The following is a 72,089-nucleotide window of genomic DNA, read 5'->3' as shown; positions in this document are numbered from 1 at the left end:
AATGCATGGGGAAAATGCGTTTTGGGACCCCCCTTTTTTCTCGGCCCCCGTTTGAGAAATCACCGTGAAATTTTCAGGATAGGAGCGGACCAGAGCTGGCCAAAAGTTTGGAAACTTTTGCGAAGATTCATCAATCGACGCCAACGTTATTCCAAATAGAATGTTGCGGATTTCCTATACAAAATAGGTCCTAACTATGACTACCTATAGGTAATATACATATATATATATATATATATATATATATATATATATATATATATATATATATATATATATATATAGAGTCCAGTTTAGTTTATGTTCTGAGGACACACGTAGCAGTGAGTAAGTCGTGTATAGTCTTTATTTCAAAAGTTTTTCTTCATTTCAACATTATTCAAAGTTTTCAATTTAAGTACATAACTTCCACAGCCAAGCCAACACGACATTCTCTTAACATCAACGTCACATAGTAGAAACATTTCTAACCAAATTTGAAATTAAATCAAGTTAGTTGTTTCTCTGCATTGAAATCCACAGAAATAATAAAAAACATAATTGAAAATAACACACTGTTGAATTATGTTTACATATCATCTCTGAGCTATATATACAGTAAATACAACATGAAAGCATTTTTCACTGTGGCAAGGCAAACTCCCCCATAGAAATACACTGAATTACATTATAAAACCTTATAATGAATAACTTCAGTTTGAGGATAGCTAGAACCATGATTGAAGGACTTAAGTTAATAATAATTAAAAATCCAATCTTATGATCAATTCATATTTTAAATGTTTATTTTGGAAATCCCCTTTTAGAATGTAGGCATTTTCCTGCCTAAAACCTCTACTGGTGTTTTTCAGAGTTATACTCCAACTGCCACCTGCCAGCCTACTGGCCTCAGCAAGGAGGTGAGAATGGCTCCCAGGAAAGGAAATAAAAGGTTCTTGGCTGGGAGCAGGTGTGACCTACTCCTGACAGCATGGCCTGGGGTCTGTGCCCATCAACTGCTCAAGTATTAAAGGGGCACCATCTATCACAGTTAGATGCAAATGACAACTCGGCCTAACCATGACCATTCCCTTGTCCAAGTAGCCTAGGTGGCACTAATCCCAGTTGGGGGAAAACCTGTTTCAAAACTATTTTGCTGTGGTACCTTTTGTGAAAAAGAGCAAAGACTACCACTGCCATCACAACACTGTTGAGCCCCAGCTGCCCTCAGTCTCCCCCTGAGGTACAGTGCTTTATCCAGCCATCGCCAATGAGCCCCTCTTCAGATCCAGCAGGCACTCTGACCTACTGATGACCTCATCAATGAGGAATTTTCTTGAGAAAAATGACCCAGTCTAGCATGATAGTCAACATATCTGCGCTTGAAACACCTTAAACTTTGAAAAATGATATCTGCAGTGTCCTATATCAGATTTTTGTTGTGTTGTTGTCTATTTTCTCACTATCTGTTTCTCTATTGTTATAAATTGGAGTGGGATTTTTGTTGTGTTGTGTTTTCTACATGTTACCTGTTTTTGGTACTAAAAATCCTTTACTTATTTTGAGGGTTCCAAAAGGGCCCTTCAGTAAGTTACATTTAAAAATGAAATATTTATATCTGCAGGCACCTTGGTTCCATTCACCAAAACTGTGGTACTGAGTGCCCCCCTGACATGTGCTACAGTGGTATACTTTAAGAAAATATTAAAATGGTCTGGCCCTAGACAAGCCCCAGTGACGAACAACCATTGTGCAGGACATAGTTTGTGGGGAGTGGTGGTTGGCCACAGTGCCGATCCACCACTGTGAAGTGCAAACCCGCCACTGGGCACGGTTTAAGGCTGTCTGCAGCAGGCGGCTGGCCATCCATGAGGGAGTTGGCTGTCCACAAGAAATTGGGTGAAGTGCTTGACTACCAATGGGGGGATGGGTGCATGCTGCCCGAGGAGGTTGAGCATCTGCTCAACTTAGAATATGAGTAAAAAAATACATAAATTAATTAGCAAAATAACAAATGTTAACACAATATGATTGTGATGGTATTAAGATATTAACAGACATAAAAAAACAGATATTTCCTGAAAAATATAAAGGTTAAAGTGATGTTATAGATAAGTGTTAAAATGAGAAAATAATTAACATATGAAAATTGGAAAAAAATTGAAATTCATCAGTTATAGTTCAGTGAAGTGTCTATAACTAGTGGCCCAATTATGGACTACTTATGACTTCACATACTGCATCTCTTACTATATAAATGACACCATTGATAACATCTCCGATGAATTCTCAAAACAAGGAACACACAACTGAGTATCTGCATATAACATTAGAAACATAGCACAATTCTTGGGGCAAAATTTGAAAATATTTCAAGCATACGTGTAACATGTTCCTTTGATTACGGGGGCTATTATGTGCTGATATTTAGCCAGTTCAAGCCCAATTGAAATTCTGATATTAATATACTGTAAGAACATTGTTTAAAATCTCAAACCAGCATGGGTAGATTACAAGTTGTATTTTTATGGCGAGATGTGCAGATCACCATGGTAACACATGATTCTAACAATCTATTATAAACTGAAGCTCAAAAGTACAGCAAACTAGAAACATTTATAAAACAACATCCATTGTGAAGATGTTTAAAGGGGAGACACAATTTGTTGGTGTCCATGTATTTAATGAGCACGTCAACATCTTGTCTCGCAGTTATTTTTTTAGCTCTTTACTACTGTAATGAAGTAATAGCTGAAGAGTTTTTCTGTGGTATGTACAGAGGACTGTTGAGACAAGCAAAATATATTGGAGAAGATTTATCAAGACTTTGTGAAGATGTAATTTCATGTAAAGTGATACAAATTGGCCCAAATAAATATTAAAGTATTTACTTTCCATCGCGAAACATTTTTGTTATGCTCTTAGAGGGAGTCCAATGGGCCGTACATCAACATTCCATGCTACCACCCATGGTCTTTGATGCAAAGTCAACTAAAATCTGTAAGCAGGGTTTTGCACTAAGAAATTACACCTCCTTGAGGCACACAATAACAAAGAGAAATGTTTTTATTCCTTCTAATTTTTCATGAATTACAGGTGTGCTACACTATGCAGCCCACATGACATGTGAGAAAATTGTAATCTTCTATTGGGAAACCTATGGTATACTTCATTTAGAAAACTATTTAATGTAGTGAAAAGGTGTGTTCGCAACACTAGACAGTCTATTTATGCACCAGCACTGGAGACGAGAGCAGCAGCACAATATCTTAGTAGAAATGCCTCTGTGATGCTCTCCCTTTAGTGCAATGTAGCTTATCACCTTTGCTTACTGCTTTGCACTTAAACATAATTTACTCCTTGACATCAAAAGGAAAAGAGTCATTAGTTTTCCTCTGAGGTGAAATCTATAACCGATTTTAGGTCAGTGGATGTTTGACTTTTCCATAGCTGATCATGCTCATGTACTCTCTACAGGCAAAATGCAACTCAGTTAAATTACCATTAGCTCTGGAAAATAACAGCAATTTCTTACTACAGTACATAGGACACAAAGATGGCTATGATCCTTATGACATTTTTCCATAGAAAATCTCTTTTGAGATTGTCAACTCCATTATAGTCAAAGGAAAATTAAAATCAAAATAACTTGCAAACAATACACCACTTTTATTTTTGAACCTTCAGCAACTATTTGAATAGGTCAATATTGGATTAAGCCAAGCTGACACTCCTTGCGCACCCAGTATTTACTTCTCCATCACTTGCCTGTACTGTAGATAGTGCTATTCTTCACTGGGACCAACCCAAACACTCAATCTGTCTACAAGTATTAATTAGCTAGCCTCATTTACTCAACTGATCGATTTAGAGCTTTCCTCACAAGTTTTCTAGCATTTACCAAGGGTGTTCTCCCCATGTATCTCACCTTCATAGATCTCTGTTCAGATGCAGCGTCTAGGTTGGTCCTTTTTAGGTTGTGCCTGCAGAGCAGTGCTTGAGAAATCTGTTGTTTGTAATTTAAAACTTAAAAGGGACTTACATCCCACCTCCTCTCTTTCCTGGCTTCTCAGTGGTGCCTGTGAGTACCACTTACCTTTCCTCCATTTCTATTCACTGTAGCATATTTTTCTGCATTTACCAATGTTTGTTTATCATCTGCTTCTCTTATCTGTTTCCCACCGCCCGAATACTGGCAACATTCACTTTGGTGGAACTATATTTTCATAAAGTTTTGCCTTTTACTAGTGCAGCAGCTTTATATAAGAATTTTTCACCCAGACAGATGTTGCGACGTGTCGTTGAGACTCGGCCCACTATCCCCAGCTCTCAAGTCAGCTGCTCTGGCGCTGCCATGTTATCTGTCAGAGAGCTCTTTCCTTCTCCTAGACAATGATAGATGAAAACAGCTCTTTATTAATTACAGAGGTGAAACAGATGCATTACCAATGCTTGTTAGCTGTTACTTTCTTAAAGCACTTCTGTCAACCATTGTGCACTCTCAGGCTAGCTACTTGAGGTACGTATAACAAGGGGTGGGTGGAACTTGCAGAGTTTCAATCCATGGGATTCAGCGGAGTTACATGAAAATTCCTCTAGATTCTGCGGAGTTCCGCGAGCGGGTAGAAATTGGCTTGTCACACAGCTTGTGCGGATTTATACAGCTGCAAACTTTTTATACCCTACAAAATCAGTGCAAACGGCACCACGTAGCATGCCAGAGGGCATTGCTTCTTTGATACATTTTCTACTTTAGATGCAGTTTTCTAACCCAGAATGGTCGTGACTGCCCGCGCCCACCCAAGACCTCCCACATTGAGAAAATCCACCTGCTGCCCTGCTATCACACAAAACTGGTGCTAGAGGATGGCAATTCTCACTGTTGTGGATCTGCGTGTGAACTCCGCATTACAAGCATAGCATGGAGAGGCCAAAACACTGCAGACTTTGCAGACAGAGCAAAATTTATCGCCCACGCCTATGTATAACCCATTCAGATGTTGGAAGAACATTTCTGCCTATATTCATAATTCCTATTGATTTACAATGCAGCATCTCTTATATTTGCTTAAAATTAGCATTTCTTTCCTTTCTCACATTTTAATTCCTTGTACAATGGTCTTAATTTTTGTTTTATTATTATCATTAAGTTTATTCTCATTTTACTTAAATTTGGAGTAAACCTTTAAGTTATTTATGTTTTAACTGTATTCGTATTTGTTCGGGTTGTTATATCCAACATCTTTCTGAAAACTGCATTGCTGCTCAGACCAAAATCCAAATCAGAGTCAATTTCACTTTGTTGAAAATTGTACCACTCAAAGAAAAAAAATTAGCTCTCCCATAGTCTTCAGGTTGATATTGCAAAAGTATCAATTATTTGCATCATCAGCTATATCACCAGAGGGAGGGCAAAATGTATTAAAGATCTGGGTGCTCTTCAGTACAAAGGTGGGATGGTCACCTGTAATGAGCAGGAGGAGTTGGAGGCAAAGAACTGAATCTGCAAGCACATTAGACAGACCCTAAATGTATTTAATATTGTAATGCTAAATAAGGTAACCATTCAAGCTTTTGACTGGTTACTATTTTTACAGGGGGAATTTTAGGTTCAAGGATGCCTAGGGAAGGTTATTGTGTTATGTTTGTATGCACCATATGACTAGGGCAAACCATTGCAAGGAAGTATTTTTAAATTCTCATGCTATTTTTTAGTATGTCAAGGTAAAGAATGTGTACTTTAAAGAAGTTCAGGTAAGAAGTTTGAGGCAGTTTGGATATGTTATGTATCCAGATGCTGGAGCAGGTGTGTAGGTTGTCTGCTGGGGGTTAGTTAAAGACCCAAGTCTTTAGCCTCTTGTGGAATTCAAGAAGCGAGGAGGAAGCCCTGATGTGCAGAAGTAAGTTGTTCCATGTTTTGGTTGTGATATAGGAGAAGGCTAAGCTACTCGTTCTGCCTTTGTGGATACTCAGGGGTGCGAGAGGGAGTGAGGCTGAGCGGTCTGTATCTGGTGGATTGGTGGAAGTGAAGGTGGCAGGTGAAGTCTGCTAATCGTATTATTTATAAGCATGCTTGAGGAGTTTCAATAGGCAGCATTTGTACATCTCCATCCAGTGGGGTTCCATGAGATGTGCTGTGATGTGCATGCAATGTGGGAGGTCTAGGATGAGTCTGGCTGCAGTGCTTTCTATGATTCATAGTTCGTGGAGGTGGTGCTTGGAGATTTTGTCATGGATTGCGTTGCCATAGTCTAGTCTGCTTTTGACTAGGCCTTGAGTAACAGAATGCCTGAAGCTCTTGGGGATCCATTTGAATATTTTTGAGGATGTGAAGTACGAAGAAGCAGGAGGAGCCGACTCATTTTTGAGGCCATATTGAGTTTGTCGTCTAAGATGATTCCAAAGTTTCTTGCATGAGTAGTGGGTATTGGTGTTGGGCCAAGCTCTGATGATCACCAGGTGGAGTCCAAGGTGGAGTTCTAGTTCCCCAAAATCAGTACTTCCATCTTGTTCAAGTTTGGTTTTCAGGCAGTTGGTTTTCATCCATTGCGCTACACAGATTGTGCTTTTGTGAAGTTGGATCTGGTTGTGGAAGTCTTGTCAGACATTTTGATGATGAGCTGGGTGTCATATGCAGAGGAGATGATGGATATGCTGTGAGCTCTGATGATGCTGGTGAGTGAAGTCATGTAAATTTTGAACAGGGTAGGGCTCAGAGATGATCCTTGATGAACGCCGCAGATCAAGTCCTTAGGCTCTGATGTGTAGGATAGGAGTCTGACTCTCTGGGGTCTCCCTGTGAGGAAAGAACATATTCATTCTAGATCTGGACCCTGGATGCCTTTTGGATGTAGACTTATGAAGAGTCTGGAGTGTGACACAGTGTCTAATGCAATGGATAGGTCCAGTAGCATGAGGGCAGTGGTTTCTCCTCAGTCCAGTAAAGTGCAGATTCTATATGTGGCAGCAATGAGTGCTGTCTCCTTGTTGTGGTCGGTGCAAAAGCCGCATTCAGAGTGGTTGAAAAGGTATCGAGTTCCAGGTGGTTGGTGAGTTGATGGTTGTCAGAGCTGTCATCCTTAGGGTGGTCTCTCTTCCCACCTTTAGCATTTTGGCTCCCATTTGTACAGATTATTTGTGTTGGCCATAGGACTATGACCATGTTACCACTACTAACAAATGCAAAGTTCCATGTGGTTCTTCTCTAAACATGATGACATTAATTTACACCTGATTGGCATATTTATTGTACTTGGTAAGTCCTGTGTAAAGTAATATACCATATGCTCAGGGCCTGTACTTCAAATGCAACCAGTGGGCTGCAGCACTGATTGTGCTAAACACAGACTTAATCTTTCAAACCTGTCTCAGGCCTGCCACTGCAGTGCCTGTGTGTGCAGTTTACTGACACTTCGACTTGGCATTTAAAACTACTTGCCAAGCCTAAAAACACCATTTTTGTTTTGTATACGCCACCGTTAAGGTAGGCCCTAAGTAACCCTAAGAGCAGGGTGCTTTGTAAGTAAAAGGTTGACATGTACGTTTATGTTTTGCATAGCCTGTGGTGACAAACTGCCTATTTCATGTTTCACTACAGTCCTCTCATAGGCCAGCATTGGGAATTCCGTAATATACTTTTAAGTTGTAATTCCAGATCAGAGAGAAGCAGCTTTTTCATGTTTGATATGTTTGGAATAGTAATGATAAATTCTCCTTACTGGAGAAGTTGGATTTAAAATTACTGTTTTAGAAATGCCCATTTTAGAAAGTGAGAATTTCTCTGTACTTACTGCTCTTTGAGCCTGACAGTAGTCTCCAATACACCTCTAGGCTGTTAGACAGCTAAACTTTGTGCTTTCCCTCTAGACAGTCACAAACACAGGAAGGGCTGGCTGTCACAGAGGACTCATCTGCATTAATATGAATTCTGATAACCTTCCCCTGCAGGAATGGGGAGAGATGGCTCATACTTACATCTGAATAGGCTGTGTTCTGTCCTCACACAAAGCACTGATTTACCCCCAAGGGTTAGCCTGGCAGACAGGACTAGGTTGAAAGGGATCCTTCTGCACTTCAGAGAGTTCCTTTGAAGTTACCCTCTACATCAAAGGCACTTTTGGGTATAAGTACCCCTAAAATCACACATTTCTGGATCTTGAACTGAACACTTGCCAGAAGGACTGCTGTTTTGCTTAAAGGACTCAACTGGACTGCTTTTCTGGGAGGACTACATTTCTGATTGTCACCGTGCCTCCTGCTGCTCCTTGACTCTGCTGAAGGAGGATTGGACTCTGCTTTCCCTCCAAGTGATCTCCAAGGGCTTTCTGTGTTGCCTCCTGTTTTGTGAGGTTTCAGGCATACTAAAGACGTCCTGTAATTCTGATGGTGCTGTTAGACTTTCTGGGAGTCCTACTCTTGTCTGAGGTGCCCCCTCCACGTATTGGGACTCAGAAGTGGGTTCGGCAGCTGTTCTTATCACAAACCAATACTTTGCACCGACTGAGTGAGAAATACTGCCACATTGCCCTTTGACACCGAAGCAGCAACGACAGTAGTTCCACAGCCAGTGTGACTTGACGACTACACTCTGCACAGCTCAACAACGAGCATTGCCTTCACTTCAGCTAAGCACGACAATGATGCAGCAACCCAAATGCATGAAGAAGATCAACGCATGGAGCCCTCAGCTTCAATGCTTCGCTTCATCCAACGTATTTTCTCAGTGGTACCTGCATGGGTACTGTAGCCGGTCTGCCCTCCATCGTGGTCAGCCTGAACTTTGGATGTGCAACCTATTGATCGCTAGTGACTTCTAAGCACTATTTTTGATTTAGGGACTGATTTCGATCTTAGGGGATGGGTTACTCCACCACAACGATGGTGAATATCTCTTCCCCTAAAATAAATATCTCTTTATATCCTATGGGATTTATATTTCGGCGGATGGGATATCCATCACCGATGTGATGGAGTAACCTGTCCACTAATATCTAAATCAGGCCCTATATCTGTAAAAATTCATGTCTTGACTTTAACTGATTAGATGTTTATCATATGAGTCTAATTTGGCTCAGATAAATATTCTCTATTCATCTAAACCTGTCTGGAGTCATTTTGTCATGTATTCATTGTCTTACTGTGTGTGTGTGTTTGTGTGTGTCTGTGTGTGTGTGCATGTTGCACAAATGCTTTAAACATTGCCTTTGTAGATAAGTCTGACTGTTCTGTGCCAAGGTACCAGAGGGTGAGCACAGGTTATCTTATTGTGTATCTAGCGTGCCCTGCCTAGAGGGGTGGTTCCTGCCTGGCCTTGGTGCATACCTCAGCAGACAAGAATCCTATTTCTATAACAATGGTTGATAGCCTTAGCTATTACTTTTGCTGGGTAGAGTAGTAGGGAGATGAGGCAGAAGTTGTTCATATCGTTGGGGTCTGCCGAAGGTTTCTTGAGGAAGGCCTTGACTGCAGCATGTTTCCAGTCTTTGGGTAAGGTTGCATAATTGATGGAGGAGTTGATAATGTGGGGAGGAATTTTCTAAACAAAGGTCCTCCTAATTTGTAGAAATGATGTGGACAAGTGTTTGTGTGGGCCACACAGTGAATGTTTTTCATGGTTGAAGTGATGTCTTTCTCAGTGAGTGTTCTGTTGTTGGTTAGGTGTATGTCTGAGTGGGTAGGCTGCTAATAATGTCCTTGGGTCTAGGCCATTTTCCAAAGTTATTATATTTAATCTTGCTGTGGAAGTATTTGGAGGGATTATCATTGAGTTCCTCTGAGGGAATGATGAAGCTTGCTGAGACTTCTGTGATAGTGAACTCCTTGATGATAGCAAAAATCACTTTGCTTTTTTTGGAGCTAGATTTGATCCTACCGGTGAGGGATCTTCTCTTGGTGTCCCTCAGAAGGTGGTGGTAGTGCCTGAGTAAGGCCTTGTAGGTTGAGTTGGAATTGTAGTTGGCACTCAATTTCTTTTCCAGCTGCAGTATCTTTTGGTGTCCTGGAGTTGTCCGTGTACCAAGAGGCCTGTTTATTGGTTCTACGGTGTTTATGAGTTTTGATGTTTGCTAGAGAGTCTGCACAGTTTGAGATTGATAATGTCCTCTTCTAGGTTGTGGGTGGTGTTTTTAGTGCCCTACACATGACCTTGTCAATTATTCTGTTCTAGTAACTGGTGTGTTTTAGTTATCAATTGGTTGAAATATCCTAGTAGTTCAATAGAACAATAGGAAGCAATGTCAATTTTAAGAGGTGAAGGGTTGCAAACGAACTGCTACAACATAGAATAAATTACATTTGACAAAATTGTTATAATGTTTTTTCCATAGGCAAAGGAAAGTCATTTAATTTGCTCAATGAATTACACAAATAGATCTGTTGGGAATATGGTGGTCACAAGTTTGAATTTTTGTTACAAATGTGAATTATCAGCTTGTCAGAAATTCAGCTACCCCTTTCAACTTAATAAATATAATCTGGTTCGATCATAGCAAAGTTCAGAGTGAATTTCTGTATGAACTCTGATATCAATAGTACAAGCAGGAAGCAATTCCACATAGAAATGTGTACTCAGTCCAAGAAGTACCAATCAACATTAATTGTTAAGAAATAATAAAATAACATTTCCAACAAGGCTAGAAAATCAAGATAAATATATTAAACACACACACAGAAAGAAAATCATTAAAGAAAGATTACAGGAAATTGAGATATGCATTTTAAAACTTCATTAGGGGAACAGTGCTCAGAAATAGCACATTATTAGTCAGAGGGATATTTGTGATAGGCTGAGACCAAAACTTAATCTCAGGATCACAACTATAGAGGGGGTCAAATAAGCTTAAAAGATCACAGTGATTAATGTTTTTACCTTAGGATGTTGTTGCTTTTCTGGTTCTCAAAGTTCTTCAGCTGAACAAGGAATACACTGAAGACTATGAGGGTGCCTTGAAGTTGGTTATGTTTAGGCTTCCCTGCTTTAGATTTAAACCTTTAATAACTGATAAAATCCCACTGAAAGTAAATCAGCCCTCATCAGTGTAAACATATAAACACTCATAAGCACTTGCACAACCACAACCCAAAAATGCCATTCAAAGAGAGTAGTTGAGAAAGAATGAGCCGTTTTGATTTCTTCCTGAAAGGGGACAACACAATGTAACTTTTGAATACAAGGTAGAAGAAATTAAGATGCAAGCTTATTCTGCTTGAATTGTGTTGCTTATGGTGTCACTAAAATACAGTTTCTTCTTTCTTTTGTTTCCTCTAGTCTTGTATGCTTGGATTAAGTGTGCAGGGTTTAGAAGCATGTTTTAGATCTGATCTAACAGGTTAGTATTGATAGTAGGTGTTAGAAATGGGCGTCTCTAGTTGGCACACGTATACACTTGTGACAAGCAGGGACTCTCACTTCTAAGTCAGGATAAGGGGATCACCCTTTCAAATAACCCCTGCTCACCCTTTAGGTAGTGTGGCGCAAGCAGTCAAGACTATTCTCAGGGCGCTATAGGTTCAGCATTTGTGAACACTTACAGTAATGCAATGACACACCACAAATGGACACCAGTCAAGGTTGTATCAAAAAAAGGTTTCTTTATATAAGGCTTAGCACAAGACCAGAATAACGTTTAAAATGACCACAGTATTATTTCAAAGTTCAATGTTCTTGCAAAAAGGCTTAAAATGCAAAAATAGGCTTCTTTTACTCAATTCTGCTTCTTTTCAGGCTTTGTACGGTTCGTACCTGGGTGTACGACTCGTCCACATTAAAAACAAAGAAAGTACGAGTCAAACAATCGGTGCGGACTCCGGGGTCCGGGACGGGCACATGGCGGTGCGAACTGAACAAAGTACCTTTAGTTCGTGGGGTCCGCGACGGACAGTGCGGGACAAGTTGATGGGTCCGGGTCGTAGTTCGGCAGCGTACTCGGTCTGGTCCGGTCGCGGCGTCGGGACGCGGCGTTGGTACGGGACCTTCAGGGGTACGTGCGGATGAGCCGTATCAGCTTGCAGAGTCCGTGGCGTCGGCGTTCGGGCCGTACCTTCGGTGCGGATCAGCGGCAACGCTTCTCGGCGCCGTACAGCGTACGGGGAGGATCAGCGTACTGCGGCTTTTCGGCTCTGAGTACGGCACGGTGCAGTACGTTGGCAGCGTACGGACCGTACCTGCGGGACAGCGAAGCTTGAGTCCGGCGTACAGGGTTCGGCAGCCAGGGATGTACGTCTCGAATCGGCGGGGAAGGTTAGGTGCAATGCAGCTGGGAGGGATACGGTGCGTACTAACGCTTTTGGTTCAGTGTAGACACACGGTGCCGGGCGGCAAAGACACGGCTTTGCGGCGGATGTAGTACGAGGCGTCCTGGGGCCAAATCCAGCGGGAAACAAACAAGAATTGTCCAGGCAACTCAGTTTTTGAAGGCAGATGAGTCCAATGGTCCTGGGACTCAGTTCAGGGGGCAAGCTCTTCTTCCAAGCCCTTGGAGATAGTTGAAAAACAAAGTACAAAGTCTCTTTCAGTCTTTTCCTCTCCGTTCTCAGCAAGGCACCAACTGCAGGCCAATCCCCCAGGTCAGGGAAAGTTACTCCTCCTTCAGCTTCTTCCAGGTCCTTCTAGTCAGGCAGAGTTCCTTCGTGGTTCAATCAGGATCTGATTTCTTAGGAGCAGGGCTCCTACATTTATACTCAGTTTCTTTTGTCTTTACAGGCCAGGGGGGCCTTTGCATAATCCCAGTCCTGTTCTTTTCAGTGAGGAGCACTTTGTTGTGGAGACTCTGGTTTCTTCTTTCAGCAGGCAGGGCAGAGACATCAGACGCTCCCCAGGGGGTGGAGCCAGCATTGTGGAGGCAGAGCACTGTCCTATTCAGAGTCAAGGTGCACTCCTCCCACCCATCCTGGTGTAATCTTTCTATTCACCACCTGGCAGCCCCAGCCTGTCTCCTGGAACTTCCCAGCCCTGTCACTCAAGCTACACACAAAGAAGATAGCCCTCCCCTCCAAAGGCGGACTGAAATGGTTAAGCAAGCAAATGCTAACTTTCTAAAAGTAGCATTTGCAAACACAGGATATTAAAATAAACTTTACTAAAAGATGTATTTTATTATTCTGAGTTCAGGCATACTAAACACGAATTTCTACCATGCTTCCTGAGCCTGCTAGGATTATAGAGTGTTATAATCTAGCAGCCCATTCTGGCCTATGGAGAGCAGGTAGCCTTACAATAGTGAAAAACAAAAATGGCTGTAATTCACTATTAGGACATGCCACACACCTCAGGGCATGTCCTACCTTATCCTTACAGTGGACCCTGCCCTAGGGCCTACCATAGGGGTGACTAATATGAAGGTAAGGGAAGGTTTAGGGACTGGCAAGTGGGGACACTTGCCCAGTCAGCATGACAGTACCAGACTGCATGCAGGTTCTGCAATGGCAGACATTAGACACATTTTACCCCGCTGCTTCTGTGGGTGGCACAAGCAGTGCTGCAAGCCCACTAGCAGCATTTGGATATACAAGCCCTTGGCACCCCTGGTGCACTCTACTAGGGACTGATAGTAAGCCAAATAAGCCAAACATGGAAGTCAATTCACATAATACATTTTACCATAGGGAGCACTTGCACTGTGGCACTGGATGGCAGTGGCACAGTGCCCTGAGCAGCTAACACCAGCACAAAAATACATTGAGGCACAAACAAAAATGGAAGGGTGACCCACGCCAACGGTGCCAGGTCTAACAGTAGGTCAACTGCCAAACACCTCAGGTTTTACACATGCAGTGCAAGGTGTAGTGGTAGGTATCTGTGAAAACAGTACTGTCAGCATGCACATGAGATAGTGGTGAAACCATGATACAGGACTTTCCATGTACCAAAAAAAGTCATAGCTTCAAGGTATTCTATTGTTGTGTACGATACCTCCAGTATTTTTTACTTTTTACCGGAATGCACTTTATTGTTGAAGTTTTCAAGCCCATAGTTACAATGTTATTAGAAACAAGTCAAGTCCCTGAAAAGAATGTGATGCCTATTAAAAGATCAGGACTGACTTAAGCTTAGTCATTTACCGTGGGGACACTTTGCAGGTATGAATGTCCACACAAAAGGAGCACCATCTCAAAGTAGTCAGGTAAAGAGTGCAGAAACTCATTGGTGAGCATGTTTGAAGCATCAAGTTTCAGGTGCATTAGAATTAAGAGTTACAAATTAATCTGGTGCAATTCAAAATTTGAATGGTTTCACAAGGTACTGCATTGTTAGCAGTGTTGACTATACATACTATATCATATATTCAATAAGGAGTACGTGAAATACCTCCAACTGTGTCCAGGAATTTGTGTATTAAAACATTTGAATATAGCACTCTTCATTTTTAAATCTATAAATAGTCCTGTAAACCAGACCAAGTCCTGATAAAGTGAGTTGGAGAAATAACGCAATATGAGAGAGACTAATGAGATATGAGTGTTAGTGAGAACACAATTCGCAGACATTTTATGCTTTGAACAGTCTAACAAAAGTCCATTGGACCTACTGTCAATGGGAAGACACTATATACGTTGCATTACTTCTTCTTTGAATTAAATATATGCTTGATAACAATCCCTACAAAAAATTAACATGTTTTTTAAACTCTAGAAAATCGCAGGTGCTTTATTAGAGCCCTGCGTCATTTTGCACAATGTAAAGTGGTACATGTGTGAGAAAGCTGAAAACACCTCTTAGGGTTGGTGTGCTGTAGGAAGATGTTCCTTCCTGCACAAAAACAATCCTGCATGCAATGGAGGCTCCCTTGCACCGTGGTGGAAGGGTGCCTACATTGGCACTAGGCTGCCGAAATTGCAACAGCGCAGGGAGAAAGGGCAAGAATGTACAGTATTGCATAAATATTCCTGCCCTTTGACTTTGGTGTAGCGCAGCACAGTAAGGTGTCTTGCTGTGCTGCCCTATGCCAAAATCAATAAAATGAGAGCCACAGTTTTTGTCTACTTTGGCTGAATACACACCATTAAGCACTGATTTCAAAAGCAAATAAAAATATGATTAAGGAAATAAAGAACATATAGTGTGCAACAAAGCTTATTCAAAAAGCAAATATTTAAAAAGTCAAATATCACTCAAACCAAGAAAAATACTAAATGTATTCTAAAGTTTTTAATCAATGACAAATAAAGCAGTTGAAATAAATAAGAAGTAGGTGTTCAATCTTACTTCTGGAAAAAAAGAAATACTTTTAAAGTCCCCGCTTGAAATTCTTAGATAAACCATTGAAATGTGACACTGGCCACGAGGTTGGCATTGATGCTGTGAAATGTTCTAGTCAAGTTTAAGTTTATTTGAGGAGGTAATAAAACCATTGCAATACAAATAACCCTCAATCCAGTAAAACACATCAAATACAATACGATAAACTTCATGTGGTCTGTCATTTACCTGTATTGTTGGGCTATTTACAGAGACGACCGATGCAGATAAGAGCGAGGAGGAGCGGTGAAGTAGAGAGACGGTGACTCTATTTATTTCATTTTACCTCGTCACAATCTGTTGACTCACTCCGCTCCTACCTGCACCAGCCGTCACTGTCTATTGAGTAATTCATTCGTGAAAACTGTGGCTAGGTCTCCCGATGTGTAATTAAAATGCAATACAAAACAATATGTCGCCCACTTTTCCCTATACAGAATAAAATCTGGTTAGACTATCAGTTATTATAACAGGTCCTCCTAGTCATTCTTCCAGATTCTCAGGTGCAAGAATTAAGGGGGTAAGTGGCAAATTAATACTGAGGTTGTGCAAATTAGGGGGCATATTATCAAGCCAGGCGATAAAATTATCGCCGTTTAACGGCAGAAAACTTCCACTAAAACGGCGATAATGGGCTTGATAATATGCTCTATGCAATTCCAAATTGAAGGCCATGTTAGACGTCCTTCACATCTAACATGGGCTTCAATTGGAAATCCATAGAGCATATTATCAAGCCCATTATCGCCGTTTTAGCGGCAGTTTTCTGACGCTAAAGCGGCGATAATTTTATCGCCTGGCTTGATAATATGCCCCCTAAGGTCTTTAAAATAATATAATACAGAATTTGCCAATGCTCTCTACGACAGGTTTGCCATGAGATTTCCCCCCTAGGGAGATGTACAGTAGCTAAGGTTTGGAGTAAAGACTTGCAGATAGTGGCCCCAGGAGTAAAATGCTAGAAGTGCCATTTGGCTATCAACAAGCAATTCCATTATACTTGGCAAGGGATTGTAACAGAGCCATGTTGTTGAGAAAGGACTAATTTAACCCCTTGCATGCCCTTGACGGAACCACTCCGTCATGAGCCACGGGCGCCGTGTGCTCATGACGGAGTGGTTCCGTCATGCTGCGGCCATTGGCGGCCGCTCCGCCCACGCGGCGCTAATTCCCCGCCTGTGCGGGCGATTAGCGCAGTGGGTGGAGTCATGACGGAACAACGCCGTCATGAGCACAGCTCGCCCGTGACTCATGACGGCGTGGTTCCGTCATGAGCATAGCGGCGCCGCAAACCCCCCAAACCCCCCCAGCGCTGCGGCGGAATTTGCGCCGCAGCGAAGGGGTTAAAGTACATTAGATGTTTAAAATACTCTAGCAGCCTCCTAACTAAAAGCGTGCCATTCGAGAAACACTGAGTATAAAGTGCAAATGTGCCTGCGCATTACAGTACTTTGGTGTTATGTAAAAGGCTCCCAAGTGCATCCCTTGCAAATTACACAAGAAGGCCCTTTTAGAATAGATCATAACCTGCTAGGCTTGGCCTTGTCTGCTTCGTTACGTTCATTGGCCAGTACCCTTTTCTAAACTATCCGGAGAAATTTTACCAACGCACAATTCAGTAGGATGTAAACACACTACAGCTGCCGAACAACGAGATCTTATCCCTCTCATGATAAAGTATTTATGTAAGGGTTTCTGGTGGTCCTCCAAGGTAGCCTTGCAGAGGCACAACCCGTGAATAATCTCCTTTGGTACTTGTCTGCATAGCCTGCAAAGTCTCTTGCCTTCCTTGTTTCTCCAAGGCGGGTAAAGTTGTAAAGGAGGCACTATCCACAATCGCAATTTTAAAAACTATTCCTTCGTATGGTTACTGTACTATATCGCTAAATAACCTTGAGAGGATTCCTTTGTGTAGCTGCTGAGTGTTAGCTACCAATGGCTTCTCATTTCTAGAGATTGCTTGTCTTCCAGAACAGAGAGGGCTTTTGTGTTTTAATTTTATTATTGTTTTTAGCTTGCTGTGGCTCATGTTGAGGGCCCAAGCAGATGACAGATTGAGGGTAGTAAGGGACCGAAGTAAGTGTTCCACCCCCACTCACCTGAATACCAAGTACTGCAGGAACGAAGAATGTTCTGTCCCTCACGTGGGGGCATATTAACAAGCCAGGCGATAACATTATCACCGCTTTAGCGGCCGAAAACTGCCGCTAAAACGGCGATAATGGGCTTGATAATATGCTCTATGGAATTCCAATTGAAGCCCATGTTAGATGTGAAGGAAGTCTAACATGGGCTTCAATTGGAATTCCATAGAGCATATTATCAAGACCATTATCGCCGTTTTAGCGGCAGTTTACTGCCGCTAAAGCGGCGATAATTTTATCACCTGGCTTGTTAATATGCCCCTGGGTGTCTTATCCCTTCATGCCCATAAGCCAAACAGACATGAGCGAAAAATGCACGGGGAAGGAAGGTAAACAAGGGAATAAGGGGAAAGTGTAGGTCACTCCTAGACTTCACTCTCCGGATTATGGTGGGAGCCAGGCAAGTCAAAAGCATCATTAGAAAGAAAAAGAAAGAAAATAAATGATTAGCATGAATAGGAAAAATCAGGGAAACCTTTTACTTCACTAGAATCAATTAAGTAAAAGGCCACTACATGCACACCTCACCCCTTTACATACGAAGTATTGTTTAGATTCTGGAGAAGCAAACAATGTTCTCGTTCCAGGAGTGGAAATCAAAGTATTTCCATAGGCACAAGCCCGCAGGACGGAGATTCAAAGAAAATGCGGAAAAAGCCATGAAGGCAAAAAACTGCACTGAACGCACTATATGCAGGGGAAACAACAATAATCCTTGTCGTTTGAAAACCGCAATGCCAAAATAACCCAAAAAACAAAATGAGGCAATTACGATAGGCAAAACCACCTGCTGCTACAGGGTGTCTCAATCCTTAGAACGGCAAGAAACACACCCGCTGTAACCAAGAGTCCAAGTCCAGGGATGGAAGGAATACCTCCACAAAGCCAGCAGCGCACAACAGGAATGGAAGAAATAGTCCATAGATTTCCCGCAAAGCCATCCAAGGAGGAGCAGGCAAGGATACGACATGGTGACAGCGAATGCTGATGGCAATAGTCCTTCCAGCCCCACACATTCCCCCAAGGGAGACAGAAGAAGGAGGCGCCAGTCGGCAGAAGGACAGAAAGGAAAAGGAAATTCAAAAGGTAAGAAAAAACTTAAAAGGAAAGAATTGTACAAATAAGAACCCCCCAGAGAAGACACAGTGTAACCATGACTCCTAATGTATAAACTATGCTCAGGCCGTGAGAGTACTCCCTCTCAAAAGACCCCCCACAGGGCAGGGCTTAGGCGAATGATGGGCATGAATCAGACACACTAGGCAGGGTGCATGTACAAAACTGGCAGGCTCCCAGGAACGATCATTAGGGGAATAACCCTTTCCTTCCACCATATAATACAGGCTGCACTGGCATCTCCTGGAGTCCAGAATGGCACTAACCTCAAACTCCTCATGGTCGTCAATCACCAAAGGCGAGGCGGGAGCAAGGCTTGAGTGGTGACGTAATAATCATTGAGGGCAAGACTCAAGGTGTCTACTGCAAGTACTCTCCCGGAAGGTTAATGGTAATGGTTCTATGATGAAAACCTATTGAGCAATTGAAAGGGGACATGCCTAAAGCCAAGTGTATACTGTTAATATATGCAAACTTGGTGATAGGAAATGCCTTAACCCAGCTACCAGTTAGTGAGGTCAAAATACAATGAATGTACTGTTCCATGGCTTGATTAGTATGCTCCGTTTGCCCATCTGATTGTGGATGGTAAGCCAAGGACAACAGAAGCCCCATCTGCATTGAGGAACACAGTTCTTTCAAAAAATGTGAAACAAACTTTGTTCCCCGGTCAATCACAATAACTGTTGGAATACCATGTCATCATAACACATGTTATATGAAAACATCTGCCAATTCTCTAGCGGTAAGCAGTTTAGGCAAAGGAACAAAATTAGTGGTTTTGGTAAAAAGATCAACAACCACAAGAATGGCAGTATACCCCACTTCTATAGGAAGATCCGTAACAAAATCCATACTAATAGTATGCCATGGAAAAGGGGGAACTGGTAAAGGACGTAAAAGACATACAGAGAGGGTGTGTGAGGCCTTGTTAATGGCACACACCAGACATGATGACACAAATACCTGTATATCATGACCCAACGTGTCCCACCAGAACCAACAAAGGCATATCTCCCAAGTCTTGGTGATCCCAGGATGTCCTAGCAATGAGGAAGAATGACACCAAGTAAGTACTTTTTCCCTGAACTCTGGAGGTATAAATAGCTGGGTGCCATGGTATAGCAACCCACCCCTCAAGTGAAATATGGTCAGTCAACCAAGGAGTCAAGTCAATGGATGCCTTGACTTCAATGAGGAATTCGTCAGAGGAGCAACAACCAATGATCTTATCCTTAGATATTGTAGGCGTCACCTCAGGAAGGGTGGCAACATACAAGGGGGCTACATGTATACGAGACAGGGTATCAGATTTTGCTTGTTGGACAGCAGGTCTATACATGATTGCAAAATCATATTCATTAAAAAACAACACCCATCTCATTTTCCGTGGGGCCAACGCCCGTGCAGAGCGAAAGAATTCCAAATTTTTATGATCAGTGTAAATCGTGACAGAATGTCTATGTGCCCATAAATGATGCCTCCATTCCTGGAAAGCTAATTTGATTGCCAACAGCTCCCTTTCGACAACAGCATAATTCTGTTTGGCAAGTAACAGTTTTTTACAAACAAAAGCGATGGGATGCATAAGACCCGAATCAATATCTTGTTGAGACAATACCAAGCCCACAGCATACTGAGAAGCATCCACCTCCACATAAAACAGAAGTGCAGGGTCTGTATGTTTAAGGATGGAAGCAGTTGTACATTTCTCTACTAATGTCGCTAGAGCATGTTGGGCAGACGTAGTCCACAGAAAAGGAACCCATTTTTTTTAACAAGGCAGTCATGGGAGTGATGATTTCGGAAAAATGGGTTATAAACCGTCTCTAAAAATTGGCAAACCCTAATAAGACCTGTATATCTCTCACACAAGTCGGAACCAGCCATGAGGTTATAGCCTGGTTCTTTTTCTGATCCATCTGGATTCCTCCAGAGGAAATGATGAACCCCAAAAACTCAACACAAGAAACCTGAAACGTAAATTTTTCCAATTTTACAAACAGATGGTTTTCACACAGTTTCTGCAATACCTGTTTCACATGATAATCATGTTCTGTGTCATCTTTTGAGAAGATAAGTATATTGTCTATTTGCACGATAAAACTTAAGTCAAAAAACTCCCCTAGCACCACATTAATAAAAAACTGAAAAGCCGCAGGGGCATTGCAGAGACCAAAAGGCATGACACAATATTCAAACAAGCTGAACTTAGTTCGAAAAACAGTCTTCCACTCATCCACCTCTCTTACACGAATGAGATGATATGCCCCACGCAGATCCAATTTAGTAAACACTGTGGCATGTCGCAACTGATACAACAACACAGGTATTAAAGGTAGTGGTTATTTGTTTTTAATCATCACCTTATTAGGGGCTCTGTAATCTATACAGGCGCGAAGATTCCCTCCCCTTCTTTGGTGAAAAAAAGAGGGGAGACGACACCGGAGAGAAGGACTGCCTGATCAATCCAGATGCCAGCAGCTCATCCAAATAGACCCGCAAATGCTGCACTTCTGGTTCAGAAAGATCATAGATTCGACTACAGGGCAAGGTAGCACCAGGAACAAGATCAATGCGGCAATCAAAGCTACGATCCACTGGCAAAACACTGGCTTTAACGGTATCAAACACATCAGAATACTCATTATATTTGAAAGGAACACAGGAAACCTCTGAGCAAGTGCCTACAGCTCAAACCAAAGAAGAAACCCAATCAGTAGCTTTCTGATAACAATATTGTAAACAATATTTGGAGTCTAGCATAACAATACGTCTGGCCCAATAAATCTTCGGATTATGTGATTGCAACTATTGTATCCCAAGAATAAAACCAAAAGTAGGAGCATCAATCAGATCAAAACTAACAGTTTCAGAATGACCATTATCACAAATCAATGTGAGTGGTTCAGTTTAATTCGTAAGTAGCCCTGATGAAAGGTCAGTACAATCAATAGCCCTCACGGGTTTGGGTTGCTTTTTGAATACACAAGGGATGTCATGCTTGATGGCCAATTGGATATCCATTAAGTTGCCTGTTGCTCCAGAACAAGCAATATGGGAAAGGTGGTTCTCTTACTATTCGTAATCACTAATGTCAGTGTTATAGTAAAATGACGAGGTACCCTGGATACAGAACAAGTGACATCATAGGGATTGATGTTAGCAACCGATTCCTGCCATAATGATGTGCTTTCCTGCTCAATAAGGCCACTGATTTTCTCACTGGAATAACCAAGGTTTTAACTGGACATTCACTGGCATCATGTCCACTTTTCCTACAGCACAGACAAAGATTGTGTGCCTGTCTCCTATCCTTTTCCTCCTTGGACAAAGGATCCCGCACACTACCTATTTGCACAGTTTCTGGTAGAGATTTAGTCCCTACTTCTTCCTTCTGATCCGCACGTAACACATACAACTACGGGGCTTGCAGTCAACTTTTTTCTCCCTTGCATTCAGCTAATCTGTGATTTAGCTTGACTACTAGATCTATAAACTTCGTAAACACCTCGGGGGGATTCACAACCTATGACAGGATGTCTTTTACTTCCTCACAGAGGCCTTAATAAAAACAACAAAGTTAGTTTCTCTGTTGGCCAATGGGTTTCCGAAACTAGTCAATTGAAGGTAGAAATATATACCAACAAATCCTATTTCCCTTGTCTAAGTTTGAGTAATTACACATTACTGACTTGCATAAAAGTATGGTTAGCAAACATGCAACGCATTTGCTCCTTAAATGCTGGAAAAGTATGTAGAATAGAGTCATCATTGTCCACTAAAGGTACTGACCACATTGGTGCCGCACCAGCTAGATATGAGATCACAAATGCTACCTTTGCCGAGTCATCTGGAAAAACAATAGGTCTACACATAAAATGCAGAAGGCATTGATTAATAAAAATGCCAAATTTGTTACTGTCCTCCGAGAACGGCTCTGGAACGGCTAAATGCACTGGAACTGGTGTTGTAACAGTAACAGTAACGGGTGAAATGCCACTGGTAATGGATGTCCTATCAAAATAAAATGTCGCAGGTTGTACTATAGGACCATGTGCTTTTGGTGTGGCCCCAGGACCCCACCCCCAGGGATTATCTCTAGCCTTATAGGTACTAAGTTCTTGATGCAATGCTTGATTCCCTTGCCTCAAATCCCGTACCTCAGTCTGAATAGTGGAAAGAGCTATAAATAAATCCTGCAATGTAGGTCCCACCCCTACACCACTCTCTGCTGAGGATAATGGGGAAGATTCCTCTTGATCCATCTTTGCTCAGGAAGCATAAATATTGTGGGCTTGGTTTTCTGTTCCGCCCCCAGTCACCTGAAAACCAGGCACTGCAGGAACGAAGAATGTCCTTTTCCCTCACCCTGTACCTTATCCTTTCATGTCAAGAAGCCAAACAGACATGAGCGAAAAATGAACCGGGGAAGGCAGGTAAACAAGGGAATAAGGGAAAAGTATAGGTCACTCCTAGAATTCACTTTCCAGGTTATGGTGGGAGCCAGGCAAGTCACTAGCATGAACAGGAAAAATAAGGGAAACATTTTACTTCACTAGAATCAATTAAGTAAAAGGCCAGTATATGCACAGCTCACCCATTTACAGTATTGTCCATAGATTCCTGAGAAGCAAACAATGTTCTCATCACAGGAGTGGAAATCGAAGTCTTTTCATAGGGCATGAGCATGCAGGAATTAGATTCAAAGAAAATGCGGAAAAAGCCACGAAGGCAAAAATCCATACTGTACGCACTATATGCAGGGGAAACAACTATGATCCTTATCGTTTGAAAACCGCAATTCCAAAATAACCCACAAAACAAAATGACGCAAATTGGTTTTGGCCCATGATGAGTACCTCCGTTTTGTTGGTGTTTAGTAGCAGTCAGCTGTTTTTCATCCATTTGGCAACGGCTTCCATGCCTTCTCGAAAGTTGTGTCTGGCGGTGTTGGGTTCGTTGGATAGGGAGAGGATGAGTTGGGTGTTGTCTGCGTATGACACAATGTTGAGTCCGTAGGTTCTGACGATGGGGGCAAGTGGAGCCAGGTAGATGTTGAAGAGCGTAGGGCTGAGGGAGGACCCCTGGGGGACTCTGCAAGTGGTAGGTGTAGGGTCCGAGAGGTAAGGGGGAAATCTGACCCGCTGCATTTTGCTGGAGAGAAAGAAGCAGATCCAGTCGAGGGCCTTGTCTTGGATCCCTGCGTCGTGGAGTCTGCGTATTAGGGTGCAGTGAGAGACTGTGTCGAATGCCGGTGAGAGGTCGATGAGGATGAGGACTGCTGTTTCTCCTTTGTCCAGTAAGGTGCGGATGTCATCTGTTGCGGCGTGGAGAGCGGATTTCATACTGTGGTTTCTTCTGAAGCCGGATTGGGAGGAGTCGAGGATGTTGTGCTCTTCGATGAATGTGGCGAGTTGTCTGTTGATGGCTTTCTTGGTGACTTTCGCTGGAAACAGGAGCAGGAAGATGGGTCTGTTGTTTTTGAAGTCGCTGGGGTCAGCTGAGGGTTTCTTCAGGAGGGGGTTGATCTAAGCGTGTTTCCAGTCGTCGGGGAACGAGGCGGTTGCCAGGGAGCGGTTGATGGTGTGGAAGAGCATGGGTGCGATGGTGTTGGCGGCTCTGTTGACAATGTGGTGGGGGCAGGGGTCTATGGGGGCCCTGGCGTGGATGGACTTCATCGTCTTCAGTGTGTCTTCGGTGGTGAGGGCTGTCCAGTTATCGATCGCTGGCTTCAGTGTGTCGGGGGTGGTTGGCGAGGGTTCAGTGTGTTGGTTGTCTTCATCGAAGTTGTCATAGATGCTCTTGATTTTGTGGTGGAAAAAGGTGCTGAGTTTGTCGCAGAGGTCTTGTGAGGGAGGGATACTCGCTGGTGGGTTGGGCAAATTCCTTGATAATGTTGAAGAGTTCTTTGCTGTTGTGTGCATGAGTGGAGATTCTTTCTCTCTTGTGCTCTCAGGATTTTGTTTGGAGCTGCATCACTCCCATACCCCCAGGCAAATGCTAAAGTCACTGAGACTATGAGATTGATGTCGCCTCATTCACTTTTTAAGCTCATAAGCTGTTCCATAAGAAGTGATGAGAGCTCCAGTCTCTCTTTTTCGACTGGGGTGGATATGAACGTTCACCATGATGATGTGGACATAAAGACCATCAGATGTACTTAGAGACAGCTCCAAAAATTGCAGACTCTCCTCATTGTCCTTGAGTTATTTTCCTTCTATCATTTGTTGTTGATAGATAGATAGCGAGCCTCTCTTTCTGGTGCCTGTGTTTTATAGCTTTGATTGCCTGGGTAAAAAAGGAGTAGGGGTAATCTCTCTCGTCGAGTTTGTAGTGTTACCCAGTGATTTACTCAGGGCATTCCTTAGGACCAAGTGGACTCTTCTTGTCGAGTCCAGCATGGTTTCTTCATTATTGAGTGGTTCAAATGGGTGCAGATACCCTGTGGTCATGGGGACAAATACCAAGATGCCCCAGCTCTTGGAGGTTTCCACCTCCTTTAACACTCTCTGTGTCAGTTCTACTGAGCCCCAAGTGTCTCAACTGTGTTCACTGTGTGTCCCAGGCCTAGAGTTAAGGAACTCAATTGCGAGAATGTTGTTTGATGAGACATACCCCAATTATGAAATCAAGCTTCAAAAATTTGCCTCCGTTTAAGATGTTAAATGGGCTTTTTGAGATAAAATCCAGGTAAAGTAGTATGCTTGCCCCCTCACTGATATTCATAGTTTGTTCCTCGTAAATGGTGGGCTGGAGTATTTTTCTAGGTGGACTTCCAGGTTGAAGGTTTTGCCAGCTATCTGTCTGGACTGAAATTTGATTGGCACCAATAGTCCATGTAAGTCCCCTATCAGGTTCCTTTGCTAGTTTGCAAGTCTGTTTTTGCCCCTAAACCTACTTTTGTCACTGGTAGGTCTTTAGTGTGTTCATTTGGTGTTTTTTCTCAAGGGGGGTAGCATTTCGTTTGTTAAACAATTCTGCATGGAGAGTCCTGGAAGAATTTGAGGTCTGTCAGGCTGTTTTTGGAAGGCCACATAATCCCTTTATGCTCCTCTTTTGTTGTTTGTTCTTCTGCAGGTATTAGGGCTGGAGATGTTAGAAGTTCCAGAGGTAGCTTTGTAGGTGACTCCCTTATGCGCTTATTGAAGATTGGATAGGCTAGCAGCCGGTTTACTGCTTATATATTTTTTTATTTCGTCCCTTAGCTCTGTAAGTTTTTTCCTTTGCTTCTGTCATGTTGGGTGTACGTTCCGTGCTGGCATTGAACACTGCTACTTTTTCTATTTTGTGGTCCAGTCCCCTCGAAGCAGCTTCCTCCTGTGGTGGTTGTGGGCATGGAACAATGATCTGGGCCTCTACTGTGATGACTGTGGCCGTTCCTAAAACCGCTATAGCTGTCATTTCTGCACCAGTCTCCTAGGAGAGAGTAGAATGGTTAGTTCATAGGTCACTCTGGACTCCCAGGGGGTTTGGTTCCCTTTGTGCTAAGTTAGCCATTGACTCACTAAGAAGCTGAGACATAGCTTTGGTAAAAGTTGGCAGTTTGTCTAGGATTCGGTGAGCAATTGCATCTTTGCTGTGGCCTATGGGGGTCTGCTTGCACTCTTCTCGTCAAGTTGTTAAGATAAGCTATTTTCTCATCTATCCCTGAGGTGAACATGGCCAAAGTGTTTAGGAGGTTAATCTGAATGTCCATTTTAATTGCGTGATAGTTCAGTGCCTCAACTAAACTTTGAAATATTCTGAGGAGTGAAGCCCAGTGACTGTGTCTTCTGTTGGGCTAGAGCTGCTATTAGATGGTGATTCTTTAGCATAGGTGGTAAAAAATGATCCCTCTCTTCGGTGTTAAGATGTGTAAAGTCTTTAGCCAAGCCCAGATCACAATCAATTATTTACACTCTCTCTGTGCATGAGGAGGCCAAGGACAGGGATAGTTTATTTATGTCCTGTATACCCTTTCTATCCTCACTGTCTCCACAGGTGTTGTGCCAAGTTTAGTTTCCCTCCTGTGTGGGCTCATTGTCCAACCTGCAACTGTCCATCAGTCTAAACACCTGTCGCCTTGTCTCCTCCTCTTCCAGGCAGTTTATTAAAGGTGACAGTTCATCTCCTCCCAGTGATGAGCTGAGCATGACTGGAGAGATGCTGTGGTCTAGGCCCTCTTTTGCCATTGATTCAGGGTTGTTTGGAACCTAGCAATTAGTTCTAAGTGCTCCATGAGTGAGGGTAAAGAAAGTCTTTTGGAGTTAATTTGATGGGGTGGCACATTACCCTTACACCAGAGTTCTCCAATCTCAGTTCTGGAGGGCCAGATCTATGCAAGATGTTTAGGATATCCCCATTTAGAAAAATGTATGTATCTTAAAATCTGACATGGAGCTTGCTCTCTAGGACAGACTTTGGAGCACCCTGCCTTAGACAAACACCCAAACATAGAAATCCAGATTAATCCAACAGATAAGCGATGACATCACATTAGTCTTTAGAGATTAGCCCCGATAAAACACATTTGGCCAGAGGGACGTGCATTCCCAAAATACCATAAGGTCAGATGCTACTCTAAGTTAGGAACACTCTGCCAGTCAGAACACAGCATGCACACTACATGCAGTGTTCACGCACTCCCAATGTCGAACATCTGACTAGCCTGATGAGCAGATTTATGGCCCTGTGATTAGGCCCAGATTTTTGTCTCCACAGGAATGTACAAAATGCTTTGTGACACTTCATGTGATGTATAAAATGACAGCCAAAACCAATGTGCTTTGAGACAGCCTTCAGACCCAGACTCTGTTGCCTGTTCTCCTGGCTGCTGCGTTTAATAAACCAACTATTTATGTTTTGCCAAATGCCTCTCAGCTTTGATTTTTTTCAAGGTAAATTCATATTGGAGCAACATTTTGGCAGCCAGCCAGGAGAGATTACGTTTTTTAGCCCGACTGCAGCAAAATGAACAGGACCCACCCTTATGGATTTACATCTGCGCAGCAAGAATGGTGAGCACAGAGGGTACACTTCTCTCTGGGTGTGATACAGGGACCGCTTGGTTCGCTGGGTGAGACACAGAGGGTACGCTTGATCCCTGGGTGTTATATAGGGGTGGAGCATCCCCTGCTTGAACCACTGGGTGTGACACATAGGGTACGCACAGGCTCTGGGTGTGATATAGGGCCAACTTCTCAATCTTTTTTTTTTTTTTTTTTTTTTTTAAAGAATTTTATTGAACAATAAATCAATTACAAGCATGGGCCTACAACCACCAGGGCCGGCCGCTAGATTCAGAAAGGATCATACAGTTGTTGAGGCAATAGTCGGCTCCCGGGGCCCAGCCCCGTACATGGCTCCGGATAGTCCTAGGGAAGCAGGATACATAAGATTAACATAAATAACAAATAAAAACAAAAGGCGAGGCATAAGGGCAAAAAGTGTGGGTCAGGCTACCTCCGGGGGACTCTACTTCAGACCTTCAAGTAGCTATCAAGAGGAAGGAGTACTGATAGGTCGGGGGGGGGTCACGGGAGAGGAACGTCTATATTCGGTTGTTCCAAAAATCGCAAGGAACCATCAAGGGTCAGGGGGACAAAGCAATATCGGTGTCCACTAGGGGGGGAGTACAGATACCCCCACGATACGCGTTCCATTGCCCCCAGATCCTACCCCATGCCCTCGGTTTACCACGAGCCACATACACAGTCTTCTCCCTGAACATGCACCAGTCCATGTTCTCCTTCCATACGGACACGGTGGGAGGCCGCTGGGAACCCCAAAGCTGCGCTATATCTCTCTTGGCAATCATGTTCCCCAGGGCCGCCCACCGAGTCTGAGCCGCGTTATAATCATTGGGCTCCCACACATTCAGGACACAGCGACGCACCTCCGGCAGAAGCGCCACCCCGGTGACCCGGCCCATGACGACATGTACCCGGCGCCAGTATTCCGCCACCTCGCGGCACTCCCAAAGGATATGGAGAAAGGTGGCACTGAGCCCACATCCCCGCTTACAGAGCCCGTCTTCAGAAAATCCCATCGAGACCAAACGGGGACCCGTCACATACACCCGGTGGAGAATCTTTAGCTGGACCAGGCGGAGACGGGCTGGAATGGCCACTTTCTTGGGGGACGACAGTGCGGACTGCCAGTCCTCGTCGTCCAGTTCCACCCCATCCCCTGTCCACGCCTCCCGAAGGCGCACCAAGAGGTCAGCCCGATTATTGATAAGTTTTTTATAAATTAAAGAGATAGTACTGTCGGGGACATGACCATCGAGTATGCGGTCCTCGAGAGGCGAAGAAGCCGGGATCTTGGTCCCCGCCCCAAATACCGAGAGCAGGGCATGCCGAACCTGGGCGTAGCGAAAGAGCTCCGTTCCCGTAAGTTCGTATTCGCTCTGGAGCGCCGCGAATGTTTTAACCGCACCCTTAATCCATAAGTCTCCCACTCTACTAATACCGATCGTGTCCCAACGGTCAAACCCCTTCGTTGTCCAGAGGCTTCCCAGTCGGTCGGAGGCAAACAGAGGAGTAGCACACGTTAATCGCTCTCTCCAGCCCATGGCTACATTGGCCGCCTTCCAGATCCGCACCGCAATCTTAGTAGGGCCCGTAAGGGTCCGTCCAGCCGATCTGGAGTAAAGTGCCCTGTTATAGTTTCCGCCGGGAAGCAGGAATTTATCCATCCCATACGCCGGATTCAAGCCAGGCGCATACGTGGCATGGTTAATGGCCGATAGCTGTGAGGCCCAATAATACCTGCGAATGTCGGGAAGCGCGATGGCCCCGTCGTACCAGGGGAGAGTAAGCTTTGCCAGAGCGATACGCGCCCGTCCGTCCCACACCAGTCTCCTCTGCAGGCTCTCCACCTCCCGAAAGTAGGACACAGGAATGACATCGAAGGAGTTCTGAAGTGCATAGAGGAATCTGGGAAGGGACAGCATTTTAAACAGTGCTGCCCGACCCAGAGGGGACAAGGGCAGCTTACACCACCGAGCCGTGTCCTCCCTCAAACGCCGAAGTGGAAGCAGGAGATTCTGCTCATAGCGAGCCACCGGGTCCAACGAGACGTATATCCCCAGGTATTTGAAGCCGGACAGAGATAATTGGATCGGGAGCCGCGGCGGCAAGAGAGGAGGGTCACCGGAGATAGGATAGACACAGGATTTAGACCAGTTGATCGTTAGACCCGAATTTCTCCCAAAGGAAGTCAGAACATCAAAGAGAACATTAAGCGACCGCCGCGGCGAGGTGAGATACAGGAGAATATCGTCCGCATACAACGAGACCCGATCCTCGAAGCCCGGGGCCCACCGGATCCCTCTGATCGAGGGCTCCCAGCAGAGCCAAGCAGCGAGCGGCTCCAGGGCAAGAGCAAAGAGCAGAGGGGACAACGGGCACCCCTGCCTCGTACCCCTACCGAAAGCGAAGGGCCGAGAGACCCGCCCATTAACCACCACCTGAGCCATGGGTCCCGTGTAAAGAAGCTTCACCCAGCCAAGAAATCCTTCCCCAAAGCCGAATTTGGTCAAGACAGCCCAAAGGAATGGCCACTCGATGGTGTCAAAGGCCATCGTGGCGTCTAAAGAAACCAGCACGGCTGGTTCGGAGAGGTACTCCGCCCTGGCGAGGGCGCCGTGAAGACGCCGCAAGTTAAGAGCGGTGTTACGATGAGGGATGAAGCCGCATTGATCAGGATGAATCAGATCGCAGATGACGCTCAACAAACGATTGGCAAGGACTTTAGCCAGGATTTTAGGCTCTGCGTTTAGCAGTGAAATAGGCCTGTAGGAAGCACAGCGGTCTCGTGGCTTACCGTCCTTGGGGATCACGACTATCGTAGCCAGACGCTGGTCGTCAGGAAGGGAACCTGCCTCAAGGGACTCTTGAAACATACGACGGAGGAAGGGCGCGAGTTTATCCGGGCGCAACTTATATAATTCAATAGGCAGACCGTTGGGACCCATCGCCTTGCCCGAACGAAGGGACCGAATCGCAGTTGCTATTTCATCTACAGACAAGGGAGCGTCCAGCTGCTCACGGTCGTCGACGGACAGGCAAGGCAAAGCAATATCCCTAAGCAGAAGGCGAGAGTCTTCTTCATCCCTATCAGTCACCGGGGAGTACACGGCCCGGAGGTGGTCAGCGAAACATTCCACAATCTCACCAGGCTCAGTCACACACACTCCATCCGAGACACGCAGCTCCGGGACCACACGATTAACTCTCTCCTTCTTATCCAGCCACGCAATCAACTTTCCCGCCTTGTCCCCGGCATCATACAATCGACCCTGCTGCTCCCTATACATCGTTTTGGCCGCGTCAGTGACAAGAGACCTGTACTCCAACTGTTTCAGGCTGAGGGCATGTAGCCCGTTCGGAGTGACACCAGTCTCCAAGGCCGACTCCAGCCCCGAGATGTCAGTCTCCAGCTTCACCACTGCCTCACTCTTGAGCTTCTTAGCCACCACTATCTGGGAGAGGGCGTGTCCGCGGATTACGGTTTTAAAGGCTTCCCACAGGGACATTGCGGACGACACCGACCCCTCGTTTTCAAGGAAGTATTGGTCCATAGCCTTGACCAGGCTGTCGCGAGTCGTAGGGTCTCGCAGGTACCACGGGTTAATGGGAGCGATCCGCCCTGCAGACCGCGACTCAGTGTCAAAGAGCAGCCACAGCGGGGAATGGTCGGAGATACCCCGTGCCAGGTGCCTAACCTCTCGAATCCGACCAGTCTGCGCCGCGGGCATAAGGAAATAGTCTAACCTAGAAAGACTCCCATGCGCCCCAGAGTGAAAGGTGTACTGACATTGGGTCGGATGCATTAATCTCCAACTATCTACCAGGCCGAAGGTCTCCAACAGTCCACCAAGCCATGCCTGGGCAGCGGGGAGGGCCCTGGGTGGGTGACGATCCAGGTCACCCGAAACCACCGAATTAAAGTCCCCGCCCATAAGCAAAAGACTATCCGGAAGTTCAAGCAGCATTCGACCCAGGTCCGTGAAGGTGGAGTTCTGGAGGCCCGGGGGGACGTAAACTGAGACCAGGGAAAGGGGCTGCCCCTCCCACCTCCCAGTCAGACACACATAGCGCCCTCTGTCATCCGAGACTACCCCAGTGATATCCAACGGAAGTGAGGATCGCAGGAGAATGCCCACCCCCCTGGAACCAGTTGTGAAACCAGAATGGGGCACGAGGCGGTATCCCCCCCTGTTCATTGCATGACAAACATTACCAACCAGATGCGTCTCCTGGAGAAACACCACATCAGGAGTCAGACGACGCAAATACTGCAGTACTACACCCCGTTTGATACGGTCCCCCAACCCATTGACGTTCCATGACATCAGTCTCAACCCGTCCCCCCCCATCCCCTCCGATAGATCAAAGGCCCCCCAGTCAGTAGCACAGTTCCCAAGTCTGGACACAAATCAATACCTCGCCCTGCAAACAGAAAACACACAGCAAAACAACCCCTCCTTCCCCCCAACCCCTCCCCAAATCCAACTCCCCCCACCCTGCACCCCTGCGGGCCAAAAAAAACCCCCAACTTGCAGTGTGCCTGTCGCCCTACTAACCCCATTCTACGAAAAGACCCCGGAGGAGGAAAGGGACCCGTCCCCGCCCGCCCCCCACACAGGTCCTAGTGAGACAAAATAAACAAAAGAAGTAAGACCCAGCTGAACAGTGCAAAATGGCAAAATCAAGGACCAAAAGTCACTCCATAGGGGACCCGTCACCTTCGGCGCCTGCAGAGGGCCGGGACGGCCACCTCTGTCCGGCAGCGAGTCCAGCCAGTCACTCACGGCCACAGGAGAGTCAAAAAAGGCAGTCCGATCCTCATGTTCCACTCGGAGTTTTGCAGGGTAGAGCATAGAGTACTTGAGGCCCAGTTCACGGAGACGACGCTTCACCCCCTGGAATCCCATCCGCTGTTTCTGGACAAGTTGGGTAAAGTCCGGATAAAAGTTAATGGATGAGTTCTCATGACGAACCGGGCCGTGGACCCGTGAGGCCTGCAGAATCGCATCTCGGTCTCTATAGTGGAACAGTTTGGCCACGATAGGCCTCGGGGGGGCCCCCGGCCGTGGCCGACCGCCCGGAACTCGATGGGCCCGCTCCACGGCAAAGAACTTACTTAGGCCTGCCGGGGTCAACTGTTGGAGGATGAGTTCCTCGACCAGGAGGTCAACCGGGCGGTTGTCGGAGGACTCCGGTACGCCTATGACACGGATATTGTTGCGTCGGGCCCGTCCCTCGAAGTCCTCCAGCCGCCGGGCCATCTGATCGTTGACCGCCTTGATGTCACCCAGCGCGGCCTGCAGGTCCGACACATCCGCACCAAGGGTGGAGGTCCGCGCATCAAGAGCCTGGACCCTCTCGTTAGTTTTGGAGAGATCTGCCCGAATTAAGGTGACATCGATGGCCACCGTGTCGATTTTACGGGCCAGGGCCTCGTATTGCGTGGCGATGGTTTCCCTGATGCCATCAATGGCGCCCATGATGTCCTGCAGGGAAAGCTCCGGAGAGACGGTCGTGCCACCACCGGCGGCGTCCGGGGGGGGGGCGGTCGCTCCAGGGGACCCTCTGCCCTGAGTGTAGCGGTCCATGTTGTTGGCCTGGACCGGTCCCCCGCGGAGGGAGGCCTTAGTCTTACGCCCCTCGGGGCCCCCCTTGCCCCCATGTGGTCACGGACCCCGAAGGGGACCGCCGATCAAGAGTCGTAGGGGCAACGGCACCGCAGACCAGCGCCTCACCAGAGACCACAATATAGCGGTGCGGGGGGACCCAGGGCGATGGGCACACTAGTGGCAGGTGGAGACAAAGCCTCGCGCAGAGGCCAAGGAAACACCCCGCCACATCAAGAGCGTTCGCCGGCCAGCCCCCTGAAGTCCGAAAGTGAAACCGAAAGTAGTAGAGCGGCCACTGGCACCGCACTGCAGCCGCTGTTGTTCAATTACGACACAGCTCCACGGATCACCTTCGTCCCGGGCACCTCCGTCGGGTGGGTCCCAAAAGTTCGAACAACGACAACTCAGGATTCCCAGGTCCGATTCGAGTTCTGAAAAGAGATACGTGCTCAGCCGGTCTTCATCTGCCAGATTCCATAAACCACATCAGGATATTCTCAGGATAAATTCCGAGGAGCAGCAAGGGTCCGGGGAGCCCTGTGCTCACGCGACCATCTTGGATGCGCGCTAGGCTCCTCCCCCCAACTTCTCAATCTTAACATTTTAGTCTTAATGAGTTTTCTTAGTGCCGTCAGGGGCATATTCTCAAGGAGCTATCTCCGAGTTAACGGAACTTTATCGCAACCAAACTCGCAATAAAGTTACCTCAACATTCACAAGCCTTTGCTAACAGCCCATATCACCAGTTTTCCGGCGATAGCAGCCTCAAAAAACATTGCCACAGATGACCCAAGCAACTATCGCTAATGAGATGCAGAGTAGGCGTTCCCGTGCAGAAAGCCGTGACAAAACCACTCCACATCATTCTCAATGCCCAGCCAGATCGGCGATAAGATCACAAAACATGCAATAAGGCGTGTTAGCAGCAGGAAATTAACACCTGCTCTGACCTGGTGCAAAGTAGGACAACAACCTGCAACAGACAAGGGAGCACAGCCCATAGCCAAGCATGAATAACAACAGATGCCCCTGAACATGCAGCCTGAAGCCCCAATAGGGCAACAACACCGACCGCCAGCACCCCCAGGACCCACTCCCTTGGACCTCCTCGCCCCCGCCCGGACCTACACTGAGACAGCGCAGACAAAGACAGCGACCTGCTGAAAATACACCAACCTCACAGACCCAACACCAGGGAAAGTCATTGCCCACCACAGGCTCAAAAGAACAACCATCCTACGCATCCTGACCACCATTGCCCACAGGCCGACGGTCCCAACACAGAGGACAACCAACATCCCTCCGCAGACAAAGCTGCTGGCTGTGCTGCACCTATTGGCCTCCGGTACCTTCCAACCAACAACTGTCAGAGTCGGAGGAGTCTCACAGCCAGCCACATCCAAACCCCCTACAACTGTCACGGATGCAATTATCAACTTGGTACCACACTACCTATCCTTCCCCCACACTGGGCAGGAACAGCTGGAGACCAAGCAAGGCATCAGAGCCATAGCTGGCTTCCCTCACATGTCAGGGGGCAATTGAATGCACACATGTCCTACTTTTGCTCCCTGGTGACACTGCACACAATAACCGCTACCGAAAGCACGCGCATACCATCACTGTGCAGGCAACAGTGGACCATCTGGGAATCTCCACCAACGTTGAGACCAACAACTCATTCCGAGTGCATGAGTCCTACATCTTCCGACAACCCATCATCACCCGGCGCTTCCTGGCTGGCACCTACGGAAATGCGGTGCTCGTTGGCAAGTACCAAATGAACACACCACACACCTCAACTCCACAACCATGCAACTCACAACACTGGGAATGCACACGTCACAAATTCACATACAACATGCCAAACAACATGCCCACCCACCAGACACGACAGCACAACATACTCTGGCAACCTGGGCCAGCCATGCACATAAGCCATCAACTGCATGGCACCTCCGCCACACGATAGCAGATTGTGGGAAGAGGTGGGGACCAGTCATGTGCGAAGGAGGCAACTCACCCATGAATGAGAATCTATACAATGCCAACTGTGGCGTGAAAGCGATGGCCAGACTGCAGTATGCGGACCACACACTTATCCATGTCGACATACACCGCTGGTATATGGAGTGCAGTGGACAGAGGACGTATCCATGTCACCCCAACCAGTGTGGAAGATCCCGAAATGTAGCTTGTCACGTCCCCCCTTGTAAGCATGAGCGGAGTTGGCTGGCCCGGCTTACCCCAGGCCAGCGTAGGGGTGTGAATAAAAAGCATGTAGCTCTGGGCGTGGTCCTCTTCCAGAATGCCCAACATCTCTGCCAGGGCGGTGCCCCTCACCCCGCTATTAGAACGACGCCATTGCAGTGAGCGGTGTTGTCTGCGATCCTGTGTGCCTGCTGTGCCCTGGGCCACAGGTCCCTGTACCAGTACTGCCAGGCCCTGTGCACCCAGGCCTCAAAGCACACCTGCCAACACCGGCGTGTGTCGAAGAGGGCCCACCATGTGCCGGTGCAAGCTCCAAGCCCGAGTGCTGCGACCCCGGCAGCCTCCTCCGACCATCATGGCCTCCGCGACACCAACCCGCAGTACCCCCTTCACGTTGACATACTTCACCTGCATTCACAGCGTAAAAGTAGGTTACACATTTGGAACTGAGTCTTGATTACACTATGGCAGAGAACATCAATTATGGCTGATTTATCTCACTATACTCCCTTTGATGGGGTGCCACCAAGTCTGTGCATAGCATTCCATCCACACATGTCCATGGGCCCACGCGGACTACTGCCCTCGGGCCACGCTGTGTTCAAATCGGTCGCACATGTGGGACTGAGTCTTGATTTGTCAATGGCAGAGTACATATCATTGCACACAAGGAGAGGTGTGAGACGAGGACGCGTGTCAGTCAGGAGGAAAAAAGGATCATCGTTACAGAGGTGATTGAACACTACAGACAACTGCCCTGGTGTCACTAACTCTGTACATCGCAAGACAACAACACGTGGCTGTGGGCCCTTGCTGACCACTGCCTCTGGCCTACGCTGCGGGCCAGTCGGTCACACATTTGGGACTGAGTCTTGATCATACGTTGTCCGAGTACACCCATTGATGCACCGTTTACATCACTGTACTCCCTTCGATGTGGTGACTCCAAGCCTGGCATCCCAACCACAAGTGTCTGTGGGCCCTTGATGACTACGCCATCAGCCTACACTGCGGTCCAGCAGGCCTCACGCCAATCCAATCCAGTCCATTCCAGGCAGGACACGTCATCATTTCTGACTGAACACCAGCTCGGCTCTGGTGCTTTTACCTCCGTCAACCACAAGTCACCCCAAATGCCATGTCAACGTTGTGTGTTAAAGTTCTAGGAGAAGCTCGCTGAACCGCGTCTGGCCCATGCTGACCGCTGCCTCAGGCCTACACTGCAGTCGAGTAGGTCACACATTTCGTATTCAGTCTTGATTTAATTAAGGCTGACTTGATGTCATTGTACAGGCCTCATAGAAGACTGCATCCCCTCTCATCCCCGGTGCCACTAAGTCTGTTCCCTGACATCCATGGACACTTTCTGGTTGAACTTTGGTGGCGACTGAGTCCATGGACTTGGGGTTGTTATCACCATCATGTTGGTTACACTGACTTTGTGACAAAAACAATGCTGTGGCATTCCACTCCTCCATTTGCTGCTTCCGGACAGCTTCCTCCCTCTGCATCATGCCCTGGAGGACACCTTCCACTGTCCATAGCAACCCTCCACCACATTCACCTCGGACATTGATGAGGACCCGCTCAGCTCGCGTGGCCCATCTGACTACACCGCAAGTCACCGTCACGTGGCGGGTGCCTGTGCCGCTCACGTCAGGGACCCTGTCTTCTGATATATTGGATGGCCTCTGAGACGATGGCCTTGGGATCATCGACGCCATGTGTCTGTGGCCCTGCGCTGTCCCCTGCCTCCAGCCTCAACTGCGTTACACTAGGGCTCACACATCAAATCAAGTCCTGAGCGGGCCGGACGACACATCACCGCAGGAGGCATACACCACCACCGCAAGGTCCACCTCCAACCGCCAACTGCAAGAGTCGAAACAGTTGTACTGGCAGACTAACCAAGTTGCTTACACCTGTGTACCCTGCTTGGCACTCCAGGTGCCCTAACCTCAGTGCACTGCAACTCATGGACACTTCTATTTGCATATTGGGTGGCCTCTGAATTTGCTTGGGCTACCTCCATGATGCTCCGCTGTTGTCTCTGTCATGCTGGTGTTTTCTGTTTCTGTTTTACTGCTGTTCACTGTTCACGTTTTTGCCAGCACCAACAACACCTTGCAGGCTGGCTTACACTCACCCTACACACATCCAGCACAGGTGTCACTGTACATGTGGCCCTGCCACTAAAGGGGTCGGGCGCAAGTGCCCGTGGCCAGTTCCACAAACTATCTGCCTGTGTCCTTATGTTCATAATGTATGCATGAGGGCCCCAGGCCCGACAACATTACATTGTGTTGTGTACAGCAGACGCCAACATGTCACCGCAGGTAGTTTGTTAGACCTTGGACATGTAGCTTTATCGCCAACCACTCAATACGTTAGAAGAGTGTACTGGGCCATCATATGAAGGTCCAGCGTGGGTGTGTGAATGATAATTGCATGCCTCTGGACGTGGTTCAGTACGGTAAATGTGCACATGCATGTGTCTCTGTCGCAGTGTTGGTCTCCTTGGTGTGGTGTAGGTTGTCCCTGAGGGGAATAAGACATCTATGCATGTGGTCTAGTTTGTATTCTATGGGTTTAGGCCCCACCCGCACCTGTTCGACAACCTCCTTTTGTCATTCTGACGCCTGGTATTGGAATGTGATGTGTGCCTAGGTGACGTATTGGAAGCCGGACGTGGTGGCGGGTGCTTCCTGCTGTGTGGTCTGTGCAGGGGCTGGGGTCTCCTCTGTGTGGCTTGGATGCCCTGCTCCTGGGGGTGCCTAATATGTCCATGGGCTGTTGTAGGGCATTGGTGCCGATGGTGTGGTGGTCCGCTCCAGCATCACTGATGGGTAGTCTGGTCTGCTCTGCTGGAGGTGTTGTTTGTCCCTCTGCAATGTGAAGGGGAGATGCATGTTGACATTGTGTTGACATGTATGTTGGCGCATTGTCCTTGTTTACATGCAGACTGTATGACTATGTACATTGTGCTTGTCTGGGAGGTGCTGGATTTTGATGTGGGAGAGTGGACATTTGGACTACATGACGGATGTGGGTTTGTACGAGTACATTTCCTTCTCACAGTTTCCTGCTCTGTTAGATGTGGTTGGCCTTTTTCAGCGCATGACCGCAGCCAGTTGTGTCCTCTGTTCTGCAGTGTTGGTGTTGCACTTTGTGCCACATTGTCGTCAATGTGGATGTGCTGTTATTGCTATGTGTGTGTGCTGCTGTGTGCCACAGGGAGGAGGGACATGTTCCAGGGTCATTGTGGGAATGCAGTGTGCTACATATCATTGTGCACATCTGCCATTGTGCCCATCTCCCCTGTCCCCCCAGGTCCCTGGTCATTACTCACCCTGTTGATGTTGTGTCAGGTCCTCCTGGGCTGTGTCCTGACTCCCGCCTCCTCGCAGCGTCTCCACACTGATGACTGTTGCCTCAGTTTCCTCCAGCTCCTCCAGTGGCGCAGTACTCCCACCTCCTGTTGCCATTGCTGCCTTTCTGTTGGCAGGGGGCTTGTGCTTGGTTTGGCTTTTGGCATCATGCCAGCACCTCTTATCCTCCTCCATTGACCTCCTTGACACTCCGACTGCATTCACGGTTGTATAATTGTGTGTCAGTTGATGGTAGTGTTCTGTCACCTCCATGACGCTGATCTGCTTTTCCTGCAGACGGCTCCCCATCTTCCTCTCACTCTTCTCTTTGGCTTTCCCCGACCCCGTTGTTCCTTGCTGGGGGCTTGTGGGGTTCGCGTTGGCCTCTGCACTGGGTCCAAGTGTATCCATGGTGCTACGCAGTTGCTTTTTATCTCCCTTTTATTTCCGTGGCTTTTATGGTGCATTTTCCCACATGACCTGTGGGAATTGCAGGCCTGTGGCTGGTTTTCGCTGGTTTTAGTGTCGCGATTGGCATCATCGTGACTGTTTTGACGTTGGTGTTTCACGTTTTTGCGGCATCACGTTCACTTCATTGCGGATATTTGACGTGTTATTGTGGTGCCACCGGCTTGGGAATGCCGCATTATGAAGGTGTTATTTTCTTGTAATGGACTGCGATGTGGTGAGTTGCAATAAGCTACTCTTGCGGTAGTTATCACACGTTCTTGAGAATACACCCCTTATTTTCTTGACATTGGAACTATCTGAAAGAAGTGAGAGGTGTTATTCGCTTGGACCACTGGGTGTGACACAGCTTGTACGCATGACCACTGAGTGTGACATAGGGTGTAATTCGGACGTTAGGAAATATTTGGACATTGGAGGATAAGGTGCAGCTTGTGCTTGGCCAAGAAGGGCCTGCAGTTGTCAAGTTGCTCATTCTTTTCCACGTATATTGTTGTTATCCTTGTCCCCAAGCTGACATAGACAGACTATCGGGCTCACATATTCCATGTACCATGCAGAGCCTCCCCTCGTGCCCGATTCCCAGAATTAACTTAAGACAAAATCCTAAACATACTACTTTTGGTATTCATAGAATGCACTTACTACTTTTGCTATTCACAGAATGCACTTACTACTTTTGGTATTCACAGAATGGATTTACGACTACTAACTTTACGTCCGCACTCGGCCGGAAATTCTGGCCCGGAGGCGGAGCTTCTGGCCCAGAGGTGGGGCTTCCGGCCCGGAGGCGGGGCTTCAGGCCCAGAGGCGGAGCTTCCGGCCCGAAGGTGGGAATTGCGGCCAGTGGCAGAGATTTAGCCATGGCCGAAATCTCCGAATTTCCGGCCCGAGTGCAGACGTAAAGTTAGTAGTCGTAAATCCATTCTGTGAATACCAAAAGTAGTAAGTGCATTCTGTGAATACCAAAAGTAGTAAGTGCATTCTGTGAATACCAAAAGTAGTAAGTGCATTCTGTGAATACCAAAAGTAGTACGTTTAGGATTTTGTCTTAAGTTAATTCTGTGAATTGGGCCCCTCGTCATTAACCGCCATTAGCTAGGAGCAGGCTAAAGTTTTTGGACAAAGTCATCAGTTTTTTCCTATATCACCTTTTTCTCTCATATTTTCATTGTGGTTTTCAATTGATGTTGTCCTGCTAATAAATTATTGCAAGTGTGTTTCATGTTGAATGTTATTTCTCATTAATGTGTCAATGTGCACATCAACAAATTGCCACTTTTCATATTTGCTATTCTGCTGCTATAAGTAACATTCTAAATGTTTTGAATTAAACACTGCTCTTTCACTCAGATTGTTACCCTTCATATGCATTGTTTTATGTATTGAGAAAGTTTATTTGAGGAATCTGTGTCCTAAAGCTGAGCTCGTAGAAAAATAGTTATTGTCAGCTTAATCCCTTGTACATATCTTACCCATGATCAGAGTTGAATATAAGATTTCCTAAAAAGCCTTAAGAAGTTAAAAGTGCATCAAATCCCTTAAAAAGTTCCCAACACATCATGGACCACATGCAAACTAGATACCCCATGCAGGCTAAAAAGCGTTATAAATTTTGCTATATATGGCACCCACACACGAAGATACATGTGTTCCGCTAGCCAGAGGGGGGATAGTTCAACACCAACATAATAGAACACCCGAGGACACACATTCCGACCAAGTATTTATGATAAAAGAAGGGTAGATGAGAGGAACTGTTAGAACTCTGGGCCATCTTCTAAGTGGCCCGACCGACAATTCTGCCCAGAACTCACAAACAAGGCATCTTCTCGTCCTCCACCACACATGCAGAGATGCTCTCTTCAATCCTGCCATTCCTGCCGTTCCTTCACAGAGTCAACATGTGGGTTGCACAAATACCCACAGCAATGTAGAGTGAATAGGGGGGTGGCAAATACCTACAGCAATGTAGAATCAACATGGGGGTTGGCAAATACCCACAGGAATGTAGAGTCAATGGGGGGTGGCAAATACCCACAGCAATGTAGAGTCAAAAGGGGGTGGCAAATACCCACAGAAATGTTGAGTCAACATGTGGGATGTGCAAATATCCACAGCAATGTAGTCAATGTGGGGGTGGCAAATACCCACAGCAATGTAGAGTCAACATGGGGGTGAAAAATACCCACAGCAATGTACCGTCAACATGGGGGTGGCAAATACTCACAGCAATGTAAAGTCAATAGGGGTGTGGCAAATACCTATAGCAATGTAGAATCAATATGTGGGTTGGGGAAATAGACACAGCAATGTAGAAGTGAATCTGTGGTTGGGAGAAATACACAATACATGTAGATGCATATCTGGGGTTGGGAAAAATATCCCCATACGTGTAAATGCATATCTGGGGTTGGGAGAAATAACCCATGTGTGTAGAAGCATATCTGGGGTTGGGGGAAATACCTCCATACGTGTAGATGCATATTTGGAGTTGGGGTTAATTAACCCCAGAAATGTGTGCATGAACAATGTAACTTATGATCAAACCCAGTCCCAGAATCCCTACATGTGGCATACATGCTACAGGAATGTCTACATAAACAATCACAAAGGTCTTTTTCAATGAAAGCCATTCACAAACTGTTTCAGAAAAAGTAACTGGCAACGTTGATGAATGGGTAGAGTGGGGATGCAGGTGCTCCAGGGACCCTTAACAAACATACAAAGACTCATCATCTATTAAATGGTCTCTTACAAACCTGTGAAATACTGAGGACTGTTATGCTGACAAGACAGACCAATCAGCTACTGCTGATCAAGGACTGTATGTGTGTGTGGGGAAGCTGTCTTAGCCTGGGATGACACATGTTGGGGGCTGAAGCCCATAGACCCCCATGGGTGTTGACATCCAATCAGAAAGTGTTCAGCATACCCTTGGAATAGCCATGATGGAATTTGTGCATTGATCGATGGGCAGGTGCACCAAGGTCACATGTGGGCCATGGTTTAGTGGGCCTTCCTATACCACACCAATAGACTTACCCAGTCCCCACTGCAACATTAGGCCATGTTTTCTATGGATCACCAGCTGTTCTCTAAATAGAGGCTGGGGAACAGCCTTTGGGGAATGACCACCTTGGTGCGCTGCCTTACATGCCTTGACAGAGCTAGTGTCATCTCGACAACACAAACCTCTCTTTCAGGTCCTGGTAGGTACAGGGTGTTTGCATTGAATGTAGGGTCCTTGCAGGGAGGCAAGTTACAACTGGACAGACTGACCTACATACCACACCCTTGATCAGCAGCAGTGTTCATTTTACTACAAAATCTTTCACCGGTAAAAGCACAGACGCCAGGTTCAAGAGATAATCACAGATTGTGTGCCAATTACTACCTGAGGCCCTGTGCATCATTGTGATCACTATCCAAATATGGGGCAATAGCATGTTGTGTATGTATAATTAGGGAATGTCATCATCAGGTGGGTAGAGTTAGCACACCAAATACTAGGGGAATCCCACATTTGACGCTGGACCAAGAATTGCAATAAACCCGCATATATGTGTGTATCACAAAGTGAATGCATAAGTCTACACAACACACACAGAAACATCACAGGACAATACAAGTCCAATGTACTAACAAAAGTATGACATTGTTATGCATCTGTGTACAGTAAAACACAGAGGATATCAGCACAGACAACACACATGTCCACAGACACAGCCGCTCAGTACTGCGTCCAGGGTCTCAAACTACAACAACACAGAAGTGGTTGTGTCACAGTTGAAAGGAGAATATTGCTAGTTAAAAACAATATTGGTTTTGAAAGAAGCATGGACCAACAACAATGTAGGATACAGTCCCCATGTGTGGACTGGCGCCACTGTACACAAATACCAATTTGCATGTGTATACAGACATCTTTTGAGAATGTCATTCGCAGCCAATCTCCAGCTAGCACCTCAATCTGTAGTGTATGCCGGAAAAAAATAATCACATTTTGATTGTGCAGATTGTGTCCTGCATAGTAGTAGGAATACGCATGAGTGACAGCACGTAGGATCCACAAGCAGTGTTGGTTTGTCTACTGCACAGCTCATTGTATAAAATAAGCTGCCAGGATGGATGAGGATGCTGGGAGGGTGGCTCAAAAACACAAGTGACATAGTCATCCTGAAACAAGAAAATATGGGTACATCTTGTGAGGATGAAAAACAAGTGCAGAATTAAGTCCTCTGTGTCCACAATTGGCACTTAAACAATAGCAAATATCTATTGAAACATCAAGGAGACTTTCAACAAACACAAATTTCCATCAGGCCATAAGTCAGTATTTAATGTGCACAATGGGAGCCCTCATGGACACACACTAGGGCGACCTTTGCTAAACTAGATCAGAGGTAACAAAAGTTGTGAGAATGCAAAAATTAATGGAAGTGAGTGTACTGTTCCAGGGTCAAATGAGTGTTTGTTCACAGTACAATGTGTTTTCCTCAGCACAACCAGAGACATCATCACAATGACACCATCTCCCTTTGTGTTACCATACCTCAGACATTCAAAATCAGAATGCCAGAAATAACCATGCGCGTGTAGTGTACTGGCAAATGCGGGCATGCATACCCGGGGTAGTCGTACTCCAGGTAGAACAACAACACACATTCATTACTTGGACATTGATGGGCTGTACCCCTCAAAGGAATGTACTGCCATCCATTGTTCAACATTCATGACATTGCAAATATAGCAATTACCACTTCCATCCCTGTGCACTTTCCAAAGGCAATAATGACCAAATAATGAAAACAAATACCTAGAAAGGGTGACATACCACATATGCCAACACACAACTCAGACAAGGCAAGGCTAGGTTGAGGCAATGTTTCCAGTGATGCCAATAGGTCTTGCATATGACAGTGTACTCAATGTGGACATTCACACAGTCATGAAAATCCATTGGCAGACAGCAAGCTGCAGACTACACATTCCACATCTTTATATCTACTCTGGCAACTGTATTTGACTACTCACAGAAGCAAAATTGACACATATGTACAAATAAACATTACCTCTTGGCCTGCATTAACTATACTTGTGCAGGTATGACCCCTCTCACATCCACCATAAGGTACATGATCAAATTCCAAAACTAGCAAGCACACAAGCATGTTATAACCTACCTCTGCTGCAGCTACTTGGAAAAACATGTTGCCCTGCAAGCTACAGCCTTTTACTCAAAATGTTCAAACACAATTGTCACAAGCTCACTCATGCAATGCCCTTCTCACATTTACACCTACATGCACAGCACCACTCTTCATCACTATGTAGAATAGTAGCACATACATGACATGCACTCTATGTACTGTACTCATCACCTCTTCAGCAGACAACACATTTTTCATGTAAAAATGACCACGCTCATCACCATTAGCATCCTCAGCAATGTATTTTGAAAGCACTCATATCACAATGTGCAGCATTACTGCATACTCTGACATGCAAACTTAAAAAATCATCCCCTCTGACAACATGACACTTACATTGCTCAATTGATATGTCCTCAGTCAGTCACATATCACATACCCACCCTACTCTGCTTAATTTACACAGATTTTCATTTCTGAAACACATGCATACACAGATGCAAAAACAATATACATCAACTATATGACACTACACATTTCACCTTTCTGCACACTAAAGTACACAACTGACATATACACTTCACATACACTTATACACTTTGTTACAAAGGACAAGTTGAACCTTGTCTCACTGTGGCACTGTCACATCCACATATGGCTTACATGCTCAATAACACCTTTGACTATTGCACATCAACAACTGTTCTCACTCATTTGCAAATGCCTGGTTACAGTCATCCCTCACTGTAGACACACAATCAATCAATCAATCAAGGAATTGTAAGTGCGCAACTCACCTGTGAGGGTCTCAAGGCGCTGGGGGGGGTGGGGGGGGGTCAGCAGATCTGTTTACCCAAAGAGCCAGGTCTTGAGGGTCTTCCTGAAGGTGTTCAGGGAGGGACGCACAGACTACAGACTACAGATCACCACCAGAATATAACCTTGTCTAAGCGCTTCAGCACCAATTTAATCTACCCATTCATCCCATACCTTGCACAAGACTCAAACAGTCGCATACTCTGAATCACATAATTCTGTCTGTAAACATTCACATAGGGGGGATCTGGATACCTCATGTCTCCTACACAAGATCTGCCTATGCACTCAACTCATACCTCACATTCTCTAACAATCACTAAATTTGTCCCGCCACCATGGCATATGTATCTCCACTCAAACCAATACTTTAAATACTAGTCACTCTCACCTTCACCCTTGTTCAAGCAAGCTCAGCACATGCAACATGAACCACTGACTATACATCTGCAGGTAGGATGCATATTTACATCAACATGTGTGGCAACTAAGAGCATGGTGGAGCTCAAGATCTTGGAGCATCTGCACAATAGACAGACACACATCCTTTTTTTGCACTCACTGTCCACTTGCTTCACCTCATAATTCATCTCAGTGTGACATGGAACATCATCAATCTAAGCTCAAATCAACACCCTTGTCAGTCATTCACAAAATACACAGGACACGCACTTCATATGCTTAACTATAACTTGTGTGTGTGTGCAAAATGCAAACCAAGCTGGGTCAATCCATAAACAAGATACTTGCAATGTCATCAACCAAAAGCAGGATGGCATGAACAACTGACAAATGAGTGAGCAATATATTATTAAGAAAACACAAACCTTGCCCAACAAAAATACATGCTGTAATGGAGTCCAGTAGAAGCAGAGGGTTGGGAGATTGTGAGAACACTGTTCAGCTTACATTCACCATGGGCTCAGGAAATGCATCAGATATGTACACAGCCACAAAGGGCTTTTGCCCACAGTGGCATGCCACCTGTTGCAAGTTTGACATGTCTACTATTCCATAAGATCTGAAGAACACACAGACATGGGTCCACCACTACCAAGTCACATACAAGTTTTGTAACATCACTCTGTGCACATGGGTGTGTACAAAATTACTGCCATGTAGTCAACATTCACATGTATCCAGGTGAATTAATGAGAAAGGTGCTTTTCTGCACATCCCAAACATATGCATAATGCTGCGCCTAAACTGTTTAACTTTGAAACACTTGCAATGTGTTGACAAATGAAAGCATGGTGAATGTGTGTGTTTGTGAAGAGATGTAAAAACCTTGTGAATTCATGTCACACCCTTAGTCAAACCTGATGTTGACAATGCCACCCACAATATATAGACACAACATTCTTGTATACATACTCTCAAAGTGCTTAGACTCCATGGAACATATGCAATACATGACGTAAAAACATAATTGGATATGTAAACTACAGATTGTACATGTCATATAGTTAACCATAAACAAGTTCTTGGACACTTAAAACTGTAAACAAACAATATACAATTATTTATTCAGCCTCAACATAAAAATCCAAGGATTTGAATAAGGCCATTGGCCAGTCCATCATTGTCCAGTCTCATGATGAGTAAGAAACATATATTGCCCATGTATTCTTGCCTGCACTAGTTCTGCTAGGAGACACTTTCCCTGGGAGGGGCATCTTTGGGGCATGCCAGGCACCAAAGGTGGACTGGGTTGTGTTTTGGGAAGGATGGGATCAGGATGGGTGTCAGGGTCCACTGCAGTAATAGGGTCTGATGGCAGGGATGGGACTCCACTGCAGTGGTTGGCTCTAATTGTGAAGGGGGGGCAGCTGTAGTGAGAGGGTCATTTGGAGCTGGGGATGATGAGACCAGAACTCATTTGAAATTATTTGAGCAGTGTGTCAGAAATGGGGATGGGAGAAGTCTTTTTTGTGTGGGGGTAGTGGATTTAGAGGTACTGAGATTGTCTGGGGAGCTATGGGTTGTAGGAGTGGATTTTTTAGCTTTGGACCAGGGGGATTTTCAGCGGGGAGTTGTTGTCTTCAGTTCCTTCTCAGGGGGGTAGGGTTGCAGATGCTAATGGTGGGTCAGGTGGGAGGTACTTTCTCTTCTTAAGAGGGGGTGTATGTTTGGGGAGGGAAGAATTCAATGGAAACAAGATGGGGTGCCTGGGCTGAAGGGGCAACAGGAGAGGAAAGTGTAGGGGTTGTGGAGCAGAGGGTTGTGAGGTATGTGGAGTGTCACTGGATGCATGTGTGTTGTGTGATGTCACTTCCCTGGGGGAGAGTGTGCTGTCTGTATACCGAGTATGCCTGTGTGTGGTTTGCAACTTTCGTCTATGTGTTTGTGTGCTGCCTGTGGATGTTGCAGTGTCTGAATGTGAGTGTTTGCATGTGCTTGGGTGACGGAGGGTATTCGCGACAGTGAATGAGGAAGAGGTATGAGGGGGGAGGTTCTGCTGGAGGAGAGACAGGGCTGCCATCAGTTTTGACACCATAGCCTGATTTGATCTCTGTAGGGCAGACATGATAGAGTGAATAACCTCCATGAATGACAACATATCTGTCAAAAGAGGTGTGTTTGCATGGAGGACACTCAGCATGGATGCATGCCCCACAGAGATCTGCCTGAGAGGGTCGTTGGTCTCCACACTGAGGATTGCAGGGGAGACAGTGGTATAGGGTGAGGTACCTGGCCCAAAGGAGAGTTTGCCCCTGCCACTGGAGTGGCCACAAGACACTGGTACTGAGAGCAGCTGGGAGGGTGGAAATGCTAGTGGTGGTGGACTCTGATGTTGTTGATGCAGTCATTGTGCCCCCCACACCCACATGGGAGTCGTCACAGGAGCTATAATCAGATTCAGACACTGATAATGGCGTTGCAGATCTGCTCCCAACGAGACTCCTCTTGCCCTCTCCATCACTGGGCCCCCGCTTCCGAAGACTCTTCACTGGACACAATATGACGTTCTGTTCCCACCACATCCGTGGCACTTTCTCCTCCTGTGGCAACTGTGACCAAGAAAGACAAAGATTTTCATGAGTCATCCATATCTACTTGACACATAGTTAACATCACAGATGTTCACAGATATCAGACATTAATTTGAGTTGTGCTATTAGCACATGCTACATTGACATAAATGGCACTTGTTAGTCTGCCAATTTACCATGGCTCAATCACACATGATGTGATCAGCAACATTGCATGTATCAACATCAAAATACATAACCACAAGGTTGACTAATGGAGTTTGTGGCAGGGAATGTTTTGTCTCCTGCAAGTGAGTATAGCCATCAAAATGGGAATAGGAATCTCAGATTTCCTTGAGACATGGTACACATTCTTCACTCATTAGTCATCAAATGTGGAACCATTCACTCATATGTCACAGCTCACATATCTACGTTGTCAAATATGCACAATGCATATTCATTGCATGAGTTATGTTACACAGTTTACAGTGAGAGATAACGTGTTCAGTAGCTTTGCTTCTCTAATGGCAGTTCACACATATGAGTGTCATCATGGAGACACCAAGGAAGTAGGCATAACTGGGCTGACAGGCATGTGGCACACTGTCCTGTGTCATCTATGCACAGTGTCATGTAACAGAATCCCAAAGATCTGAATAAAAAAAAACAAAAGTTTCATAGATTTAATAAATGGTCTACAAACTTACAAGTCTGATAACTGCAGCTTCACAATGCCTCAGGCAGAACACCATTCCACTGCCACATCTGGGTGCAATGACTGTAGAGACTCTAGTAACTGAACCCATTTCTATCATGACTACATTCAACACTGTGGTACAATCTTACATTTGTATGGACAAAGCCTAAATGTCCCTCACTTTGATCACACAGTATATACACTTTGTACTGCTGATATTGCTCATGACTAACATCTCACTTGGGGAAAAAACTTAAATTTTCTGCATATTTGACATCTCAGAATCTGACCATGATGCAAAAAAAAACATTCTTTAGCAAGCCATCAAGTTGGAGTATTCAAGACCATTAACCCACAACTCTACAGTTGTGACTTTATACTTTACATCATTCCTTTCAAATGCTGCCATGTTGCGATCAGTGACAACCTTGTTTGACACTGAATGACTTGTGTTTTCACCCTCACAAACTCCTACACATGGACTCACTCTTCAGAATGTTGGTTATGGAATTATCAAAAACTTCATGGGTAAGGTCATTGTGACCTATGTATGACGTTACAATGCACACATTTACAATGCATGCTTTTACAACGCAGTTTTTACATCGCAACATCCTTTACACCGCATTCTTTTACATCACATGGCATTACATTGCATTTTCAGAAACTACCTTTACAACATATTCCATTACATCGCATTATACCTTTATAACGCATACCATTACAATGCATACCATTACATCACATTTAAGGTAAGTGTTGGATAGTATAGGGGTAATAATTACTATTCTAACTCCAGTGAGTGCAACAGTAGGGTATGTGTTGGATAGTGTAGGGGTAAAAATTACTATTCTAACTCCAGTGAGTGCAACATTAGGGTAAGTGTTGGATAGTGTAAGGGGACTATGCGTTGTAATGGTATGCCTTGTAATGACTTGTGATGTAATGCCTGCGTTGTAGTGACATGCATTGTAATGATATGCGTTGAAGTGACATGCGATGTAATGGCTGCGTTGTAATGCTATGCGATGTAAAGGATGTTGCGATGTAATGACTGCTATGTAAAGGTAGTGCGATGTTATGACTGCGTTGTAAAGGTTGTCACCCCATTGTGACATGTGACCAGAGTTGCCCTAGCTGGGCCTGTCCCATGGGATACATGTGATCACAATTAACAGCACGTCTGGGAATAAACATTTGCACACGGACCAAGCCAAACCAATATAGGCCTGAACTTAGACAAATCATTCAGTAAAAATGTTTAGCATGTGAATTCCACAATTAAGTTCTCCAATCACATCATACTTCAATGATTTATTCAAACCACTCTGAGAACAGGATCGCACATCAGTGAATGTGCAGACACATGTCAAGCTTTGGGATTCATGCTTAAACTCATACACACGTCTTGGGTAATCTTGGATGCACACATGTGCATGTCACTACCGTTCCTACCCTGAACATGACTCACTCACAACTTCCTTATGAATGGGGCATCACCTGTCAGCTACTGATTCTTCTGCATTTTCATCTTGTGAAACTAATGGCACGTTTTGCAGACTTTCGACCTGTAAAAGTGCCATCAGGCTCAGATCTCAAAACATGTGGGAATGAAGATAGAAGTGCAACAAGTAACTGACTCACCCCCTCCTTGCTGCTATTTCGCCGTCAACTACCCATCCATGTCAGGGAAGACTACCGCCTAGATGCTGAGCATGTGGGGGGTCAAGGTTCGCCGGCCGCCTCGCTCACCCGGTTGTGACAGGCCCAGCTGGACCTCAGCAATACTCTTGGCCCAGCCACAAAGGTCCTGCCACTTCTTGTGGCAATGACGCACATGATGATATGCCACACACCTTCTTGGCGATGGTCAGCCACATCCTTGACTTCTCATGGGAGTTGACCTGTAAGGATGACATGGTGAAAGTCCCTTAGTTTACATGCGTCATGTTTCTGAGCCATATACTACTATACATAGGTCATGGTCAGTTTTGCAAAATAACTAAGGGGAATGAATGTGGCATCATGTGCATCAGTCCTGTGTTCAATGAGATCAGTGATGGACATGTTTGCCACAGTACACACACTTCTACAGCAGTGTACCTGCCCAAATAAGTTCCCTACACCCAGTAAAACTTGCAAAAAGCCTAAAGGAATATCTATGATTGAGATTCCTACTGCCAGTGATACACAGTTATTGCACATGTACAAGGACAATGCACTGTTCTCCTCACTCACCAGCTACTCTGGTTTGCCATACATTTGGCTGTGTAGTGGCAGGAGTTTGTCCAGCAGGGCCTGGGCTGTGTCCTTGCCATTGTGGCTACCAGAGAATATTGTCACAGCAGCAGAGAGATATGGAGATGCAGGAATGAAGAAGGTAGTGCAGGCAAGTGCAGTCTCTAGGGATCAGACAGACTTATATCTCTACACCAGAGGCGGTATCAAATCCATGCATCAAAAGTGATAGATTTGCGTTGGTCGCATTGTACAAATCAGTCCAATGCATGACATTGCTTGCAAACGACACTCCTACCGCTATGTTCAAACACTGTTCATCTGACCGTGATTGACTTTGATACATTGGTGATGGTAGGTAACCAGGTCAGTTTCTAGGCACTGAAGACATGAGCCCAAAAATGCACACTAGCCGTAAGAACCAACAGCCAGTGGCTGTGACCGAATAGTTTCGGATGCGGCTAGCTCATCCTTTGAATACTCACCCACGTCTTTCACCATGACAACCAATGGCTGTGACTGAATCGTTTTGGATGCAGCTAATGCGTTGTTAGAAATGGGATTTCTGGTTGGCTAGGGCAAGCAAAACCAAAGGGGATGATGGACAGAGTGTTGAACAATGCAAGCACTCACCCCCAGTCAACTGATCTGGGTTTAAAATCCATCATCATTCTTTAGCTTACTCCGCCACCCCAGTTGAGACATGGCCATATGCAAATCAGTCTGACCCTATGCCTCATGGGAACAGTCCAGCCCGAACTGCCAAGCCATGTCTTCCCTGGACCGGAAACAAGCATCCTGGGACCGGCAAGCGCCTAAGCAGGAAGAAACCAGCACTCCAGTCAGGGCAAGAGAGTTACACACCAAAGATGACCCCTGCTCACCCCTTGGTAGCTTGGCATGAACAGTCAGGCCTATCCCAGAGGCAATGTGTAAAGCGTTTGAGCAACACACACACACAGCAGCGACACACTAGGCACACCACACAAGAAACTCCACACAAGGTTATATAAAAATAGCCTTTGTATTATCCATAAAACACATCAAAGCATAATCACATATGTACACTGTGCCACCTGGCACTAGGTATTACTTTACAGGGAATTATATGCATCACAGGGCCAATCAGGCCACTGTCGTCATCATTAGAATACACCATTGGTAAAAATCACTACCAGTAACTACTGGTAACATTGCATGTAGCATAAACACATTATGCATAGATCACCTTAGGCATATATCCTAAATTACTAGGGCACCGCAGAACACTCATGAAGTGCACACATCACCTTAGGGCCTTACGCCCCACCAAAACACACAGTGACCTCCAGGCCAAATGGCCTTCCTCGGGGGCCCGTCTTGGGCTGTCCCGTAATGCCCTCTGTCCAAAAGTCAGGGCTCTCTGAGCCATCTTGCTAGAGCTTTTCCACTGACTGTGAGGCTTGCATAGTCCCAGTGTGTCTGTGTGAGCTATGTGTGTGGAGGAGTGTTTGCAATGACTACAAGTGCCATGTGGGTTGTGGCCACACACACCTTCCCATCCATCCCAAACAGCCTATCTTTGTTGTTGACTTTATTATTATTGAATTTTTTGGGGCATATACAATTGTAGTTATATTGTTAACATCCATAGGTGTATGTTCATATATCGTCCCACTTATATAACAGTATCGGCGATTAGGGGCATTTGCCCTGGAGCACACACATGTATGCATCCGCCCCAGCTTTGCCTTCCAACTTATGCAACAGTATGGGAGACAAGGGACACTTTCCCGTGTATCAACCAGGGCCGGACTGGCCGTAGCGGGCACCAGGCAATCCCCCGGTGCGCCGCACGGGTGGGGGCTGGTTTTGGGCCCTTGGGGCCGAGTTTGTTACAAGGACGTTTTTTGCAGCATAGCTGCAAAATCGGCTCTGTAACAAAATCAGCTGAAAAACGACCCTGGCAAAGAGCTTGGCAGCACCCCCAAGACCCCGGGGGTGGGGGCGGCCAAGCACTTTGCCAGGGCCGGTTTTGGTTCCCAGTCCAGCCCTGGTATCGGCCAATAACTCACCAATATAATAGGCAATATTGCTCAATAAATAAGTATGTAATATTTTCATTTTCACATTATTTCTTCATTTTGAGCACTTAATGCACTTTAGTGAGTGTCACACACACTGAATAATGGAAATATATATAGTGAAAAAGTAACGTTGTAATTATGTAAATGACAGGTCCATGGAATATGAAAATTAATTAGGTTCTAAGTACTTATTGTGACCAGTATGATCCTTTGAATGTGGTATCTTTATTGATCAGGAATGACAATGAACACATTTTGAATGTGTGTGGTATTTTTATTACGATTATTATGTTTTGTTTAATATGAGCAAAATAAGTAATATTGATTGATATTTAATAATGTTGTTGAAGTGGAGATATCTTACTGCATATCAAAATCCAGATTTTTGATTTATAGTGACCAGAATCTGGTTGAGAATGTATTCAAAGTATTTTGTCGATGTCTATGGACACACGTATGCAATATCTATGGGAAGTGGGACATGCGCTCACTTTCTTGACAAAGGCTTTCGCCCTAACGCGCTGCTTGCACAATAAATGAATGTTCTTTCCTCCGATGTGCTGCATCCTTTATTTCCTATTGGATTGGGATTTACTTTATATATATTGCAACCAAGATCAAGACCAATCTGGTTGAAATGCGTTGGTTTTGGAACTGGTGATGGCTGTAAACTGTTGGATTGAATAAGCCTTGTAAGAAATCTCCTAGAGTGTAAGTCAAATTTTCTTTTCTTTGTGGTTATGTATATATATATATATATTCACTGAAAAAAACATAGGTTTCAGAGACGTTGTAGTTAGAAATTAGCATTTAAAAAACCTTAGAAATTCACAGAAAAAAACATAGGTTTCAGGGGTGTTATAGTTAGCTGGCCATTTCACTCATACAAAACCATAGAAATCCCTCCGTTATAGTTAGTTCTGCTAAATATAACTCACGCGCCCGCATTGCACTGCTGATGATGTCACATATTGCATCATTCATGACATGGCCAGTGACATCACTGATGACATCACTGATGACATCATCCAGTGAATGTGGTTTAGTTTGAAATTTAAATATGTATTGTATATATACCAATCTGTATTGAAGATTGAGTGGATATATAACTGTCTGGATGGAGGATTTAGTAGCTGTCTGACTGTCTGTTTAAGTGAGTAATTAAAAGTGTCTCACTTAATACATGGATTAGTAACTAAACTATGTGAATGTGTGCAGCACTGTCTCTGTTGTTGTATAACATGCTGCATCATTTGGTCACTAACTACATGAGTATGTATATTAATTATTGATTAGTTGGGTGAGTATTTGTATGGGTTGGATGGGGTGTGTGTAACTCTATGCATAGATGTGTGAATGGTTGATTCACTAGGTGTGTAGGTTTAAGAGTGCATGTGGAAACAGTTGTTTGGGTGACTGAGAGTATTTATTTGTGTCTTGGTGAGCGAATATATGTTTTAGTTGTACATCTTCAACAAAGTAAAAAATATAAAAAGGCATTGTATGTGAGAGTTGGTGTATATAAATAAATAGGTGTAAGAGTCAGTGATTGCGAGAGTAACTATATGAATGAGTGTATAATTGTGATGGTGATTTCTTAACATATTGACTATGAGTAAGAATGTGTTTGAAGAAATGAGGTGTTGTTGGATAATTGTGTAAGTGAGTAAATGTAAGTGTGATTAATTCTTTTCATGAGTGAGTAGGATGACAGCATAACCGACTAAGATGACTGCTGATGTGTCAATGTCTATATATGTGTATAAGTGCATTTGATAGTGTTCTATTAATTAGTGACTGCGTGTATAAATGATTCTGTTGTTGAATGGGTAGTTGTGTGTGTAGACTTAGGAATCAGTAAGTGGGTATGTAGTAACTGGTATTTGTGTGTCAATGGTTTAAAATATGGTACTCTGTATTTTACAGTGAGTGATGAAAAGTTATACTAGTGTATGATGAGGTGTATCAGATTTTCACGTGGATGATGTCATCAGTGATATCATTTGAGATGTCATCAGTGATGTCATCAGTGATGTCACTGACCATGTCATAAATGATGGAATATGTGACATCATCAGCAGTGCATAGCGGGCGCGTGAGTTATAGTTAGCAGAACTAACAATAACGAAGGAGTTTCTATAGTTTTGTATGAGTGAAATGGCCAGCTAACTATAACACCCTTGAAACCTATGGTTTTTTCAGTGAATTTCAAAGGTTTTTTAAATGCTAATTTTTAAGTGTGATAGTAGGTATACCTATTTTTTTGTAATGATTTTCTACAGTTTTTAACTGTTTATTTATAAATATTTTACTAATTAAATAACATTATATATTTTTCTGAAAATTGCAAAAAAGAAATTAAAAAAATTCAAATTGAAATATTGATTCATTTTCTTGTTTACATTTTTTATTTTAATATATTTAGATTATTTTCATTAAAAAAAAAGCATTTTTTTTTTCAGAGTCGCGCGCTCAAATCGTACACATCACGGTGAGTGCGCGCATTCTAGCCGCCATTTTAGAAAAGTCGTGAAGGATCCGCGTATGGTGTGTGATGGCTGCGTGTTTTTCAGTTACATCATATACATTTAATATTACATGATGTGCGCGATTGGTATGCGACCAGTCCGTGACTCCTGCTCCTGCGCATTCGCGACACATGAGCATTACGGTACGAGATGCTTGCGCAGTTGTGGGTCCCTTGTGACGTCATATACGTGCTGGGGCGCGCTAGGAGCGCAACTCCCGCAAAAAAAATGATGTTCCAAAATGATATGTATGTGTCTTTAATATACATATTAGGGCAAGAGATTATCTAAGATATTCATAAAAATAATATATTTGTACTTGTAATAAACTTAGATTATTTTTAAATATATTTTTGCAAAGTCGGGTGCGTGCATCCTGAGTGGAGAGAACCAGGTCAGCAGAGCTGCTGTAGAGCCAGAGAAACCAGGTCAGCAGAGCCGTTGTTGACCCAGAGAACCAGGTCAGCAGAGCTGCTCTAGAGCCTAAGAAGCAGGTCAGCAGAGCTGCTCTAGAACCAGAGACCCAGGTCAGCAGAGCAGCTCTAGAGCCAGAGACCCAGGTCAGCAGAGCTGCTCTAGAGGCCGAGAACCAGGTCAGCAGAACTGCTCTAGAGCCAGAGAACCAGGTCAGCAGAGCTGCTCTAGAGGCAGAGAACCAGGTCAGCAGAGCTGCTCTAGAGCCATAGAAACAGGTCAGCAGATCTGCTCTAGAGGCAGGGAACCAGGTCAGCAGAGCTGCTTTAGAGCCAGAGAACCAGGTCAGCAGAGTTGATTTAGAGCCATAGAACCAGGTCAGTGGAGCTGCTTTAGAGCCAGAGAACCAGGTCAGCAGACCTGCTCTAGAGGCAGAGAACCAGGTCAGCAGAGCTGCTTTAGAGGGAGAGAATCAGGTCAGCAGAGCTGCTCTAGAGCTAGAGAATCAGGTCAGCAGAGCTGCTCTACTGCCAGAGAAACCAGGTCAGCAGAGCTGCTTTAGAGGGAGAGAACCAGGTCAGCAGAGCTGCTTTAGAGGGAGAGAACCAGGTCAGCAGAGCTGCTCTAGAGCCAGAGAACCAGGTCAGCAGAGCTGCTTTAGAGCCATAGAACCAGGTCAGCAGAGCTGCTCTAGAGGCAGAGAACCAGGTCAGTAGAGCTGATTTAGAGGGTGAGAAACAGGTCAGCAGAGCTGCTCTAGAGCCCAAGAACCAGGTCAGCAGAGCTGCTCTAGAGCCAGAGAACCAGGTCAGCAGAGCTGCTATAGAGCCAGATAAACCTGGTCAGTAGAGCTGCTTTAGAGCCAGAGAACCAGGTCAGCAGAGCTGCTGTAGAGCCAGAGGACCAGGTCAGCAGAGCTGCTTTAGAACCATAGAACGAGGTCAGCAGAGTTGCTCTAGAGGCAGAGAACCAGGTCAGTAGAGCTGATTTAGAGGGTGAGAAACACGTCAGCAGAGCTGCTTTAGAGACAGAGAACCAGGTCAGCAGAGCTGCTTTAGAGCCAGAGAACCAGGTCAGCAGAGCTGCTCTAGAGCCTAAGAACCAGGTCAGCAGAGCTGCTCTAGAGCCAGAGAACCAGGTCAGCAGAGCTGCTGTAGAGCCAGATAAACCTGGTCAGTAGAGCTGCTTTAGAGGGAGAGAACCAGGTCAGCAGAGCTGCCCTAGAGGGAGAGAACCAGGTCAGCAGAGCTGCTCTAGAGCCAGAGAACCATGTCAGCAGAACTGCTTTAGAGCCAAAGAACCGGGTCAGCAGAGCTGCTTTGTAGACAGAGAACCAGGTCAGCAGAGCTATTGTAGAGACAGAAAACCAGATCAGTAGAGCTGCTCTGTAGCCTAAGAACTAGATCAGCAGAGCTGCTCTAGAGCCAGAGAACCAGATCAGCAGAGCTGCTCTAGAGGCAGAGAACCAGGTCAGCAGAGCTGCTCTAGAGCCATAGAAACAGGTCAACAGAGCTGCTCTAGAGGCAGAGAACCAGGCCAGCAGAGCTGCTTTAGAGCCAGAGAACCAGGTCAGCAGAACTGCTTTAGAGCCAGAGAACAAGGTCAGCAGAGTTGATTTAGAGCCATAGAACCAGGTCAATGGAGCTGCTTTAGAGCCAGAGAACCAGGTCAGCAGAGCTGCTCTAGAGGCAGAGAACCAGGTAAGGTTCCGTGCGAGACGGAACGACACTTTTTAGGTATGGTCGAATATGGACGAGTTCGGTATCTACGAACCGCAAATGACGAGTTTAGTGGGTGTACGCGGTTTTCGCTACGCAACCACGTATGGTTCGTCTCATTTTTGGGTTTGTCCATCCGAACCTCCGGGTTCCATTTTAGATGCGGCATCCATTTTGTCTCTTGCCCTCAAGTAGCCAGCGAACGGACCTTGTCCGCTCTGTGACCCTGGGATTCCCAAGCTTACACTAAGGACACGTGTTTCTTTGAGGGTGACTTTTATGATAGGGGAAATGACACGACAAAGGCAGATGGCCCCGCTCAAGGCTCATCTTACCGCGCTGGTCTATTGTTTCAGTCGTGCATGCATTGGGCACGAGGTCTTTGATCCTGTAATCAAGTTTCCGTTATTACTCCCAACACTCTTTTCCAATCTGTCGTGCATCCTTGTTCTTTCTTTACATCTGTTTCTGTCCCTTCTCCTAATGTGTTTACAGTCAGAATGGAATGTGTTTAACTGTGGGGATAATATGTTTTTACAGTTGGGAACCGGCAATGCTGTTGTAATTATGTTCCGGCCTCCTGAAACATGAACGCGACTCTTTTGAAGTTTATTGTGGGAACTGAGTTGTAACCTTTGTTTGCCATGTTGTGCAATGGCAAAAATGTGTATAAAAGAAGCAATCCACTTTTGCAATTCGAAGCAGTCTCCTAGAACCTACACGTTGTGTACTTCTTGCGATTTCTCTATCCCTGCAGTGAATAAACGCCGATCTTTGACGTCGCTGGAAGTGTCCCGTGTCTCTGTGTTTTGTACGCCAGAACAGGTAACCCACGAAGGTTTCAGGTGTTGTCCCCTGGCACCGCTGGGTCTTAGAATAACCCAGTCCTTCAGTTGGCGCCCAATGTGGGGCGACATCAGCGGTACCGGTCCAAAGCCCGACGATCGTGAGGAACTTCGTGTGAAATCTCCGAGGGAAGGTGCACCCCGCTGCATCGATCCAGTTGTCGAAATAAGTGGCCCGAAGTTTTTTCCCGCGAAGATTCCCGCTTCCAGACGGCTGCGACGGACTGATGCCCTGACTGTCGACCTGTTTTGGCGCCTGGCATAGTCCTTTGTACGGCGAGACGATAGACGGGCCTTCCTGGTGACGCCATTGCTCTTTCAGTTAAGTATTTGTGGGTCGCTCCCAGAGTTACCTTGTTGTTTGCATGGTTCCATTGCATTTGTGGTTCTTAGTTGTTGGTTCTTAGTTGTTGGGTTTTATTTGACGATTGCAATTGCCAAAAACCGAGGGTCTTGCATTTTTTGTGCGAGGACATCATAATTCGATAGCCCTCGAAGTTTGTAAACTCGGTTAGTGTGCACGATGCCTGGCCGTAGTACTTTGTTTGGTTTCCATAAATGTTGCAGCATGGATTCCCGGCTGGAGGATTCATGTCCGATACCTCCGGTTGGAACTCCAATTTATGAGCTCTATAGTCGCCATGGCGTAGGTCCAATCGTATATAATGAATATTGGGTTCGTTACACTAAAAATGATGGTGTTCTTAGTTGGCCATCACATGGTAGTTTCGAAACTGCCGTCTTAGATAATCTTGAAGCTAAACTGTTTAAAAAGAAGGTTAGGCCGCCATGTTTGATTCCTTCCGGTTATGGCGCAAAGAGGCCAAGCAGAAAGAAATCAAACAGATTAAGAAAAATAAGAGAGAAGGTGTTATTACGGTGATGCAAAATGCAGAACAGTATCAGCGAGACAAAGATGAGAAGGAGCAGGAAGTCAGTGCTCGACTTCATCATATGGCGGTGGATAAATGTTATCCGGTGTTACCGTCTAATTCTGATAAAACGGGAGAGGAAGTGATAGAAGATTCGCTATTGTCTTATTTATTGAAATCGCCACCTCCCTATGCTCCAGGTACTGTGGGTCCTGTGATTCTTCCTATTCCTCAACCTGCTGTTCTGGCGGCTGCTGGTCAGCCCGTCGTTCCTCCTGCTCTCCCGAATCCTCTTGTGCCGCAGATTGTTCATCCTCCTTTACCAGCTCTTCTTCCTACTGCTCCTTTGCCAGTCCCTCCTCAGTCTATTGTTATCACTACTCCTGTTACCCCGTCCACTACTACTGTTTCTACTCCTACTGTTGTTGCTCCTGTACCTCCTTCTTCTTCTCCTTCTGTTCGTAGCCGTCTCTTTAATGCTGTTGCTACTCTCTATTCTCCGCTTTTTGGGCCAATACTCGGGTCGACTCTTTCCGATGTTGCTCAGAGGCGCAGTCAGATTCCTGATGGTAGGGAACGTGAGTCGTTGGTAAAAATGGCGCGTAAATGGATTCGCCATCCTGTGAAGTACACTTCGCGTATAGTGTTTGAGACATTTTCTTAGTTTAATGCGCCCACACAAAGATTCGTGTTCGAGGAAATGTGTAAATCTTTGAGAGAAGAGTGGGATAATGATGCGGTGGATAATGTACCGCCCAAGGTCTCTGAGCTCCAGAATCAATTTACGACTGGTGTGATTGTAGGTGATAATGTTCGATGTGCTCTAGAGCGTCTGTTATCTTTTCGATGTACAGTGCAACCTCGAGCATTGTTTAAGGACGAGACTGAAGAATGGATGGCAAAACCTGGTCAGTATCCTATGCGGGAAGTTCCCCCAGTATGGATGCCAGGTGATCCTAATGCTAATCCTGCTATTCCAGCACGTTTTCAGAGAGTTTGGATACACCTCCCTTGGAAGCAATCGGAAGTTTTGCAGGTAAAGCAAACCTTGCCTGACCCCCATAAAAATCCTGCAGGTTATTATAAGGAGTTGTCCCAACTAGTGGATGCTACCGTTATGAACCTTGCCGATATTGACATGTTGTTTGGCAATGTAGTGCCTCAGCCGATTTGGGCGAAAATCCGTCACCAGAATCACGCGGCTGAGTTAGGCGGTGACTGGGCTGCTCTTGCGGCGGCAGACGCCCAGCAAGTTGGTGGGGCTAAACCTGAACAGCTTATTGCGGATTTGCCCCAGAGGATAATTACCCTTCTGAAGACACTTATGCCAGCAATACGCGTTAATTGGGACAAGTTGTCTGCGTGCAAACAAAAGAGGGATGAGAGTGTCTCTGATTTCTTTACGAGATTTGAGGAGGCATTTATTGATCATAGTGGTCAGGACATGAGCGCTGAGGGAGGTCAGCGGTTGTTCGTTGATAAATTCGTATCGAATTTGTTGCCTGAACTCAGCAACAAGCTGAAGAATTCTGAAAGTTCGTGGGCTGTTTCTACCACTGCTCAGATATTAGCCACGGCCCAGTACTACGAAAACAGAGAGAAGGAAGAAAGCGAACGCGCAGATAAGAAAACGAAGGATCTTAAAACTAAGGTCTTATTGCAGCAAGCGTATCCTCCGCGCTCGAATTATAATGACTCGCAACAGCCAAATCGATCACAATCGCAGTTTTCTAGATCATAGTTGCGTAATGACTCTTCTGCACCTCGCTTTGTGTTGGGGTATAATCAATGCGCATATTGTCGGGGTGAGGGCCATTTGAAGTTTAATTGTCCAGTTTTACGTGACCGGAACAATGGTGTTTCGGCTCGAGGAGGTCGTAGTGGTCCTCAACAAGCTTCACGTGGTAGAGGTCGCGGTGTTACTCAGAATCAGACCGAGCGTCTTGCCACTTCCTCGGACTCGCAAAATTGTTTCGATCGACGCGATCTCTCGTCTGGTAGATCTGCACAGTATCGTGTCGATGACTATTATGTCGAGCATGATGTTGATGCGGACGGTATCTACTAGGACAGCCGTAGACAGAGGAAGGGAGAAGTATCAGTTCCGGTTGATCAGAGAGGGCCTTATGTCGCAGTTGCCACATTGGGCGTAGTCGAGTCTTTTCTGTTGGACACTTGTGGTAAATAATTTAATTACCGGGACTTAATTTGATGCGGAAAATCTATAATAATAGCTCAGTAAAATAAGAGGCAGAATCCGTGGTATTAGAGGTTCAGAACGGGCTTTATTCCTATACAAAGGAACATAATTCGAATTATGGGCCTTCTATTCCATCACCGCGAGAGTTCAGGAAGGAAGGAACATAGATTATTGACAAGTAAGCAGTTTTATAGAAAATACATTACAGTGGAACAGATGCAGGAGGCGTAACAGTTGAAAACAGAGATAAAGGCATACATGCGTAACTAAAATGGGTGTAACTAGGCGTAACTAAAGAACGTCATTAGATGTGATGTCATAAATGGGTGGTTCCATGAAAGAATTTCGCAATGTCAGCAAAAATACTTGGCAGAGATGCGCGTGCAGCAGCATGACGTGTGATTGACGTGTAACTAGAGGGAGAATGGGACTTGACATTTAGCTCTACATGTGGAGACAAAAGTCTGGGGTTATGTCAACCTAGTCCCAAATCATATCTAATATCCTATGTTTAAAGAACAGTGTTATCCAAAAAGAGAGGTCTCTTAGGATAGAATCTTATTCTATACTGACTATACTGACTGTTAGTGCGTGTACAAGCGTCTAGGTGTCTACACTAGATGCGGGGGTAGGAATATTCCATGGTAACAGGGCTATGAATTACTTGTATGAGGGCAGCGAGGCCTGGCCCTTTGCACGGTAGCTGGAGCAATGTTTACCCAAACTGCTAGACAGGAATGCATCGGATGAGGAGCGGAGCAGAGCAGATAATCTTGAAGGTGAAATACAGTTTTTGGCAGGCAGATAGGCCGACAGGCCGAGTCAGGCACCGTTAGCCGCGCAGGGAGTAGGACAAAGTTCATGGATACAGATGCGAGCTCAGACTGGAGCTTTCAGAGGCAGAAGGCAGGAAAAGGCTTAATGGCAAAATCAGGGCCTACTCGCCTGGACTGTAAAATGGGATAAGTGAACCATATAAAGCCGGTGGCCTTTCATACTTAGGAATAGAATATCCGGCCCATTCATGGCGGATCTGAAAGAGGATATGTTGACGGTGGACGCACATGTGTTTGCGTCTTCATAACTGGAACTGGAGGGAACATACATGTACTTGTGATTTATACATGAAACCGTTGGGGTCCAAGATAGGGGACATAACCGACCATAAAAATCCATATTTCCACATTCCCTCCTTGTCCCCTACTTGCCCTTAGGAGATATCAATCTTCATCAATCCATCAATCTGTTCATATAACATCATTTGTTCTTCTTTCTTCTTCCGGGATCTTGAACGAAAACTTGGATGTGGGATACACGAGGTGGCACATAGACCACAAATCGCTGGCCCACATTGTAGACATAAGCAGCAACTGAATAGTATGAGAAAGCCAATACCTAGGAAGGATAGTATTCTCCATCCCCAGGCTGACAACACGCCCCAGAACCAACCGGACCAAGTCCAGGTGCCTGGATTCTGGTGTATCTGGCTTACAATCTTATGAAGCCGGGTTATGGCTTTATATACTGACGGCGAATTTTCTGGTATGAAAATGCAACAACTTGATCCGATGACCCTACAGGCTCCGCCCCTATCGGCCAGGATGACGTCAAGGACAAGACGATTTTGAAGCACAACAATCCGCATAGCAGACTGCTCTTCTGTTAAATTGCCTAAGGCGGAAATAGTTTCGTTCACTACTGCTTCAAGGGTTCTGGTTAATCTACGTATCAACTTACTATTAGTGACTGTACCTATATAAGGAAAGAAGCCTTTATTGAAATCTGTGTATTTCTCCCATGCTGTTTCAGTGTAATCGACTATTGGGAGATCTCTCTGCTGTCTATTGTGTACTAAATGAGTATTTCTATGATAATCAGGAGGAGCTAGGAAAACAGGTGGTAGAAGGAATGCTATGTAACAGGTACCATCCCAATCTAAAGGTAGGCGTATATATGCGGTCTGGCCACATATGAAGTAGGAATGACGAGAAGCTCTAAATGTAGACTTGCCTTGATCACTGAATTTTATCACAGTGGTGCATTTACTATGGCCCATGTGTATGGAGCCATTCTTTCTTATGCATAGTTCCCCTTTAACTGGGAATACGGACATGGCGGGCAAGATTGGTGTAGCTTCAGATTCAACGTTCAGGATCATGAGGTTAAGTGTAAAATTACCTAGTCCATATACTTCATTTTCTAGATCAGTTCCTGTTCTTTTGGGAAGTCCCTCCTTGTTAGGGTAGCAGACCTTAAGCAAAACTAAGTTCAGGTTTCCCCATACCCAGTTGTTTTGATAAACTGCTGAGTTTGAATCTAAGGAATTAATTAAACTAAACCATGCTCCACAGGAGCCATTGTGTGTGAACGGATATGGAAAGAGGGGCAAAACTCCCTTATAGTTCTGATAGGGAGGGAGTCGGCCACATATCCAACAATTTGTAGCATTGCTAGTCTGATGGGAATGATGTAACATACTAATAAAAGTGTTGTTGCGCAGCGCAAATCTATAGGACAACTCATGTGGTGGTAATTCACTAAAAGAATGTTCAGCAGTAACATTGTAAACATGTTTAGAAATAGGATAATATATGTGCAACAATATACTTGCAGCGATTATTAAAAGACATAAGAAAAATAAAATTAATAACGTCACTGTGCAATGACTACGCAGTGATTTACAGTACGCATGTTTTTTCAACTTCATTTGATTATTTCTTTCTCTATTCCGGTCCAGAGGATACATGTCAGAGACAAATTCAACCGATTCACCTTGGAGAGGACTTAAACAATCAAATTGTCTGACTAACTGGACCTCAATTTTAGTCTGTATAGTTCTGAGTTTGTTTGCTCAACCAAAGGGAGCTTTGAGTCTGTCTTTGAAGAAACACAGGGTTTAGTCTCTATATCGGATGGTAGTCCATGAAATTTCTTGATATGACTCGAATGTATCCAGCCTTTGCGACCTTCGATCTTCACGGCTGTCCTCGTGGTGAGCAGAACAAGTTGAGGCGATTTCCACCTCGGATCCAGCTGAGTCTTCCGGTCAAAATTACGCACTAACACCAAGTCCCCGGGAACTACGTCATGGGGTTTCACCTCGGTGTTGTCGGGAAAGGCTGCAGCTACCTGTGAACGACAAGATTGTAGTGCAGACATCAAGGAAGCCAGGTAATCTGTCAGCATATTACAGTCAACGTCAGTTATTTTACGAGGTATAGGCGTCCCCCACATATTTGGTGGTCTACAGAAGATCACCTCATACGGGGATAGCCCTGTTCGAGAGTGTGCTACCATTCTCATGTAAAAGAGTGCAACTGGTAAGGCTACTACCCAGTCGACACCTTTCTCTCTACATATTTTGGACAATCTAATTTTCAGAGTTTGATTATGTCGTTCCACGAGACCTGCTGCCTCGGGGTGTCGGACACAGTGAAATCTCCATTGATAACCTAACAAAAGTGAAACGTGTTTCATTAGTTCGGATGAGAACGGCTGGCCGTTATCTGAGTAGACAGCACGTGGTAAACCGTACCGTGGGAAGAATTCTCGAACTAACTGTTTGGCAGTAGTCGGGGCAGTGTAATCTGAAACCGGGTATGCCTCTGTCCAACGGGAAAGAGCACAAACAACTACAAGAACATATTTGAATCCTCGACATCGTTCCATCTGGATATAATCCATCTGGAGGACTTCAAAAGGGTGATCAGGAGGCTGAAATCCACCCTGTTCTACGGGAATGCTTTTACCTGGGTTAAACTGACAACAGATCATACAGGTACGAACTTTTTGTTTAGCTGCTGCTCGTAAATGTTTGTTAAACCAAATGTGTTGAATGCTGTCTAGCATAGCTTTTTCTCCTAGGTGCGCTGGACTATGTATTGTATTAATGATAACTTGGACCATTGAGTCGGGAAGAAACCATATAGATTTTTCCTTCGTCATCCATCCCTGATCAGTTTGGATCCCTCCTAATTCAGTCCATTTCTTTATTTCTTCTGGTGTAGCATGTGTCTGTATGTCAATTACGTCAAGAGCGGGATCCTTAACCGTCATGCAATGTGTTGGGGTCAGAACTATTGTCTTTGTCATGTCAGATGTGTGAGTTTGAGCAGTCTGTTTAGCTGTTCTGTCAGCTAGGTCATTGCCTTGGGAAATGATATCAGTAACTTTCGTATGAGCTTTACATTTCATAATTGATATTGCAATGGGTAGATGTATTGCATCTAATAAGGCATGAATGAGGGGTCCGTGCTGGATGTGGGCACCGTGAGAAGTTAAATAACCTCTCTCTCGCCACAGCACGCCGAAGTCATGGACGACTCCGAATGCATAACGTGAATCTGTGTATATGTTGACTTTCTTATTTGTGGCTTGAATACAGGCTTGTGTCAGAGCGATGAGCTCTGCTGCTTGAGCTGACAAGGTATTAATACGATTTGTTTCAATGACTTCAGTGTCTGTTGTGACTGCATACGCGGCCACTAGCTCTCCTGTACTTGTTCTCATACATGAACCATCTACATACAACGTCAGGTCTGGATCTGTCAATGGGACGTCTGTCAAGTCTTGTCTGGGTTTCGTCGTGATAGTAATAACTTCAATACAATCATGTGCTAGTGGGTCTGTTCCGTTTACTGGCAAAAGTGTGGCAGGATTCAATGTACTACAACGTCTGATTTCTATGTGTGGCTGAAACAATGTTAGTTCGTAACCGGTGAGTCTTGCTATAGTCAAGTGTTGTGTTTGCGTGCGGTTCAAGAGAACCTCTACTGCGTGTGGTACTTGTACTGTCAATGGATGTCCTAACACTATGGCATCGCTTTGTCTGATTGCTAAAGCTGTCGCTGCCACTGATTTCAGGCACGCAGGCAGAGCCTGAGCTACGGGATCTAATGTACTAGAAAAATAAGCACATGGTTTGTGTGATCCTGCTTGTTCCTGTGTGAGTACTGACAAAGCAGTACCTTCGCGTTCTGTAACAAAGAGTGTAAACTGTTTACTGTAACATGGTGTTGCTAGGACAGGTGCTTGACATAAAGCTTTCTTTAAACTTTCAAAGGCGTGTGTATGTTCTTGAGTCCAAGGGAGGACAGTCGATGTGGCTGCCTCCTGTGTTGTCAACTGAATGAGTGGTTTTGCTAGAAATGCATACTGAGGGATCCACTGCCTACAATATGAAGTGAGGCCTATAAAAGCCCGCACCTCCTTTTGTGTCTTGGGTACTGACATGTTATCAATTAACTGTATGCGGTCGGGTGTAAGCTGCCTACCCTCCTTGGACAGCGAGTGTCCAAGGTAAACAACTCGCTGGACACAGAATTGCAGCTTAGAAGGGGACACCTTGTGCCCCTTTTCGGCCAAAAACTGTAAAACCGTCAGTGAAGCTTTTTCACATTCAGGTTCGCTTCTAGCGGTGATCAGCAGATCATCGACATATTGAAGCAGGGCAGTGTTGACTGGCATGTGGATACTGTCAAGTTCTCGTTTCAGTGCTTGGCTATAGATGCTGGGGCTTTCTGTGAATCCTTGAGGTGCGCGTGTGAATTTAAAGCTTCGTCCATTTAAACTAAATCCGAACAAGTATTGGCTTTCCGGATCTATTGGGACGCTAAAAAAGGCATTCTTGAGATCAATTACGGTAAAGAATGTTGCTTCAGAATCAATGGCTGTCAGTAATGAAGAAATGTCTGGAACTACGGGGTATTGTGGTACAATACATTTATTTAATTCGCGCAGATCAATAACCAGTCGATATACTGGCGGGGCTTTTGGATCAGTTCGTTTAAGAATCGGAATTATCGGGGAATTACATATATTGGAGTCGGTTTCCACAACCACTCCTTGGGTAATAAGCTCGTCAATGATTTGCAGTAAAGCCACTACAGCATCTGGGGGTAACTTGTATTGTCGCATTCGTGGTAGTACCACTCCTGTCTTTAGTGTGACTCGATATGGTGTAATGTTCATGCAACCAACATCTGTAGGGCCTTGTGCCCATAAATGTGTGGGTAAAGTCTGCAGTCGGTGATCCATGTCTCGGGACACATAGTGCCCTTTGAAATCACGTAAAAACAATCTTACTCCTTCCGGAGAACAACATATTATAGCTCCTAGAGCTTTCAATGTTTTGATACCTAACAGGTTTTCTGGACATGATTTAGTAAGCAATAAATCTGTAGTTCGTGTCAAAGGACCAATCGTAAGGGGAAGAGGCTGTGATACTTCGTTAATGATAGGTTTTCCTGAAAAACCAAGGGAAATATTCTGTGAGCCTGAGAGGGGTGCCCCTGGAACTTCACTACGTTTTATGGTTGTTCGGCTTGCCCCTGTATCAAGTAAAAATTTTCTATCCTGGCCTAATAGTTCACTGTGTACATAAGGTCCTTCTTGATCTACAGGGACCTCGATAAGGGGTAAGCCAACTTCCCTCTCTAGGCTGTTTCATGAGTATCGTTGATAGTCAGGGTAGTCATACTGTGCAGTCTGGTACATCTGTCGTGTCGTTGTTGGTGTGGCAGCAATAGGCTGCGGTGGTGGAGCTGGCATAGACTGTTGCGGAGCTGGCATGGCCTGTGCATGCTGCGGAGCTCCTTGTTGGTTCTGATCCTGTCTAAGTGGCCGCGGTCTTTCTTTTGTATTACCTATGGCGATATTATGTTTTAAAACTGGACAATCGTGTACATAATGACCTGGCTGTTTACAATAGTTGCATGTCCCTTTTACAGAAACTGCTGAAACACTGGACTGTGTCATACCCTTTTTATGACCGTCAGCTGGAACTGTCTGGGAAACTAGCATTTTCATTTTCGTGTCTTTCATGCGTCTTTGTTCATGTTCTTGTTCCTCTCTAATTCTATTGTGATGGTACTGTAGCATTTGTAACATTTGTGACGGAGTGTTACCTTGCCAGGTACTCTCGAATTTCAATACTCTATTCTTAACTTGGGGCAGGGCATTTTCAACTAATTTTGTCACAAACAGATGTGGATAAGATTCGCTACTTGCTTTTATTCCACTATTTATACCAAAACATTTTTCGAATCGGACATAAAAGTCACTAGTGTCTTCATCTTGCTTTTGTTTACAGGCTGATATTGCACCCCAGTCTTCCTTTTTCGTAGTTAATAAACGTGGCAGTACCTGTACTAGTAAACCTGGTAGTATTTTGGTCTTCTCCCCAAGCCCTAGACCTGGACCTCGAGCTGTTTCTTCGTTTTCTAATGCTGTCCAATCTATCTTTTGGTCTCCCACCTCCCAATCCTTTTCTTTGAGTTTTTCATAAATGCCCGCAGGCATTAATACCTTTAATATTTTCATAATGTCGGGATAGGTATACTCTCCCATGAGCAACATGTCTTTAATTTCACGGTGGAAACCCGCTGGGTCTTTGTCATGACTGGGTACCACTTTCTTCATTTCTAATAGTTCCATTTTAGATATGGGTGTGTATACAAACACACGTTTAAACTGGTTGTCATCACCTTTTATCGGGTGCACTTCGCGTAAGGGATTCTGTCTATCCATATAATACGTCGTTCTTTCCTTGATGGGCAGTGAGACATGTTCGGGGCATACAAAAAGAATGTACTGCTTTCTGGATTCTAGTATTTCTCTAATTAACTCAGTACCTGAACCTCTCCATTTATTCGTGAGTAATTCAGTTAACATATCAGGTAAGGGACCAGGATCGGAGTGTTGGCTTTTATATAATACGAGGAGTTGTTGAATCATGTAGATACCAGCTAAACGCTGTTCATCTGGGTTGAGGTTCAAAAACGTGTGTGCTAGTGTATCATCACTATATTTTCCGGGACTGTCAACCCAGTGAACGGCTGACCTGGCTAATTCTTGTTCGTCCATAGAATCGAGTATATGATAACCCCTTCGTTCTCGGAGCAATTTGTCAGCGGCTTGGAACGCATGTTCGGGGGACCTTATATTTATTATTGGGTTTTGGAAGTTTCTGTTATTATCTGGACGTATCGGACGTATCGGATCAGTAAAGCATCTAGTATTATTGCAAGATCTTCCTCTACCTACATAGGCCATAGTTTCTAACTGTCCTGTGGGCAGTTCTATTTCTTCCTCCTCTTCGGTTTGTTCAGGCTGGTCTACTGCTAATCTTTCTTCGTGTATTCGTTCTACTTCTTTGCGTATTTTTCGGCACATAGCTATTATACTTAATCGTTTATCATGTCTCCCTTCTGATATATTCCGACTCCATGTGGTAAGAATTTGCATTTCTTCCGGATTTACTCCTGGTCGGTCTTGATTTCTGACCACACAATTTATGAGGAAACGTAACAGTTCTCCCTGTATCTCCACTTTCTGGTACTCCATGGCTCTATTAATACTTTCAGAATCTCGCCCTGACTGGACAAAATGATATATATTTTCTAAATGTGTAGTCATTCCTGGTAGCCTCCCTAAATATATTGCAGCTCGTCGGATACGTAATGAGGCCAGCAGCATTTCATCCTTTTTGCCGGGCACAGGATCATATCTACAATCTATTAGAAGTTCCTTAAGCGTGTCGGGAGTTACTAGTTTGGGCGTACGTTGGTGAGCTAATTCTTGAAAGGAAAGTTTATTTACTCTGGGTGGCGTGGAAAAAATGTTTGTTGTACCTCCTGTAGCACCGCCTGGGGTGCTGGGTGTGAAAGGATTCGTTGAACGTGATATAGCAACCATAGGTGTGGGTACAGCTGTAGAAACAGATGTGCTTGCCGGAACTTGTGTCGGAGTTTGTTGTTGCGGAGGTACAGACGGAGGGTCTTGGCGTTGAACCCCCTCGGCAGGCGGTCTATGTGGTGCAGTATTAGCATACTCGGGAGCTGCGTCGTCTAAATAAGATGAAAGGAAAACATCTTCTGCGGTTCTGGGATGCCCTTTGGGATGTGATTTTATCGGAAACAACGGAGGTGGCAAGTCTTTTGGTATCTCCGGAGTAGCCTTAGGTAACCCTTCGGCCAGAAGAGGATACATACCATTCATAAGGGCATTTCTTTGTCTGTCTACTTGTTCTGCTTTTGCTCGGGTACCTTCTTCAATTAATAGATTTTCTCGGACTTTATTTGAATTCTCCTTACTCTTCTCTTCCTGTCTACGTGCTTTTTCTGTACGTCTATACGATTCTTTACGCCATAATTCAATGGCATCTTTCTGCGATTGTCTAGCTTTCTTTTTCCATAATTCTTCCTCCACTTTCATGATGCAATCTGCATCCCAGGTCCCAGTTGCGGGCCACCTCTGGCTTTCTGGTAATTCCTTGGTGTAGTCTACCCATAAATCAAGAAATAATATGGCGTCTAGGCCATGTTTATGATACATGAAGTACCCTGGAGTGTCCCTAGGAGGAATGGGAACAGCTTCTTCGAGTACCCCTTTTCTAGTTTTGATCTGTCTTAATTTCGAAAAGAGCGGCATATTGAGAACTGATCTGATACCTAATTTTGAACACGTTTAATACAACAAAACACAATAATGAACAGTCATTCACACCACAATATGCAGAACGTATTCAAAAACATTTAACATTTAATATTTAATGAACAACAATGATGGCCATTTAGGGATCTAGTCACTAAGCATAATACTCGACACTAACTAGGTAATTCTGAATTATATACTAGACATACTTGATATACTGCTGAACAGTACAGATACACTGCTGAAATAGTGCAGACCGGATTTGTGTACCCAAACCCGTCTTGACCGGCACAACCTGTGTGCACGTCAGAACGCCTCCCCGATAATGGTACTCACCGGGTAGCTCGGAACGGAAGGCCTCAGAACTGAACTGAACTGGACTCGGACTCGGACCGGACTGGACTCGACTCGAAACTTCGGAACTTCGGAACCTGGTGGGCCTCTGTATACCTCGGATCTTGCTCTCTCAGCTAGGCTCTGGTCGGGATACTTCGCACTTCTCACCGCCTCGTCTGGGTGTTGATCGCAGCCTCAGTTACCCCCGCTCGGCAGGAGGGAGATACAGGAAATCCTGTGGGTACGCGTTGTTGTCCGTCCAGCTGTGACAGGAGACCGGGCCTGCAACGCACCTCCGGCGCGTGAGATGAGAAAGTGTCCCTGTTCGGGCGCCATTTATGTGGTAAATAATTTAATTACCGGGACTTAATTTGATGCGGAAAATCTATAATAATAGCTCAGTAAAATAAGAGGCAGAATCCGTGGTATTAGAGGTTCAGAACGGGCTTTATTCCTATACAAAGGAACATAATTCGAATTATGGGCCTTCTATTCCATCACCGCGAGAGTTCAGGAAGGAAGGAACATAGATTATTGACAAGTAAGCAGTTTTATAGAAAATACATTACAGTGGAACAGATGCAGGAGGCGTAACAGTTGAAAACAGAGATAAAGGCATACATGCGTAACTAAAATGGGTGTAACTAGGCGTAAC

Source organism: Triturus cristatus, chromosome 7 (genome assembly GCF_964204655.1).
Source record: "Triturus cristatus chromosome 7, aTriCri1.1, whole genome shotgun sequence".
Lineage (NCBI taxonomy): Eukaryota > Metazoa > Chordata > Amphibia > Caudata > Salamandridae > Triturus > Triturus cristatus.
This window is presented reverse-complemented; position numbering follows the sequence as displayed.